Below are 60,948 nucleotides of genomic sequence, written 5' to 3'. Positions count from 1 at the left end.
TACAAAAGTTTTTATATTTTACCTCCGGATGGTACAATTTCTAAAGAGCTCCATTCAATTGACTTAAAGTAAGCACTTACAAAAAGTTTTTCTAAAAGTTCTAACCCAAATGTCTTTCAAGTTAACATGATATAGGTTGATCTTTGGTTAATGAAAGTTTAAGTTGTTGGTTTGATTGAAAAGGCATGTCCTCAAAAGTTGTTGGTATTTGAATATGATGCAGGCATGCAGCCTGGGTTTACTAGTCAAATAAGTTCATGTTATCTGTTAAATTCCTCAGCAAAATAAGAGCTTTAAATGATGACCAGTTTTGTCTAATGCCTCGTGAAGTTTTCGTAGGTAATCTGTACATAATTGTTGGAAACAAATGATTTAAATAGACAAAAGTGGGTAAAATAACTGTTTTATGGTCTGTATACTTGGGAAAAAACAGCTTCCAAATTCTTTTTGGTAACAATCTTGAGTTTTGCTAAGTTAAATTATAAAAGTCTGAATATCTGGGTCACTTTTGGATTGGATGGAACACTGAAACATTATTGCTAAATGTATCTAAGTTAATCTACTTTTGGCTTCTTATTGCAGAGAGGCTAAAAGTCTTTGAGTCTCTTACTGTAACGTGTGGCACGTTTCTAGAAATTATGAAAAGTGTTTAGAATGCTGGGATAAAAGACAATTCATAATTGCTTACCTTTTTAGTGTTTACTATGGTTTGTTAAAGGTTAAAGAGTTCTAATATATGTGATTAAAGCTGCTAGAAATTAACAAGAAAAACAGCCCTGTATTCAAGGAAAGTAAGGGGTAAGTTTTCAGTAAAGAAGGTACAAAAAGAATGGAAATTTTGTTTGGTTGGTTAAGAAAGATAAATTTGTCCTAAAGTACTAGGAGGAAAAAAAAAAAAAAAGAACATGGGACAAATTCTGAAGGCAAAAAGAAAGTCGTAGAAGGTTTGTGAAGGAGGAATTCTGAAAGGAGTTTTATGCCTGGTCAAGTTGGCTAAGATTAAAGTAAATCCAACTAAGTGAAGGAGTTTTAATGTTAAAAATAAGCTGGTGCAGAAATTAAAATTTGACTTTCTCTTTTAAGAAGATAATTTTCTTAAACTCTTAGTCTGCTCTTGATAAAGAAGTTATAAAAGGTTTTTCCTTCTGAGTAAGTTTACAGAAGATCTATGCTTTGTTAAGGTAATTTCCTAGGTGCAAAAAGACAGGGGTCTCTCTATTAAGGTTTTTTTTGCTATTGTCACTTTGATTAAATATTATGAGCCTTGTTTCATTGACCTTTGTTTTACAATAACAAGGTCAGCAACCTCTTGATCTTGTTTAAGTGTTTAAAAATCTTTTGATATTTTTGACAAGCTTCTCCCTCAAACAAATAGTCAAGTCCTGAATAAAGGCTTTCCTTTGACCTGGATAAAGGAAGAGAATTTCTCTGAGGATTTTCAGAGGGCCCCTGAAACTTCTCAAAGAAATTTGTTCTCCCTTCCTATAAAGGAGGGACACTAATTAGGCTTGTTTGGAATGCTAAATTGCATGAGAAGCATTGTCAAGTAAATGATGATAAACCTCAGCTTACATTGTGCAGGTAAATGCTATTCACTATTTTAACCTTGCTACTGATGTGGATTATTTTAGGCTGGTTACTGTTGAAAATTGCAGAGGAGGAGACTCTGAGAAGTGGAGATTGCTTGCCCTTTGATAAGAGACATTTGCATTTGTGAAGGAAGTCTCCATCTGTGGGTGTTTTCCTCTCTGCACCAGGAGGAATGGGGGAAGACCTTATCTCCAGAAACTCTTAATGGGGGTGTTTATTGTTTATTGTGCTTTTCTGGTGACCTCATGTAGCTGACTCCCCCCACCACCAACGTCCTCCTTTGTCTTTAGCTAAAGATAGTATTTAGGGTGGTGGTTTCTGGCATTTACTTAATCCGATTTGATTCTTATCTGAAAGTTATAGGACCACCCAAGAGCCAGACCCCACCTGCGCTGATACCATCTTAACTTTTTTACATATTCTTTCCTTTGTCCTGTGAAGAGATGACTCACATGCCTATGCCTTAGATTTAGCCCTACTGTCAACCCATGTTTGCAGCAGCAGCTCCTCCTGCCCATGGGTCCCGTCCCCATGCTGTTCTCTAGATGGGAGAGCACTGCTGCCAGACCTTGAGAGAGTCCAAATAAAATATTTCTTTTGACTCCTCAGCTCACTGACCCCGCATCAGCTACATTGCTTCCAACATCACAAGGGGATAAGACCACGACTGCATTCTATTGTTTAATTTGGTTTACAAATGGGTCTTACTTAAATGATAAACAAGGATGGTTAATCCAGTAAAAAGATTTCCTTCTACAGGCTTAAGAAATCACAACGGAAGAAGAAAAATAATATATGTAGGTTGCAAGAAAAGGGGAAAATAATACTTTTGGCAACTTTCTCCCAGTCGCTCATATAGCCCCTACTACTTGTGCTATATGCCCAAAGTATAATCCAGAGAAGCCACTTCATGAGTCACGAGGCCACTTTCCCTTCCTAAGGGACCCTTTGAGGTATGACAATTGGACTTTGTCCAAATGCCACCATCTCAAGGATAAATATATCTTGTAATGATCTGTATGTTCTCACATTGTTTTGAGGCCTTTCCTTGCAGAAGAGCAACGGCTTTAACAGTAGGTAAATTACTATTAGAGAGAATAATTCCTGTTTGAGGAATTCCTCCCGAGTTACGCAGTGACTGGGGAACTCAAATCTGTTTGCAATGTTTGGCCAATATTGCAGCATTTCCACTGCACTTACCATCCTCTATCCTCAGGACTGGTAAAACTAATGGCACAACTAGAACTTAATTGGCAAGCTTTCAGAGGCATTTACTCTCTCACAGCCAAAAGCTCTTGTGCTAGTGCTCCTTAATCTTAGATCTATACTTTTTGTAAACATCGGCTGTCTCATTTTGAAATAATAATAAAACAGCCTATGCAATTAGATGAAGAAATATACGAACCAGCTTTTCTTAAGGGATATATTACATTGTTGTCATGGTCTTATTGAGGTACTTAAAGTAAAATGAAAGATTGGTAGCTGATTCTTTCACAGAGCTCCAGAACTTAAGGATCATGGACTATAACCTAAAGAATTTATTTATTGAAAGAGACATCAAATAAGACTCTATACAGCCCAGTTGGAAAGGACCATACCAGGAGGAGAAGATGACGACATCTGTTGTAGACAGCTGTCCCAAGACTCCGGACCAGGCCTGTATTCCCAACTTTCTATCTCCTCATTTAAACATTTGTTATGCTTAAACTGTAAACCTTTGTTTGGAATACTATCATACTTAAAGAAAGGGATTAATTTGGAACAGACTGACCTTGAAGGCCAGGAATTTATCAAGTGACTCCTAATGGAACTCAATGGTTATGTGGAACAAATCTTTGGCCTTGGCTACTGCCTGGAGGGCTAAAACACTGCACCCTGAGTTTCCTTTAAAAGCAGGGAAGGAATCAGGCTGAGTTAAAACCTCTTGCCAATCTCCCTCTCTTTAAGGCCAGATGGGCTTGTTCAGTGTTCCACTGGTATGGCTATATTTTCAGCTATATGTGCTTCTTCTTTGGGGCTAAAAGATGTCGTTATTACATATGGAAGCTCTGACTAAATTTACTCAAGGAGCCCTTAATGATAGTCAAGCAGGAATAGCCTTATTAAATACCGAAATGTCTTTAATGCGAAAGGCTGTCCTTCAAAACAGAGTGGCTTTAGATATTCTTACTGCATCCCAAGGTGGTACATATACAATTATTCAGACTGAATGCTGTGTTTTTGTACATGATGAATCTTCCAATGTGTCATCTCTGCTAAAGCACATGAAGAAGCAAATGGATGCCTTATGTGAATCCTGCACCCACTTTGATTTATTTGGTTGGCTCCCTTTTCAGTATCGGTTCCCTTTTTCGATCTGGATTGCAATTCCTATTTCTATTATTTATTGGAATCCTTGTACTGGTCATAATATTGAAACTAATTGTTGTTTTCTTTACTCAGTATTGTAAGTGTAGCATACAAACTAGAGTAATGATTGCTCAATGGCTTGAGACGGTTGATCTATCTTATAACCCCGGACAAATTTCCTTTTCTGATAGAGACTATGATTAAGAATTCATTTCAGACTAATCCTTTCAAAAAATGCTGTTATTATCGTTACTGTACTTGTTCTATAATCATATACAGTGTAAATGCAAGGTGTCATAGAAAAGCACATATACAATGTTTGTGCAACAATCTAAATTAATTACATAACATATGAAATGCTTCCTCTGTTAATAAATATACTTCCATGCTTGTCCACTATTTCCCCCCAACGCGGATGACTAGGCAAGTAATGAGATAAAAGCCTAGCACCGAGGGACATGTTGGACCCAGGGCAGGCAGCAACCACCCTGGCGCCGAGGGACAATGTTTTGATCATCAATGCTTTCTCTCAAAAGATTAGAGATCAAAAGGGGAAAATGACAAATAAAAATGGCAAGCAATAGGATATATGGGAGAATATGAGGAAGCCATTTGGTATAAACCTAATTGGGCCTGACCTTGTCTTTCCAAAAGGGCCTGACCGAGGCCATTGATCATGCCTTGTGTATCTGCTTTAGAGATTCCCTATGGCAAGAGCAAAAGGCCCTTGAGGTAAAGGTCCAACTTCCCTCCCCTTCCCAAGGTTGGCGTCTCCTTAAGGATTAAGCATCTTTCCTTAGGCTAGAAACTGATTGCTGCGCTCACCTGTGACTGCCCAGCTCGAGACAATAGACTTGCCTCCTGCTACACCCACCGAGATAGCAGACCCACTACCTGCTGTGTCCATCAAGCACTGTGCTGACAGGGCAATCTTGTGACTATTGTGGGAGGGACATTTCAATCATATGTAAAGCACCCTCTTTGGGGGTATATAACCACTCTGTACACCTCATTTCTTTGGTGCCCTTTCTTCCTTCGGGAAGAAAGGCCCCGGGCCATGGTCCTCAGATTTCTACTCAGAATAAACTCACCCAAATTTTCATTTACAGATTGATTACGGATTATTTTCGTTGACAGGGCTATGGCAGGAAATGAGATCCATAGAATCATAGAATATTGGTTCTGCAAGAGAGAGCAGGAAGGGAGGGAATTAAAATGTATTCAATTCAATTAAAATGTATTCAATGCCTGTATGCCATGCACTGTGGTAGATGCTTCATAATTTATAAGCACCATGACAGCCTTATAAAGCATGTATTAATATCCCTAATTTGACAGATGTGAAAAAGGCTCAGAGAAGTCAAGTAATTTCTCCAGTGGCACATAGATAGTGTGGTAGCAGAAAAAGAATTCCAATTTAGGACTATCAAACTCCAATGTTGTATTCTTTTTAATTCATGAGGCTGCTCCTTAGGGAGGGAACCTGGCTTCCTCTAGTTCAGGGCTGTTCAAATTCAGATGTGCATGTGAATCAGCTGAGAATCTTGTAAAAATGCAGATTCTGGTTCAGTCAGTCTGTGTGGGGCCTGAGAGCCTGCATTTTTAGTGCTGATGATGTTGGTTTGGCGAATACACTTAGAGCAGCCAGTCTTCAGTTTACCATCTTGGGTTCTATTGTGGAAACCTAAGGTTCCGGGATTAAGACCCTAAGAACATGTTGACAAAAGTAATCCATAACCAATCTATAAATGAAAATTTGGGTGAGTTTATTCTGAGCTTAAATCTGAGGATTATAACCCGGGGCCTTTCTTCCCGAAGGAAGAAAGGGCACCAAAGAAGTGAGGTGCACAGACTGGTTATATACCCCCAGAGAGGATGTTTCACATAGGATTGAAATGTCCCTTTTACAATAGTTGCAAGACTGCTCTGTCGGCACAGCGATTGATGGAAACAGCAGGTAGGTCTTCTGTCTCAGTGAACGCAGCAGGGTGGCAGTCTGTTGTCTCCAGCTGAGTGGTCACAGGTGAGCTGGGTGGTCAAAGGTGAGTGCAGCAATCAGTTCCTAGCCTAAGGAAAATTGCTTATCCCTAAGGAAATGTTAATGTGGGGGGAAGTTGCATCTTTATCTCAAGGGCCTTTGTTCTGGCCAGAGGAAATGTCTAAGCAGATATGCAATGTGTGCTCAATAGCCACAGTCAGGCCCTTTTGGAAAAAACAAAAAGTCAGTCCTGTACAAATAAGTTTTTAGAAGTCTGGTGTCAAGGACTGAATGTTTGTATTCTGCTCACCTCCGCCAAATTCACATGTTGAACTCTAATCCCCGATTTGATGATATTAGGTGGTAGGATCTTTGGGAGGAAATTAGGTCTAAATGAGGTATGAGGGTGGAGCTCCCCTGAAAAAAATTAGTGCCATTGTAAGAGTCACTAGAGAGCTAACTTCCACTCTGTTGTCTGCCAGGTGAGGAGGCAACAAGAAGACAGCCACCTGCCAACCAGGAAGCTGGCCCTCACTGGATACCGGATATGTCAGCCCCTTCATCTTGGACTTCCAGGCTCCAGAACTGTGAGAAAGAAATGTTTATCGTTTAAGCCACCCAGTCTAGGGTTGTTTGTTATAGCAGCCTGAACTAAGACACCTAGTAACTTAGCAAGAACATGGAGTATTGGGCACAACATATTTTGTAAAAGAATGTAGACACGAGGTTATCATTTACAAATGATCTATTTTCTTTAGAATTTTATGAATATATTGGAGGTGATATGAGCATCATATCTGATCTGGAATTTGAGAACATTATAATTTACTGCTATTGCTGAAGAAGGAAAAAGATGAAACACCAGATTCTTGAAAAATAGAATTAACTGGAGTGGTTGCACTCTTGGTAGGATAAGCTCTGATGACAGGCAGATGCAAATAACATACTCTTGACACTAACTAGTTATGTGGCCTTCTCTGTAGGTTATGAGTCACCTCTCTCTTAGTCTCAGCTTACTCATCTACAAAATACAGGAGTTAGACTTGGAGATCTCAAATGCATATTTCATTTTTAAAACTCTGATCCTGTGAACCATGTTTTATATTTACAGTGAGCTTTAACAAGCTTTGATATGTTATCAAAGATAGATATAGATATAGATATAAATAATTTGTAAAAGATTATAGTAGAGGAAGTCTTATCAGGCATCAATGATCTTATCTCCCATCTCCACTCCCCATAAGAAATCGCTCTTAACTGATTTCTCCTGGTGGCGACCTCCATATCATCAAGGGGGACTGTTGCGTGTGCCTCTTCTCTGATTAATCAAGTTTAGACGATGAAGATTTTGCTTAGACCTCCCTTTGTAGTTAAATCACTATGGTGGTATCATTTCTTTCTTGGTTTCCTGTAAACATTTATGCCTTTGATTCTTGTTTCATTTCCCACTGACGGTGTCCTGATTTTCCACTTTGTGAGAAGAGAATATTCATCTCTCTATCCTTTATTTGGTCTTTCTTGCCCTTCTATCTCCTCCTTTCTATTATTTATATTTAAATTGTACTGTTATCCATGTATACGAGTGTACAGTTACAGCCTAGTCTTTAACTATATTTAGTTCTTTCTTTGATTCCAATAGTTGAAATGATGATTCCAGTTCTAACACTAGCTTCTTGAGTTCTGTCCACAAGTTCCTTCAGGAAGTGTAGTGTGTGTGTGTGTGTATTATATTGTGTTGTGGAAGAGTTAAAGCTTAAATGATGATTCTAATAGTTGAAAATAAGTCACAGTGCTTGCATTATTCTGTCTACATAATTATGTGGGGCTGCATAAGAGGTACTGTTTTAGACATCTGGGTACTGACTCTGCTTTGTACCACGTTCCAAGATGTGGCATTTCTTCCTAAATGTTAATAGAAGTCCTGACTGTAAAAGGGCTTCAGCAGAGAACAAAAGTAAGCTTCTCACATCAGACGCAGTCTTACTTTGTGTGGCGAGTGTCATTGGCAGCTGCTTGCCCCTCTTAGCGATGAGAGGAAGCTGCATCCGTCACCCTACTTTTGCCAACTTTTGATATCCTTGGCAAAATCAGTCAAGAACTTAGAGTGCATAGAAATGTATAGTCTCTTTTTTCACCTAGTCACAGCCTATCTGAAGGCCAAGAAATACTCTCTATGTACCATGATATTTTCAGGTATTTTTCCCCTGAAGTTTTTCTTTCTCTTAATTTATTTCCTTCCTTCCTTCCTTCCTCCCTCCCTCCCCCCCTCCCTCCCTCCTATCCTTCCTTCCTTCCTTCCTTCTTTTCTCCCTTCTTCTCCCTCTGCTTCTCTCTCTCTTCTTTCACTTTCTCTTCCTTCCCTCCCTTCCTCTTCTCTTACTTTTTACTTTACTTTTGCTAATCATCTTTATTTTAGCCTCAGATTCATTTTGAAATGCAGGCAGCGTTCCAGGCCTGCTACACCACTGACAGCGCGGATCTCTTGAGCTGGAAATCGTAGTTCCTTGGACCCACATTTCCTCCCTCCCGAACTTTATGCTCACTTTGCTGGAGTATGTCCTGAAGGAACTTCTTAAGCCAGGATGCATGGAAAATCAAATTTCTGGATCTTCCATGTTTGTACAGATCTTTATTTTAGCCCTTACTCATTTTTTGTTTTTGTTTTTGTTTTTTTTATTTTTTCATTTTAGTAGCTAACAAAGTAGTGTAAATAACTAATTTATTTTTGATATCATTAAGAACTTAGTTTTCAAAACATAGACGAAACTTCACAAAGGTTCATTATATACAGTTTTTTTACTTAATTTTTTTTCCAGCTTTGTTGAGGCATGGCTGACAAATAAAAAGGGTATATATTTAGGATATACAGCAGGATTTTTTTTTTAAGGTGTACAATGTGATGATTTAATATAGGTATATATTGTGAAGTGATTACACAATCGAGTTAATTAACTTACCCATCACCTCACATAGTTATTTTGTGTGTGTGAGATGGAGACTTGAGACCTAATCTTTGAAGTTGTGAGTGTTCAGTAACGTATTATTAACTATCGTCACCATGCTGTACATTAGATCCCCACAATTATTCATCTTAGAACTGAAAAATATAGCTTTTTATAATGACTTGATTATTTCTTACATGCTTTTTGTTTGTTTCGTTTTGAAAACATTTCTGTCACTGTAAACCAAACAGATTTAACAGGCTATCAGACAAGGGTTTATAATATCACACTGTTCTATGCATGCGGGTTATACCAATTATTGGAGAAACTTACATTTTTGAAAGTGGCATTATATTTCCCCTTTGTTTTAAGGTGAACACAATTAATTCTAGAAATATCTATTTTCAATTTTTAATTTTTTTTTCGGATGTACATCGTATTTCGAATTCTGTATACATTACATCATGTTCAGAACCCGAACACTAATTATAGTGCATCCCCTCACATGTGACCCTAATCACCCCTTTTGCCCTCCCCCCTCCCCGTTCCCCAATGGTAACCACCAGTCCAATCTCCAATGCTATGTGATTTTTTTTTTGTCGTTTTTATCTTCTACTTATGAGTGAGAGCCCTTACTCTTGCTTGATAATTTTTTATTTTGATCATTTTAGTTTTTCCTGAAAAAAATTGAAGGTGTTGGTGCTTCATTGTTTCCCATATCCACTGTTTAGTAGATGAAAGGTCTGACACTAGTCTGTTCTCATTCTCTATATGTAAACATATTCTTTCTATTGGGGAGCTTTTGGAAACTTTTCCAAAAGTTCTGAAATTTCACAGTGTCTGAACATGTGTCTCTTTTCTTTCTTCCTGAAGAAAACTCAGTCAACACTTTAAACTGTGGGAAATTTGTCTCTTTATTTGTTTATAATGAGAAATTCATTTACTCTCTTTTTCTCTCTTTTTCTTTTTCTTTTTTTAATTTTTTCCCTTTTCTCCCCAAAGCCCCCCGGTACATAGTTGTACATTCTTCGTTGTGGGTCCTTCTAGTTGTGGCATGTGGGACGCTGCCTCAGCGTGGTTTGATGAGCAGTGCCATGTCCGCGCCCAGGATTCGAACCAACGAAACACTGGGCCACCTGCAGCGGAGCGAGCGAACTTAACCACTCGGCCACGGGGCCAGCCCCTCTCTCTATTTTTCTTGAAGATTTTGTTTCCTCTTACCTTGTTCCTTTTTCATATTATCCTGTTCTTGCTTACTTGATGCTATATTCTGAAAAATCTCATTGAATATACTTCTTGCATTTTCTATTTTAAGTCTCTCTTAAAAGTTTAAGTTCTCTTCCCCATGTCGTTTCTCTTTCCTTCTGCTTCATACTGGGGCGTATAACCATACGCTTCTTACATTAGGAAAATGGCTTTCAATTTGTAGACTTTTCTCAAATGTCTAGTAATCCTTGAGTATTACCTTTTAACATTTAAGAATGAGGCAACTGTCAGAAGGTTCACTCTATGTTCCATGAACATGAGCAGGGCTCGGTGATCAGCCATCTTTCCTTTAGGATGAGTGGGCAAAGGGCTTACTGGTCTTCATTGCTAAGTGCAAAGTGCCTTGCTGGGAAAAGAAATGCTTCAAACTAGCTTCCCTAGCTCCTTCTCCAAGTTTATTCAAAGTGTGCAGTGTGTGTGTGTTGGGAGAGAACTAAAGGTTAAACCCCTGGTTAGTGGATTTTGTTCATGTGAGAATGGGAGATGTGTATGTGTGTGTGTGTGCAGATGGCAGAGGTGGTGGGTGGGGGGATTTCTATACTTGTTCCCTTGCTTTTAACTCTACATTTCACTACTATCCTATATTATTACTGATGTTTCTGATTTCTTAATCTTTCCAGAGTTTTATGAGCAGATCAGTCCTTTCTTTACCAGTTGTGAGTATAATCTCCTTCACTCTACTTTTTTTGACATCTCTCTTCTTCTGTCTTCCGATTTGTTTTTTGAAGCCTTCCATTGGTCCTCTCGCATTTCCTTTTATATTATGAGCCTATTTTATTTTTATTCTTTTTCATTTTTAAATCATTTTAAAGCAGTAGAGGGAGAGGAAATAAGCACGTGTGTTTAATCTATCTTCTTGACTTGTAAGCTCGGAAAAAGGTATTAAACGTTAAGAGGGTTGTAAGAAGCCATTCTTTGAATAACAGACAATGATTAAGACATAAATTAATCACCCATAAGTAAAATTTTACACCTAAGTAAGTAGGCTCAGGAACACAGTTTGATGATGCTCTTCCTGTCTTGGGTTTCTTTTCTTGCAGAGGAGATGCAGTGGGGAAAAGGAAGGAAAGTTTGTGTGTGAGGATAAATGCCTCCTTTTCTGTCCCAGGCAAAGATGGACTGGCAGAAGCAGTTGGCGGTCAGTGCATAGTTTTCTTGTAGCAGTATTGAGTAAATGCAGTGAATCCGAGGCTCAATCCATTATGAACTGTGGTTGGTAAAAGAACATGGTATATCAGATACAGTCACTCAGAGATATTATTTAAAGTCTTATTTCTTGCTCCAGTCTACATAATAACAATAATAATATTAGCTAACATTTACTGAACACATTCTGTGTGTGACACTTTTCTAAACACTTTAGACGAGTCTCCCACAATACTCCTGTAAGGTAGGTACTATTTATCATCATTTCCATTTTATAGAAGAAAAAATTCAGGCACAAAGAAGACACTTAATTGTTCAAGAGCACACAGCTAATTAGTGACAGAACCAGGGTGTGAAACCAAACAATTAAGTTCCAGAGTTCCTCTAAGAATGTGTGTGTGTGTAATATATGCTACAATATCTCAAAACACTTTAATTAAGTCAATGTGTGCTGGTAAACTGTCTCTCCAGGGGAAAAAACAGCGCTAACTAGTAATGTTTGCTGACGTGTTATAAATACTCCCACCATAGCTGATTTCAAGGTTTTAATGATCTAACAGTTGGCTCCTCTGGTAAAATTAGGCTCCAGTAAAATGCTTCTTTGGCCTCATTTGAACTAAATTGAGTGAGCTTGGATTGTTGGATATTGCTTTTATTCTGAACTCATCTTTGGTTTAATTTTCAATTGGCCTTGATTATAATGAACAGAACAAGAAAGGAAGACAAATGATATTGGTTTTATTTAGCAATGGAAAGAAGTATTTTGACATTTATGGAGCTCAAGGATTTCGCACAAGCTAGAAAGAAATAGAGATAGATTGCCAGCAATTGGAAGGGACATTGTTTTTCAACATCTACTCTACTGTTTGATTGTCTCATAAATATTATATGGCACCATCCACATTATAGGAAGCAAATTTTAATTAAAGAAAATAAATGAGTAACCACATATAATGCACAGCATAGAAAGGTCACAAGTTTAAATCAGTTGACCAATTCCTTTGTGCCCTGTCCATGCCTTAGAATTATAAACAACTTCCTGTCCCTTTAACACAGACGCAAATAGGTTGATAGAGCATCTTTAACTTCCATTATGTCCATTTTGAATGTGGCAATTATTTTAGCCTTCCAATGGGTATGCTTTCTCCAAATACTGAAATATGGCCCTTCTTTACTGGCTGACCTTGGGTTGTTTTAGAAAACACCTATCATATAGCACATATGAGCCACAAACAAACAATTCATATTTTTTGTAGACCTCATTATCTCATCTTTTTAACTTCCTCAGACAGGGGTTGAAAGTGTACTGAGTAATGCATAAACAGCATAATACTCAAGAAAACAGGAAACATTTTAAATATGCTTTTTGATAAATTCTCTTTTTATTCCTGAGGAAGATTTGCCCTGTGCTAACATCTGTTACCAGTCTTCCTCTTTTTACTGAGGAAGATTCACCCTGAGCTAACATCAGTTGCCAGTTTTCCTCTATTTCATATGCAAGTCGCTGCCACAGCGTGGCCACTGATACACAAGTGGTGTAGGTCTATGCTCAGGAACTGAACCCGAGTTGCGAAAGCCAAGTGAACTGAACTTAACAACTAGGCCACTGGGGCTGGCCCTAGAAGCTTTTTTTAAGGTCTAAGAACCTTTAAAAACATGACTAGTAAAGTGACATAAATAGATCTTAATTTAACATCATAATTATCATCAAATTAAGATATATATTTATATGTCACCAGTTTTTATTCAAATGCAGTTAACTAAACTATTAAGATACTAAATGAGTTCAATTATGTGCTTAGCTCCAAATTCAATCACCAAGCATTAGATGTAATGACACTTTGAAAATAAGTTCAACAAGTGCAAATTATGCTTTAGAAGTATATTTTAGTCAATGTATAATATCTCAATTAAAAATACATTATGCCTATTATTTTCCTTCTGAAACCAAAAGGAATCACTTAAATAAGTGCAGGTATTGGAAATAGACATTTTTTTCTTTATGTTTATACAGCATACATGTATATTTCTAACAACTTCAAGTCAGTATTCTACAAGGGTAAATCGAGATCTATTAAGGATAGTTTGAACAAGGGGAGGAAACATTAAGTATTGTTTGAGATATATATCCATTATTTGGTAGGCATTATTTAGTGGTGCAACCCATTAAAATTTGAATTATATTGGTTACTGACTGATTATTTTATTCAAAGGAATGAAGTTAATACTTGAGTGTTTTAGATGGGATTCCTGGATAGGGTAAGGGGTCTTTGGGAAATTTTATCGCAATTAATTCAATGTTCTCCATGTGAACAATCTCAGAGGGTTGTCCTTGCCTTCATTAAACCATTCTGTAGCATTTACACTGCAGTCTTTGTTCTTATTTTTTTTTTTCTTTAAAGATTAGCACCTGAGCTAACGTCTATTGCCAATCTTTTTCTTTTTCTTCTTCTTCTTTTCCCTAAAGCCCCCAGGTACATAGCTGTATATTCTAGTTGTAGGTCCTCCTGGCTCTGCTATGTGGGATGCCACCTCAGCATGGCTTGATGAGTGGTGCTAGGTCTGTGCCCAGGATCCAAACAGGTAAAACCCTGGGCTGCCAAAGTGGCGTATGAAAACTTAACCACGTGGCCATGGGGACAGCCCCTGTTCTTATCTTACCTTTAGGTCTACAATGTTTTGCCCCAAGTATGCAAGGGACAGTAAATAATAACAAGATCAGGGATTTCTTACTAATTACTGTTGACAACCTCAAGAACTGTGAAGAGTCACAGATTTTACCCTATTTGCCAGCTAACAGGTTAACCTGCCACAGTTTCGTGGAAGCTGGTAGAAGACAAGAGATACCTGGGTCAGAGACAAAGGACTTTATTGCTCACAGAACAACAAGCAACATGACCTTCATATTCAGGTCCCTGCTAAGTCCCATGGGAGTACAGAGAGGTGGGCTCAGGTGTATATTGCAAACAGTAAATTTGCAACACAGCTCAGGAACCTCAATCTTAGGAAACCCAAATCTCTTATTAAGAAGGCTGCAAGCAAACCTGCCTAAGCTTTGCCTCAAAAGGAGAGATTATCTTTATTACACTGTACAGCAAACAGATTGCCCCTTGCCTTGGAGAGAGATGCTATCTCAATCTTCAAGCCTTTTGCTATAGGAGCATTCTTGAAAAGATAGTCCATAACAAAAGCCAGCACCATGCATGCCTGACGGGATTTCAGGTACTATGTGTAAAATATCCAAATTGACTTTTGGTAGAATTAAATGAGATAATACATGTAAAAGTGCTTAATATTGTTAAATGCTCAATCAATACAGGCTATTATTATTATATAATACTCCAGCACATACTCAGATATAAGGCCTTTAATACTTGAGCTTCCCTCCCCCATTATATAAAATAATATGTTTCTTTTTTTTTTTTCCTTTTAGACTTCCTTTTTCAGAGCAGTTTTAGGTTCACAGCAAAACCAACCATAAAGTACAGAAGGTTCCCTTGCTACCCCTGTCCCCACTCATGCACAGCTTTCCCTACTATCAACATCTGCACTAGAGTGGCACATTTGTTACAGCTGATGAACCTACATTGATGCATATTTATCACCCAAAGTCCATAGCTTACATTAGAGCTCACTCTTGGTGTTGAAAATTCTATAGGTTTGGCCAAATGTATAATGCCGTGTATCCACCACTATAGCATCATACAGAGTAGTTTCACTGCCCTAAAAATCCTCTGAGCTTTATTTATCCCCTCCTCCTCCCTAACCCCTGGCAACCATTGTTCTTTTCACAGTCTCCATTGTTTTGCCTTTTCCACTGTCATAGTTAGAATCAAACAGTATATATGCTTCTTATAAAAGACAAAAAGAATTCTTAAGAAAAAGTCATCCATAACTTTCCTAGCCAGTAATACCTTTAACTTTTTGATTAGTTTCTAGTCAACATCTTTCTAGGTATCTTTGTCTGTTTTTTAGATTCCTTTCATCCTTTAAAGAGTTCATTTGTCATTAGTTTAATAATCTCCACAAAACTTTGTAACTATTCAAGCATATTTTATATATGAGTCAGGATAGGGTAGTTTATGCTGGGTCGTAATAACAAAGGCTTATTTCTTGTTCACGCTAGGTGTCCATTGTGTACTGTCATGGGAGTCCACTCATTATGGTCACTCAGAGACTCAGATTCTTGGGTGCAGCCACATCACAGTCATGCCTGAAAAAAAGAAAGCCTGGGAAGGACTCTCACTCTTCATTCTGCTTAAAACTCCTTATCAGAACCAGTCACATGGCTGCACCCAATTGTAAGGGGCCAGGAGGAGCAGTCCTGCCACGTGCAGGGCAGGCAGAGCTAGAGATGTCAGGTGACTAGGATTCAGGACTCCATGGTTTACACTGTGCCTAGTAAAAATAAGACACAACCCCTAAGAAGAGTCATTGTTGCCCCATTTAAATTAACTCAAATAAGTAATTTTTAAAAATGTGTTCCATGGATTAATCAACACAAATAAATGAAGAATATGAGATTACCAAAATCTTTATTGTGGTTAAGGTATTCATTTGTCTATTGTGCTGAAAATACCAAACACTTGAGCAAAGTTCATCTGCATCCCCCGGGGGGTAATAATCAAGAAATCTTGGGGCTGGCCCCATGGCCTAGTGGTTAAGTTTGACATGCTTCATTTCAGCGGCCTGGGTTTGGTTCCTAGGTGTGGATCTACACTACTTGGTGGTGGCCATGCTGTGGTAGCAACCCACATACAAAATAGAAAAAGACTGGCACAGATGTTAGCTCAGGGTGAATTTTCCTCCAGCAAAAAGAGGAGGATTGGCAAAAGACATTAGCTCAGGTCCAATCTTCCTCAGCAAAAAAAAAAAAAAAAAAAACCCTAAAAAACCAAAAAAAGAAATTTTGATATTGCTGATTCCAAAATCACTTCCTTTTTCTAAGTGTTGTTGTTAAACTGAGCTTAGATAATGCTCAAATCTAAGCCCGCTCAACTATGCAATGCTAGAAATGTTAAAGAAGATGAAAAATGTTAGCTGAAAAGAGGTAAGAACAGAATTAGATGGCAAGTACTGGGTATGTAACTATATATATATTTATATAGTATAGAAAACTTGATACTAAAAATCCAAGTGATGATATGAATGTTCTCAGAATCACTTAAGAAATTTGATTAATCCTTATGTATGCTAAGACAACTTCGTTTTGCCTAAGGAGCAGCCAAGTACAGGCATACCTCATTTTATTGCGCTTTCCAGATACTGCATTTTTTCCAAATTGAAGGTTTGTGGCAGATATTTAAGAAACACATTTCGTAAGTCTATGGCTGTCATAGATAGAGATTCCTCTGATGGATCTGGGCAAAGTCAATTGAAAACCTTCGGGAAAATATTCACCATTCTACATGCCACTAAGAACATTTGTGATTGATGAGAAGAGGTCAAAATATCAACATTAACGAGAGTTTGGAAGAGTTTGATTCCAACCCTCAAGGATGACTTTAAGGGGTTTGAGACTTCAGTGGAGGAAGTAACTGCAGATGGAGGCGGTGGAAATAGCAAGAGAACTAGAATTAGAAGTGGAGCCTGAAGATGTGACTGAATTGCTGCCATCTCATGATAAAACTCTAATGTGTGGGGAGTTGCTTCATATGGTTGAGCAAAGAAAGTGGTTTCTTGAATTGCAATCCACTCCTGGTGAAGACGCTGTGAAGATTGTTGAAATGACAACAGAGGACTGAAAATAGTACACAAACTTAGTTGATAAAGCAGAAGCAGAGTTTGGGAAGACTGACTCCAATTTTGAAAGAAGTTCTACTGTGGGTAAAATACTAGCAAACAACATCACATGCTACAGAGAAATTGTTCGTGAAAGGAATTGTCAATGATATGGCAAACTTCACTGTTGTCTTATATTAGGAACTTGCCACAGCCACCCCAACCTTCAGCAACCACCACCCTGATCAGTCAGAGCCATCAACATCGAGGCAAGACCCTCCACCAGCACAAAGATTACAAGTCACTGAAGGCTCAGATGATGGTGAGCATTTTTTAGCAATGAAAATGAAGTACTTTTTAATTAAGGTATATGCACGTTGTTTTTTTTTTTTAGACAAAAAGCTATCCCACTTAATAGACTACAGCATAGTGTAAACATAACTTTTACAGACACTGGGAAACCAAAAGGATTGTGTGACTCACTTTATTGCAATATTCGCTTTATTACTGTGGTCTGGAACCAAACCTGCAATCTCTCCGAGGTATGCCTGTAATAGAACATTTTTTATAGGGTCAAAGGGAAAAAACTGGCAGAATGGGAAGAAAGTGTTGCAACCATCTCTTACTTTTATCCTAAGCTATTTAACAGCCATGCAATCTAAACACCCAGGATATGTGTGAAGAAAACCACCAACTTACTGTTTTCCATAACAAGATAGATTATGATTAAATTTTCTAAGGTGCCCTTCCCAAGTAACTTTCTTGCTTTTACCAATTTTAGTGAATCATTTCTAAGTTCAGTTTATGACTGGCTCACAGTTCTGTTCCCTCATGCTGCTGTTTCACTGACCATGGGTGTCTCCCCTCCAACCCCAGGGGACCCTGAGAGCAAAACAGCAGCATCAAAGAGGTGGGCTCCTTGTGCATATCATTACCAGGCACAAAAAATGATTCTTTTCAAAAGAAAGGACAAGACATCTGCAACATTTAAGTAATATTATAATCAAACATAGAACTTTAAAAATATATTTCCAAAGCTGATTCCATTTCCATTTTTCTGTATTAGATACATAAGGAAGTTATTTCCATGGAGAAGAAGGTGAGTTAAAGAGAAAATACCTTTTAAAAACATAAGTAGGTTGTTTTTGTCTGCTCCTAATTTGCTGGGGAGTGACAGGCCATAAAGACTTTCAATTTCATTATTCTGGTGGTACATGGCTGCCTAACATATTCACAGACAGCAAACCCACAAACCAGGCATTCCGTCTTAATATAAATATACTGCAAGTTTAAATCTGGCTTTTTTTCCCCTTGTTCCAAGGCCCAGCATGAGACTGAAGCAAGTCAACACACCTCATGGGAGCCCCCCAAAGTAAGATTTTCTCTATTACTGTGTGAGGGTGAAGCTATAGGATTATTTCTTTTTGGGCGTTCAGGCCACTGATAGGAGCTGCTAATTCCAGATTTCAGGTTCTCATTTGTGAAGAATCTGATTTGGTGAGACAGAGCAGAGGGCGTTGGTGTAGAGGCTCCCCAGACAATTAGGATACACAGCAGGGTCTAAGAAGCATCCACAGAACTACAGCTTTCCAGCCCTAAATTATAAACAACATTAAATATGAAGATGAGTGTAGAAAAAACAGAGCAGAGATCCTAAAGCTTGAGGACAATATTGTACATGCAGTTTTATTAATGACTCCTCATGTAAAAGATAATGATTTTAAGGAAAAGAGGATGCTGAGAAAACACACACACAACTCTGTAGAGCTGTCAGTCAGAGAGGTGACTCAGCGCTTAGGAAACCAAGACCATGCCAGACGACAGAGTCACTGACTCGTGTCTAATTGCAATCACCAACCTCTGCTCAAGAGACCAGTAAAAGCACAGTACAGACAAGTTCCCTAAACCATTTTAAGAAGAAGTCATCAATACTAAATATTAGAAGCTAAAAGATCAGGGCTTTTTGTGGCTAAAGAACCATCACATATGCAGAGCTCTGTCAGTGGGGAAAAAAACAAAGAAAATCCACACAATTGCTCATCAGAAGATTGCCTATAGTTTCTAATATGTGCAAAACAAAGCACACCTTTGTTATTAACAACATTCTTTCCTCTTCAAGCTAGTAGGGAGCATTATGCAAAACTGATAATCAGCGATAGAAAGATCGCAGGAACGTACTGAAACTCAATCAGGTCTAATCAAGCTGTGACTCATCGTTACCTTTTTTCTTTGGGTCTAAAAGACTTGCATACTCTACTTTAAGTATCCAAATATACATTATTTCTTTTGGCTTTCATATATCACTATGGAAATAAACCCCCAAAGTAGCAATTTCTTGAAACATTGAGCAGAAATCCAAGTATCACTTAAGCTTTAAACATACACAAAACACATACGCACATACATACTCCTTTTCAGGGGATACACAAAGCTTAAATAAAAACAGATAAAAAAAATTTCAGATCCAGAAAGTGTCAATGCTACTTCAACATAAATTTATTTTTGTGCTTCTTTTACACAAAGCACTCGGAAGACACGAGGCACCCTGCAGGTGAGTTTAGCGTGTAACCTTCCCAGCCTTTGTCTCTTTCTTTAAATATAGATGCTGTCAACAAAGATGGATTAGATGCAGTCTACTTTTTCCTCAGTTGGTCGATTGGTTAAAGGATTATAAACCATGAATCTGAACTGAGTAAATGTTGGAAGTTTATTGCAGGCAGCACCTTGGCAACGAAAAGAGAAAGTTGTTTGGTTAAATACAGAATGCACATACTTAGAACCAATACAGACGTCGCTCATTCACCTGGCCATTGGCTGTTGTGTGCCTGATGTCTTTCTAAGCCACCCAGAAGTGTGCTGGTGTGTCCTCCTTAGGACTGACCACTTGACAGTCCACGAGCAGAAAGAAAGGTGGTGGGGAGGCCAGCTCTCTGAACCTCAGAACGCAGGCTGAGTTTTGTTCTATACATATGCTGTCATTGCTATTATTTTCCTCTGTTTTCAAATCTTTTTCTTAGCGAAAACACTTTTCAGGCACATGCTAAAAATTTTATTTCCCTGGCCACTAGAACATTCCTGTCATTCACCCCTAATTCTCCCCTCCCCACGCTCACAGGAAGTGAGAGGTATTTGTCAAGATGCTCTCTGTCCCTTCACCATCCTGCTGACGGGGTTTACCTTGGCCCTGCCGACCTCTGACAACAGCGGATTTCTTCCCCTGCTCAGACAGCCGGAGGGGCCCCTTCTAATGCCATTACTTTAAATATAAGGACTTGGTCAATTCTAAATTCATCTACAATTATATAATTATCCTTTTATATCTTGTTAAACCCAACTTGGAGCTTTTTAAGGTTTATTTCTTAAGAGGAAATCAACAAAAATGATTTATTCATAAAGCCTTTCCTCCTATAATTTATATTGACTTTTGTATCTTAGTATTTAACAAAAAAAAAAAAACCAAGGAATTCCTCAAACAAGTTTTTCAAACACAGAACTGTGGGAAGTAAAAGATCAAAGGACAATAATAAGCTGTCCAATCAAAAAAGTTATATTGATCAGTGAGCCGTACATCTTCCCCATCTGAAAATTCAGTAATGAGAAGCAGTAGTGGTTGAACTCGAAATGCTTTGAAACTGTGCTAGGCTCATCTAGAAAGTAAATGAAGCAGAGGACAGGCCTCGAATACAGTGCAAAAGTAATTCCACTCACTTCTTTGGTTTACTAATTAGAATACATTTTGTACCTTGGAGCCCCCCAAAAAGATCTAAATGACTGAGACATTTAAACACTGAATGAAAAGAAGTAGGGAAGATCATTTATCCCTATCGACTTCTAACCAATCAAAGCGTCTGACTAGATGAGCGCATCTCAGCACATTCTGGAGCTGACGCTAAACTTTACTTAGGACAGATGTCAAAGATAAGAACTAGTAGCAAGAGACTGGGTCATAACTACCAGCAGTCAACCAAAGCAGGTTTTAGGTATATTTTTAACACTTTTGGGTGTCCTGACAGATCATCAGTTAACATTTCTCCAGTGCCTACTCAAATGCTCCCTGTTTCTATGGTAGAGGGATAAAATACACTACAGTATTTTAAAGTATATATTCTCATCAATATTTCTAAGTTCACACAAATATGAATTCCAACTAAAGCTTACCATAACTTCCCGTCACGTTGGCACATATGACAGCCCCAAAGAAGTTTGGAAAATACTTGCGAATTCTTGAAACCACCTTCTGGCATGCTACAGCTGGATCTTCCCCTCCTCTCATATATTCTACAGCTTGGTAGCTGATGTAAACAGAGGCGAAACTTTAGTATGACAGAATAAACTAACTCCGAATTTGGTTACTTGAGGTTAGACATCTGCAACCACCAAAACTGTCATATTTGAAGACTCTGTAAATGAACAGGAGTATGTGACTCCTGTGAAAACATCAGCAGGAAAGCAGTAAACTTTGACCCAATGTCTATCTTTTTGACTAATCTGCCCATTATTTTCAGATAAGGACTATTATTTTTGGCTTTGGCTGAATAACTGTTGCTTAGGAATAACAGCCAGAAGTCATAAAGTACAGAGCTTATACGTATATAAGAAATGGGGCTACCATCAATGGAGAAAATGCCGGGCATGTGCAAAACATCTAGTTGTGATGATTATCTTTCAGTAATTAACTGTACACACAACTGCATTCCTACTTTTATCATCAATTATCACGGTTCCTTTACTCAGTGGTCTTACATAAATTATTTAAATGGACCAGAAGTATGCTCATCTGTGAAGCAGAGTGAGGCTTATTATTCTATTTCAGAGGGTTATGATTACTTAATTTGAATGACTATCATTATCAAAATTGATAGGGGTTTGTAAGCAGCGCTTCTAAAAAGCTCTTGTACACACAAATTCAGATTACGTGGCACAACCAATTATTTTCTATCCTGACAGACAATATCTCCTCTAAAGATCTCTAAAAGTCCTATAAATGTAAGATGTCACACCTTGGCAGAAAGCGCATCATTATGTCACCATTGCCCGTGGCCGCGGCTGCTCCCACTGCATCTTCAGCATAGGCCCCAGCTCCAGGGATCGGCGAATCTCCTACTCGACTTTGTGAGGACACAGGATAATAATTTAGGACAGGAAATCAAGTGGAACAACCAAATTATTTTATGAGATGTTTCAACAATAGGGCATATATCTACTTAGCCCCTGACGATTGTTTTAAGTAAATTCTTCATGAGAACACACACAAAAAAGATTTTCATTCATTTTGCAATTTACGTTTCCACAAACCTCCATTAATTATGTAAGAATTAGACCCCAGCCAGTATATCAAGATGGCATAGGTTTACAGTGACCGTCCCTGCTCGTCTGATTTCTAGATTATCTCAACAGGTTCAAATTTGTTTTCCTCACCTACAATCTAGTCCTCCTTTCTAATGCGCCAAAATTTTACCAAGGTTTTTCCTTGTAATAAAGCTTCACTGCTTTTCTACTACTTTGAAATAAAATCCAGAAATCCTTAAACCGACAGAAGAACCCCCTGAAATCTGGCTCTAAGCTTCCTCCCCCACCCAACACACACACAGTTTCTCTTTCAGCCAGTGGGCGCCCTGACCTGAGTGTGCACTGCTTTAGATGTGCTGGTACCCTGACCTGGATGCTCCCTGTCTCTTCCTTAGGCTGAGATGTAGCTCCCAGCATCTCTCTACTGGCCTCTCTCACCACCCCAGCTTAATCAGATCACCATGGCCATCCCTGAACTCAACAGCATGGGCCGGGACCCCCTCTCCTTTGGCACTTAGCAGACACTAATTTATTTTCTTTCACATTTTTCTATCTCAGCTGTCAGGGGAGGGCGTGCTTTACATTCGACGTCTCCCATAGTGCCTAGCACATATTGGTTTATGCTCAATAGATATTTGTGAGATCTGTTCTCTGAGAAACACTAACCCAGGTATTTTGAATTTTAGACCATTTGTAGATGTACCAGCAGCAGTATATCCCATCTTATGGATTACAACCATGCCTAGAAGTTAAAAAAAAAATCATTGTAGGTATCAACTCCAAAGTTTACCTCAAATATAACCAAATAATTGAGCAATTGGCAATATAAATATATAAATATCCTCTTTCATTAATTTCAAGTAGAAGAAAATAGGAAACTTAGGAATATTGAAAATTATACCAGTGGTGTAATTTGTGCTTTTTAATGACCTGGTTTCACAGCACAGTTTGGTAGACATCCCAAATCTTCACTCTTCAAATCATTCAGTTACTTTTCAAAGCTAATTCCAAAGAAAATCACTGACATAGACTAATGGAAATTTTCAACATTGTACCTTGGAAAGATCACTTGAGTGTGGCAAACAACATGAGATTATTAAAAGAACTAAATATCAAATAAATATTTAAAAATACAAAAGTAAAAAGTCATTAGATTTTAGGGGTCTTGTATAATTTACCAAAATGCATACAGATGTAAGAAAGTGTGTGTGTGTGTGTGTGTGTGTGTGTGTTATTCTTACTTGGCAGTTAAAACAATCAAAATCACCATCTGGTACATGGATAGGGGTGAAGAAGTTAAGAAACACAGGAAGGCAATTAAAAATGCCTGACCTTTGACCATAAAAACTGTATGAAAGGCAAATAATTACCAATAGTATCATGACCATAATTATTTCCTGTTTCTCTATAGGTACTACGATCTTGCTTTAAGATACTAGGTGGTTTGTAGGGTCCACAGTATTTCGAAGCATCTGGTATAACATTCTGTAAACAAGATGTAAATTTTACTGTTTAGAAAGGGTGATTTTAGAACTTAGCAAGTAGTAACGTCCAGTCACTAAACATTAGTAAGAAACCAAAAGGACATCTGGTAACTGAAAGATAAGAATAAGCAGTCAAACATTAGCTAAGTCTTATATGAACAGATGGATACAATTTTACTGAATACCTAGTCTAGTCTCAGAATTACATAATATGGAATAGACTTCCATATTGTCTGGAAAAGCTCCCCGATTTTTCATGTGCCTAAAATTCTCAACACAATGGTAGATATAAATGAAGATTTTTTTTATTAGATATTAGTCTGCAAAGGAATTAGGTACACAACCTGACCTTTAAATCTCAGAATTTGTCCCTGGCCAGGGACAAGTTCTGAGATTTAAAGGGAAATCTATTTTAAAACCATCTTTTTTCCAAAGCTAGGTTCATGTGAATACAATCTAAGTTTTTCTCTAAGATTCTCTTATGAATCTTAGAGGCTCAAGAAAATAATCCAAATTCATGAATTTAGGTTGGACATATGGATTAGTATTAAAACAAGAAACCGACTACTCAGGTCTTATTCATTTGTGCACTTGGTGCCTCCCTTGACCTGGTTTTAGACAGTAGCCTCTTTCAAGGGCTAAGCCCAGAGACTTCCTGGTTACTCAAAGGTAATTAGGATTTGGGGAAGAAACAGATAAGAGACTAAGGGAGCCCACAGAAAGCCTCTGGATGGCAAAGACAAACGGATTCATGCTAAAAGTCCCACTGATTTAAAGACAAATTATCCCACTAGTAACATACTAGACACCTACTGGTATAAATCCTCGTCAAAGAAGGGCAAGATACTGGGGACACTTCACATAGATAAAACCTACGAAATAGTTTACACTAATGGTTTCCAACTTTGATTTTTTAGACTTGGAATCTTTTGTTACAAGGAGATATAAGCAGAGCAGTTCTGACTGAGGCAGCCCCTCTTCCCACAGTAGAACCACCACAATTTGAAAACTATTGCCAGGGACCAGTAGCTCTCCATCCTGGATGTGCATTAGATGCAGCCAGGGAGCTTGCAAGAGCATCCACACCCAAGAGTTAACTTAAATCTTTGGTTCTAAAGTGCAGCCAGAGTGCTAACCAGTACCTTAGGCAATAGGTGGATAACACAGAGCAGAAGGGGATGTCACTTGATATTTTCAAGTAATTTACTTTTAAAAATTATGTATACACACCCTCCAATAATTAGGCTGGCAATTCTGAGCAAGCCAATCTGCATGAAGAGCTCGAGAAGCATTGGTAGATAAATCCTCACTGATAAACCCCATACTTTTGGCAAACTTGGTGGCTGGAGATGGAGAAGAGAAGAAAAACGTAAATTAGTTAAGTATTGTCTTCTAAACAAAAGACATGTACAGGAAGTGTTCTTGGGCAGCTGTCTCTTAAGTGAGGTAACCATCCCTGGGGGCACACGCAGACTTCCAAAGGAGTGTCAGACATGAACCGTGTTAAGGGCATCAGTGTCTAGACCTCAGCTTCCATGTGTCCTTCCTAAAACTGATGTGCTGGAGACCCTGGGGGTGTGTGTTATGACAGGTCTCCTTTCGCACCTTCCTCCACGCTCTTTCTTGTACTTTCCAAAATAAAAGGCAGGCCTCTCACCAACAAAGAATCTTACTGCTCTGACTAGGATGCAATGCCCAGCGTTGGTGTAAAAAGCTTTGAGACACCAAACAAAGGGACAGCTGGATTCCATGAATGAGCAACGGATCCTTTTGCTTGTCAGGTAGTTTTCAATTCTATATTTCAAGAAACAAGGATACCTGCAGGAGTTGTTAACTAATTCAACGTCAAAAATTAATTCTGATTATAGATCACTGTCTGATTTTCAGTATATGACTAGGAAGACGTTCAAGTAAGTGACTCCCACAGCAAAACTCCTTCTGCTCACTTCTTCTTATATTAATGATGTTCCATGGGTCTTATACATATACAGTCATGATACAAGAGGAGAAATGATGCTGAATCATGTTTCAGTCCAGCAATAACCCATCTACAGATGATGAACTAATTTTTTAAATCCTATTTGAAAGATGAAGAAAGTGAGAATTTAGAAGTTGAGGAACTTATCCAAAGTTAAATAGATAATAAGTGAAACAGCCAAGATCTGAACTTAGGTCGGCTTCTCTCCACTACTTGATACTGAGTCCTTTTGTCACAGTGAAGAGTACAGACAGAAGACTAGATAAAACTTCCGTATAGGGAAAATGTACCTGAGTCTGCTACTAAAAGCGTGTGTGCCGTATGTTCCAGCACTTTCCGTGCCACACCAATTGCGTTTTTAATTCGTCTAAGAGCTCCTACTGCTCCTACGTTCATCGTAGTGCTGCAAGAAAAAAGGCGCAATACGTATTTATTTTCAAAGGTTCATAGATTAAAAAATACTGCTCCACTCCAAGCAATAGTGTTCTGTAGGATAAACTCCAGCATCTTAACATAGAAGTAACAGCACATCCGTGAAGTTCATACAAATTCCCACAATCAGACAAATTAAGGAACAAACAGAAAATCAACTTACCCTATACTCCCACAGCACTAAAATTTCCAGTTTCTCCTGGCTCGCTTTAAATACGGCTTTTGAAAGGGGTTTTCAGGCTTCAGATCAGGGAAACCACAGCATTTGTACATGGCAGATAAACCACTGTGGACCAGGTCAGAGACATATTTTTGCAGCTTGGGGTTCTCCCTGTTCTAAGGAGAGTCCCTTCTTCCATGGGATATTTCTATGCTGCTGCTGCTGATTTTCTTTTAATTGAGAGGGAAACATCTTGTGTTTGGAATGGCCAAGTACAATAAGCTAGGGGTTTTGACCTGTGACAAAACTTAGATATTCGTCCATCGTGCTTTCCGTAGAAGATCAATCAACTATAAATGCAACTGAACATGAAGCGGAGACGCAGAGACAACTAGGTCCCGGAGAGCCTGCTTACCCATCCATGATCATGGCATCCAGTGTGGTTTCTCCAGACTCGTCAGGACTTCCACCGAAGCCCACGGTGTTGTCACACTGCTCCCGCTCACAGGCCGCACAGCCGCTCTCCACTGCGTCCAGAGCGGAGCCTCCAGCCACTAATGTCTCCCACGCTGTCAATCAAACCGCAACAGTGCCTGTTCATATCTGGGTTTTTTAATGTTAAATGCAACAAACCAGCAACGCTTTGAGAACTCCTAGTTTTAACATTTTTTTCCCATGCCCTCTAAGTTAAACTGAATTTTTAAGTTAGTTTATGGAGAGCTACAAGGAGTCAGAGTGACAGAGACAGAATTATAGGCTGCAACTATTTACTGTGAAGAATTCCAAGACTTTGGCTACGGATACCAACTGAGGGTTTTTTCACTTATTAATACCTATTTCTACCGTGTCTGCATGAGAAAAGAAAGTCTCTCCTTCAACTTTAAAAGTTACAATTGAAGCTACTAAAAGACAGTTAATTTGAAAATTCATTAAATCAGACATAAATTTCTTCTGCATCATTAGATTACTGAAAATACACAGAACTAATACTTTCATTGAGGTATCTATCACAGCGTCTCAATAACACCACAACAGCAAATAATTACAATGTGGGCTTCACGTGGATTAATTCATTTCATCTTCACAACAGCTTTTCAGGTAAGTACAGTACAACTGCCATCCTCATTTTAAATAGGAGGAAACAGATCCAGCGGTTAAGTAACTTGTTCAAGGTCACACAGTTGATGGATAGCAGAGCTAGGATTCACAAGTAGCCATTTTGGCTATAGTGGCCGGGCTTTTGGCACTAGACTATGTTCTGTGGAGTCCCATACATTGAAAAAGAAAAAAAAAAAAGGTCTTCAATGGTCAATTTCTTTACTAATAAAAACAGAATTCCTTTAAGGGCAGCTACTACTATGGGTAAATAATTTAAGTATCAGTACTGAACGGATTGGTTTGAAAGTATATTTCAAGGAGTTCCCCCTTCATTACAGGCAACATACACAGAATTTTTCCCTGCCTAGGTTGCTGTACTTTTTGTCTCATTATCGCTGGGTTTTCTTTCTCCCAGACTGTCCTCTCATTTTCTCTGAATTGTATGCACTGCCCATAACATAAACTTAGCTCCACCAAATTCTGCCCCAGAAAGTTATATTAGCAGCCTCAGATGGGGAGCCAGAGGTCGAAATTATCCTTATGTTATTACATCGTGAATGAGACACACCACAACACAATGAGAAAATGACAAGACAATGGTATGTACAGGATAATACCAAAGCACAGCGGATAGGCACCTAACTCAGACTGGGCATAACGGTAGTAAATCAGGGAAGGCTTCCTGGAAGAGGCGATACTTTAGCTGAGTGTTTCTCAATCCTGGCTGCAGATCAAAATCACTTAGGCAGCTTTTTGAAAACACAGATGCTTTAGTTCCAGCAATTAAAGCAAAATCTTAGGAGCTGGGGCTCAGGCATAGGTATTTTTCAGAAGCTCTGCAGATGTTTTTAACATGCAGCCAAGACGGGAACTCTGCATTCCAGGTGGCAAATACAGCATATCAGCATCCAGCGGGGAAAAAAAGGAAACGTAAAAAGAGTCTACTTTGGGAAATTGTCATTTGCAGAGCTGGAGTACAGAGTATTGGGGAGAACTGCAGGGTTAGAAAGGAGAGGTGAAGAGGCAGACAGGAGACACTTTGAAAAGACTGGAAGTCCAGGCGCCCCCAGCAGAGTCTAAACAGAAAGGCCCCCACTGCTCTGGGTCAGCAGCAGGGGGAAGGTATGCTGGCGCGGGGGCTGAACGCAGGGAGTGAGCCCGAATGAGGACCTGAAATGCAGCAGTGGCAGGGAGGATGGAGCAGGGATCAACCGCAAGGGACGCAGCGACGCAGGCGGTGCAGCCAGGGCTCCCAGGTGAGACGAGGAAGGCTTGGCCCGGCTGCGGCTGGCCTGCCCGCCGGGCCCGCAGAACCTTGCAGCCGGCCGCTCCTCCCCGCTGCGAGCTCCAGCAGCGCCGGCCCCGCCCCGGCCGCCGCCACGCACCTGCTTCAGTTGCATTCTGAAAAGGCCAGGTGTTGAGGACCAGGGGCAGGGGGCCGCAGCGGCGCGCGAGGCCTGGACCCAGCAGCAGCGGCCCGAGAAGCAGAAGGAAGCGCCACTTCCACGCCATTGCTGCGCGGGCCAGGCGAGCGCCACTAAGGTTCCGGCCGCCGGCCGCCGCAGGCCCCGCGCGCGCGCTCCCCGAGCTTTCGACTCCAGCGCCCCGCCCACCCGGCCGCCCCGCCCACTCGCCTGGGGCGCGGCCGCGCTGCCTCAACTCGCGCGAGATGTGGGCCTTGGGGAACCGCGGGAGGTTTCTGTCCCGCGCACCCTGTGACTGAGATGCTTCTCAGGTCTTAGCGCGTGTCTTGTTTTTTGAATCGTTGAGGGAAAATTAGTATGAAATCATGCAGCCCTGGGGGGCCGGATCCTAGGAACTTTTTGTTTGGTTTTAACGTCTTATCCTTTCGATGAAAAGTTGAGGTTGGTAAGGTTGCCAGACTCCACGTGTGCTCTCTGGAATTCCTGGCCTCGGGGATGCGGGATGGCTACAAAGTGTGGATAAAGCACGCTTGCTTACAGCTAGACTCATTTTACTGTTTTCCCACCCCAACTTTTTGGGGGAGGTCCACTTGTTATAAATCTCTGAGCTGAAAGAAGAGGAGAAACAGTTTGGGGAAACAGAAATTAACCGTCTACACCGCTCACTAACGTGCACCTTCCTGCACCTACAGGGCGAGCAATGCCACCTCCGTTCTTTTTTGAGGCATTTTACCTTGTGCCTGACACCGTTGAGTGCCATATTTTGGGGACCCCAACCTGACGGTTGCCAACCCAAGTTCTCAGGACACAAAATGAGATAAAGGAGAAGGCGATAGCTGTCCTTGGGAGAGAAAGGATCAGCGCCCAAAGGGTCTCGAAAGCTAATTCACCAGCCACACTCAAAGATCAAAATCTTGCAGATGTTTCAGCCTGCCAATCCGCATTTGGAAAGGAAGGGACAATGTGAAACTTTTCCTTCCTCTCCACCAGGCACCACAGATGGAGACTGGGGAGAGCTGACTTTGGGAACAATTCTTACCCTTTGCCAACTTCTGCCAGTTTCCCCAGGATCCCCTCTGCCGGCTCTGGAGGAGTGGGGTGTCCCAGCGGGTCTCATCCTGGTCACCAGACACCGTAGAGGAGGAAAAATGGTTTTCTCTCTGCTGTTTGTGGTGAGTACCTGGCTGAGACCCCCTTTTCTCTAGGGCACCTGCTAAATGGGTAGGCTTATCTAGGTTAACCGTTCTCCACTGCGGCCACATCTTTGGTAAGGTTAACTTGCTTGTTCAGCCGGAAAGCAAGATTTTATTTCCCCGAGGCCTCACACTGGACCCAGTCCAGCTTCAATTGGACCCAATCTGACCCTGGGTCTAATCTCGTTTCTAAGTCAGACCCAGTCTGACTCTGGCTGATTCCTGGACCCAGTCTTGAAAAAGAAATGCTCAAATGAGGTCTGAAAGCTCATAACACAAGAGCTGTGGCGTTAGGATCGAAAGCTCGAGAATGCAGCGAGCTCAAGGGCTCAACAGGGAACTATGTCTGGTTGCTTGTTGCTCATGGGAGCTGTTGGGCGTCAACTTCGGTTCTCTCTTGTGACACCAGAGCTGTTAAAAGAGAAACTGAGGCATATTAAAAATTTTAAGAGTTTGAGCGAAAATCTATTCAAATCAAATTCAAAAATCAATTCAAATTGATTCCAATGCAGCAGGTAGAAAGGAGCTCACAGAGGAGCTGTACAGAATGAAAATCTCACAGGCAGAAGGGAGTGAGGACAAGGAAGTTAGACAAAAAAGTGGGTTGGTTATAGCGAGGTCACTTTCCCTCAGGGGATGGCAGGGGGTTATCAGGATGATTCTATCACCAGGGCTGATCAGGCAATTCCTGATTGATTGGTTTAAGATTCCATTTCTGCAAGAGCTGAAACTCATTAAGGTAAGTCTCGCTTTGGTGACATGGGGCTTAGCATAAGTGACTCCATTTTGGCCCTATTGTCTTGTTTTTAACAACACGCATGGTGCAGGTTGCTCGTTTCTGTAGTTCGGTTGTCAGGGCAGATAAGTGAGCATGAACCCATAATCCCTTTGGGGTTCTGGAATACCTGCCTAGGTTGCCAAAGAAAGCCACGTAATCAAATAATTTTGAAGAGGGTCTATAAATCCATCCAGGCTTTTAAAATATTAAGTTGGTAGGAGTTGCAAAGTTTAAAAAACCTTCAAGGCTCTTATTGCTATGAAATTAAATACACAACTTAAACAGCATAAGATAGCCTAGAAGAATTATCTCAAGGCAGGGAAGTGCTATTAAAAAGTTAGGTGTGATTAAAGAGAAGTGTTATAAATTTCTGCTGTGGGATTTTGGAGGAGAAACAAATCATTTATGCTGGAGTAATTAGGATAAACTAATGCTAGGTGAAATTTTAAAAAGAGGTGAAACGGTGAGAAAACAAGGAAAATGTACATTGTTCTTTTTTTTTATTGAGTTAATGATAGGTTACAATCTTGTGAAATTTCAATTGTACATTAATGTTTGTCATTCGTGTTGTAGGTGCACCACTTCACCCTTTGTGCCCACCCCCCACCCCACCTTTCCCCTGGTATCCACTAAACTGTTCTTAGTCCATAATTTTAAATTCCTCATATGAGTGGAGTCATACACATATTATCTTTCTCTCGCTGGCTTATTTCACTTAACATAATTCTCTCAAGGTCCATCCATGTTATTGCAAATGGAATGATTTTGTTCTGTTTTGCAGCTGAGCAGTATTCCATTGTATATATGTACCACATCTTCTTTATCCATTCGTCTGTTGCTGGGCACTTAGGTTGCTTCCATGTCTTGGCTATTGTAAATAATGCTGCAATGAACATTGGGGTGCATAGGACTTTTGGAATTGCTGACTTCAAGCTCTTTGGATAAATACCCAGTAGTGGGATGGCTGGATCATACGGTAGTTCTATTTTTAATTTTTTGAGGAATCTCCATACTGTTTTCCATAGTGGCTGCACCAGTTTGCATTCCCACCAGCAGTGTATGAGGGTTCCTTTTTCTCCACAACCTCTCCAACATTTGTTGCTATTAGTTTTAGATATTTTTGTCATTCTAACGGGTGTAAGGTGATATCTTAGTGTAGTTTTGATTTGCATTTCCCTGATGATCAGCAATGATGAGCATCTTTTCATGTGCCTATTGGCCATCAGTATATCTTCTTTGGAGAAATGTCTGTTCATGTTTCCAGCCCATTTTTTGATTGGGTTGTTTGATGTTTTGTTGTTGAGTTGCGAGAGTTCTTTATATATTATGGATATTAAGCCTTTGTCAGATATATGACTTGCAAATATTTTTTCCCAGTTAGTGGGTTGTTTTTTTTGTTTCAATCCTGTTTTCATTTGCCTTGAAGAAGCTCTTTAGTCTGATGAAGTCCCATTTGTTTATTCTTTCTATTGTTTCCCTTCTCTGAGAAAGCATGGTGTCCGAAAAGATCCTTTTAATACTGATGTCAAAGAGTGTGCTGCCTACATTTTCTTCCAGAAGCCTTATGGTTTCAGGTCTCACCTTTAGGTCTTTGATCCATTTTGAGTTTATTTTGGTGAATGGTGAAAGAGAATGGTCAATTTTCATTCTTTGACATGTGGCTTTCCAGTTTTCCCAGCACCATTTGTTGAAAAGACTTTCTTTTCTCCATTGTATGCCCTCAGCTCCTTTGTCAAAGATAAGCTGTCCATAGATGTGTGGTTTTATTTCTGGGCTTTCAATTCTGTTCCGTTGATCTGTGCACCTGTTTTTGTACCAGTACCATGCTGTTTTGATTACTGTAGCTTTGTAGTATGTTTTGAAGTCAGGGATTGTGATGCCTCCCCTTTTGTTCTTTTTTCTCAGGATTGCTTTAGAAATTCGGGGTCTTTTGTTGCCCCATATGAATTTTAGGATTCTTTATTCTAATTCTGTAAAGAATGTCATTGGGATTCTGATTGGGATGGCGTTGAATCTGTAGATTGCTTTAGGTAGAATGGACATTTTAACTATGTTTATTCTTCCAATACATGTACATGGAATGTCTTTCCATCTCCTTATGTTGTCATCCAATTCTCTCAGAAAGGCCTTGTAATTTTCATTATATAGGTCCTTCACTTCCTTAGTTAAATTTACCCCAAGGTATTTTATTCTTTTTGTTGCGATTGTGAATGGTATTGTATTCTTGAGTTCTTTTTCTGTTGGTTCATTACTGGAGTATAGAAATGCTACTGATTTATGCAAATTGATTTTATACCCTGCAACTTTGCTGTAGTTGTTGATTACTTCTAACAGTTTTCCAATGGATTCTTTGGTGTTTTCTATATATAAGATCATGTCATCTGCAAACAGCGAGAGTTTCACTTCTTCCCTCCCTATTTGGATTTCTTTTATTCCTTTTTCTTGCCTGATTGCTCTGGCCAGGACCTCCAGTACTATGTTAAATAAGAGTGGTGATAGAGGGCATCCTTGTCTCGTTCCTGTTTTCAGGGGGATGGCGTTCAGTTTTTGCCCGTTGAGTATGATGTTGGCTATGGGTTTGTCATATATGGCCTTTATTATGTTGAGGTAGTTTCTTTCTATGCCCATTTTGTTCAGAGTTTTTATCATAAATGCTGTTGGATCTTCTCAAATGCCTTCTCTGCATCTATTGAGATGATCATGTGGTTTTTATTCCTCAGTTTGTTGATGTGGTGTATCACGTTGATTGATTTGCAGATGTTGAACCATCCTTGTGTCCCTGGTATGAATCCCACCTGATCATGATGTATGATTCTTCTGATGAATTGCTGAATTCTGGTTGCCAAAATTTTGTTTAGAATTTTTGCATCTATGTTCATCAGTGATATTGGCCTGTAGTTCTCTTTTTTCGTGGTGTCCTTGTCAGGTTTTGGTATCAGCGTGATGCTGGCCTCATAGGATGTGTTAGGAAGTGTTCCATCTTCCCTAATTTTTTGGAATAGCTTGAAAAGGATAGGTATTAAATTCTCTCTGAAAGTTTGGTAGAATTCCCCAGGAAAGCCATCTGGTCCTGGGGTTTTATTCTTTGGGATGTTTTTGATTGCTATTTCAATTTCTTTCCTTGTGATTGGTCTGTTCAAATTGTCTGCCTCTTCTTGAGTGAGCTTTGGGAGATTGTAGGAGTCCAAGAATTTATCCATTTCCTCTAGGTTATCCATTCTGTTGGCATATAGTTTTTTGTAGTATTCTCTTATAATCTGTTGTATTTCTGCAGAGTCTGTTGTTATTTCTCCTTGCTCATTTCTGATTTTGTTTATTTGAGCTTTCTCCCTTTTTTTCTTTGTAAGTCTGGCTAGTGATTTGTCAATTTTATTTATCTTCTCAAAAAACCAGCTCTTTGTCTCATTGATCCTTTCTACTGCCTTTTTCGTTTCAATAGTATTTATTTCTGCTCTGATTTTTATTATTTCTCTCCTTCTGCTGACTTTGGGCTTCATTTGTTCTTTTTTCTCTAGTTCAGTTAGGTGTGCTTTAAGGTTGCTTATTTGGGATTTTTCTTGTTTGTTAAGATGTGCCTGTATTGCGATGAATTTTCCTCTTAATACAGCTTTTGCTGTATCCCATATGAGTTGGTATGGCATGCTATCATTTTCATTTGTTTCCAGGTATTTTTTAATTTCTTCTTTAATTTCTTCAATGATCCATTGCTTGTTCAGTAGTGTGTTGTTTAGTTTCCACATCTTTGTGCCTTTCTCAGCTTTTTTCTTGTAATTAATTTCTACCTTATAGCACTATGATCGGAGAAGATGCTTGTTATTATTTCAATTTTTTAAAATTTGTAGAGGCTTGCCTTGTTCCCCAACATATGGTCTATCCTTGAGAATGTTCCATGTGCACTTGAGAAGAATGTGTATTCAGCTCTTTCAGGGTGAAGTGGTCTATATATGTGTATTAAGTCCAATTGTTTTAGTTTTTCATTCAGCTCCACTATTTCCTTGTTGATTTTCTGTCTGTGTGATCCGTCCATTGATGTGAGTGGGGTGTTGAGGTCCCCTACTATTATTGTGTTGTTTTTAACATCTTCCTTTAGGTCTGTTAATAGTTGCTTTATGAATCTTGGTGCTCCTGTGTTGGGTGCATAGATATTTATAAGCATTATTTCTTCTTGATGAAGTGTCCCTTTGATCATTATATATTGTCCCTCTGTGTCTCTCTTTACCTGTCTTACTTTGAAATCCACTTGGTCTGATATAAGAATTGCAACACCTGCCTTTTTTTCCTTGCTATTAGCTTGAAATATTGTCTTCCACCCCTTCACCCTGAGTCTGTGTTTGTCCTTGGGGCTGAGGTGTGTTTCCTGGAGGCAACAAATTGTTGGATTGTGTTCTTTAATCCATTTTGCCACTCTGTGTCTTTTTATTGGAGAGTTCAATCCGTTCACATTGAGAGTGATTATTGATGCATGTGGACTTAATGCTGTTAATCTGTCGCTCATTATCTTGTTTTCCTGTGTTTCTTTTCCTGTTTGCTTTAAACTACCCATTTAATACTGCAATTTCTTATGCTGGGTTTCTTAGATTTTTCCTTATTTATGATTTGTGACTCTGTTCTGTACTTTATTTTAGTGTCTACCTTGAAGTTTGTATTTAGAATCTTGTGTATAATATAGTCTGTTCTCTGGTGGTCTCTTACTTAATTGACCAATACTGATTTAGACCCTTTGCTCTTCCCCTCCTAAATAATTATTTTCATTTTTTATTCCAACTCATCTTATTAATTTGTAGTTAGAGTGCTAAGATCGTCCTTGTTTTGGTAGTTTCCTTATTTTTACCCTAATGCTATAGTTGAATATTTGCTATCCTGTTCTGGTTCTATCCATCGGTCTCCCTAGTCTGTGGATTGTGTCCCCTTTCTCCCTTTTTTCTTTTTTCAGGTATGAGAGCCTTCTTGAGGATTTCTTGTAATGGAGGGCTTTTGGTTACAAATTCCCTTAACTTTTGTTTGTCTGGAAAAGATTTAATTTCTCCCTCATATCTGAAGGAAATTCTTGCTGGATAGAGTATTCCTGGCTGAAGATTTTTATCCTTTAAAGCTTTGAATATGTCACTCCATTCTCTCCTAGCTTGTAGGGTTTCTGTAGAGAAATCCGCTGACAGTCTGATAGGGGCTCCTTTATAGGTTATTCTCTTTTTTTTTCTTACTTCCCTGAGTATTCTCTCCTTATCATTCCTATTTGCCAACTTTACTATTATGTGCCTTGCGGTGGGTCTTTTTACATTGACAAATCTAGGAGATCTAAAACCCTCCTCTACACACATTTCTCCATTGATCCCTAGATTTGGGAAGTTCTCTTCAATAATTTCGTTAAGCACACTTTCTGCTCCATTTTCCTTTTCCATATTCTCGGGAATTCCTGTGATCCTTATGTTCTTACTCCTCATTGAATTCATTATCTCTCGGAGATTTTCCTCATTTTTTTAATTCTTAGTTCTCTTTCTTCGTCTGTCTGGAGCCATTGAGCCTGTCTATCTTCAGTTATGTTAATTTGCTCTTCTATGGTGTCTACACGGGCATTCAGGGAATCCATATTCTGTTTTATCTGGTCCATTGTGTTTTTCATCTCAAATAATTCTGTTTGATTCTTCTTTATGATTTCAACCTCTTTTGTGAAGTAACTCCAGAACTCGGCTTGTTTCTCTATCTTTCTCTCTACCTCATTGAGTGTTTTGATTATAGCTGCTCTGAACTCATTATCACTTAGTTTACCTAATTCCAAGTCCTCAGGACTTAATTCTGTGTTTTTATTGTTTTCCTTCTGGTCTGGGGCTTTTATAAATTGCTGGATGGTAGAGGAGAGGTTTTTTCTCATGGTGGTAGAATTCAGTTGCAGTTACAGCCTGTCACCACTAGATGGGGGTCGAGAGCGGCGTGTTAGCTCTCCGCCTTCGGGGCAAGATGGCTGCGCCCACTGGCTTTGCTGGGGGGGAGGGGCTGTTACACGCACCGGTCTGGGTTCAGATCAGTTCTGTTCTCTGGTCTCCCAAGGCCCTTGATTTATAGGGTCCCCGTGGACGGAAGCTTTTGCCCCGTCAGCGGGTCTCCACTGAATCAGCGGCAGGAGTCCTGGATGATCCCCGGTCGCGCGGCCCCTCCCCCGCTCCTTCCCGACCCGCACCGCAGCGATCGCAGACTCTAGGGGAGGGAGTGATGTTCTCTCTACCGTTCCAGCGCCTCCGAAGGGGTAAAGCTAGGTTATGATCTCCGCCTTCTTGGTATTGTAGGTCTCTAACGAGCTGGCATTATGTTTATTCTCTGAAATTCAGTTCTTCCAATCTTTTGTTGTATTTTGGAGGGGAGAGAATCCCGGGTCAGCTCACCCTGCCATTTTGCTCTGCCCCTTGTACATTGTTCTTTGAATTAATTTTCATTAGCACCTGAACAGAGCCTGAGTATTTTTGATACAACCTCAGGAGCCAGGACATGCCTTCAGCAAAAAACTGTTTAATACAGTACTTGAAAAATTGCTCTCAGTGCCCACTGCCCTCTATAGCCTCTCCCTAGCTCTTAAGGCATTTGTGTTTCTTCTGACTAAAAGAACCTGAACTTTGTTACATCCTACTAAGTCCACTGTTTTCTCCAAAATTCCTATCAGAGAAGTTCAACTCATCTATTGGTTGGAGGAAAACAGCTAAATTGTACTATAGTGGGAAAGTCTGAGAAAAGATCTTAATATGTCAGCTTCGCCAAGTTGTATTTAAAATAATGAATAAGCCAGCTCAAAGGAATCTAATTCATTTGGTGGCTTTTTAGCATCTATTAAAATGCCCAGTGGGTCCACTATCAAGTTTGCTTAAATTTAAAGTCATCTCTGCATCTATGTCTTAAAGATATTAAATGAGGCTGGATATTTAGGTTCCTTCTGGATTAATTTTTCTTTGACTAACACTGGGAGAATAGTTTTTTTAGTCCAGGAAGTCCACTCATGTTACTTTCAGGTTTCCATTTGGGCCTACATAACTGGATCCTTGTGCTTTATTTTGAGGTCTGTCTAAATGAAGAGCGACATCTGTTAATCACTTAGGTAGGAGACATTAAAAAAATGGTTCAGAGTTTCCCCAGCATCCTCTCCAATTTCTTATTCTTTTAAATCATTAATTATACATTAGAGCAGCGAGATGTAGCATTACTGGTAAATCAAAAGAATTAGTTATAAGTTATTTTTATTTAAATTTAGAATGTGTTACCGAATTTTCTTTGGCAAAATGTTTGTGTTTCTTAATAGAACTTCCTCATAACTAGTGATACTTTAGGAGGATTCTCAGGACCTGGATTTTAAAAGGCAGGACAACAACGTATCAGCCGTGGTCAACTTGTATATCTTCGTGAGGCACACTTTCCTCATCTGTAAGATGGAGAAAATAATAGTGTTCTTCCTTACAAAGTTTTGGGAATGAGTAGGAGATGGGAGAAAATGGTAGAGTACAATGCAAATTAAATAAAGTTGTGTTGTTTAATTGGCATTTGCCAAGCGTCCATCAATCAATGTCAGGAAGGAGGTGGTCCAGAATCATACAAGGCAGCAAAAATAAATCAATTCGAGATTCAAAGATTTCCACAAGAATAATAAAGAGTTGGCCGGATACCTATAATGCATTTTATAGTTGGCACTTAGAATTTCCTTCACTGTCTTAAAAGGAATTAAAAATGATGTTTTTGGTCTACTTTGAGCTGTCAGAAATTTGGCTTAAAAGTTTATAAAGATGGTCGATGGCAGGGTTGTGAGATTTATGAATGTCTTAAAAACAGTATGCTCAAGTCTTCGCAAGGAGGCTGCCTCCAGTGGAACCTGAAATGATGTTACACATCGAGCCTCCCTGTGTGGGGTGTGGAGGGGGTGCAGGTGGCTCCGGACTCCCTTCCATTGCCTCTAAACTTCATGGCTTTTAATTTATCAGTCTCCGAAGGATGACGAGTTGAGTCTCTCCTGATAGCATTTGAAGCTGTGGTTCCACAGAGGATTTAACGCTGTACTTGCAGGGAGTCTGGGTGTTTCAAATCTGAGGCTTAAAACACTAAGCCATCCCTTCTGGCTTTTGCACTGATGCTGTGAAATCCATTTGAGAAACATGCCCATGTTCTGCTACTTGTTCAAAGCTGTAAGCGTGACTTGGCATTGAAATAATAATTTCTTTTTCAAAAACTCCCCACGGAACTACTACCTGGTTTTCTAAATACAGGTTATTCATTTGATTGGCGTTTGCTCTTCTCACTTGCACAGACTGTAAGTAGTGATTGTTGCTAATGTTAGCGGACTGTGGTCCCGTGTTTCTAATTTAAATCCACTTTTACATTAATCTGGGAACTCTTGATGTTACTACCTGATTGTACATTCTGGATGTAATTAGAGAGATTATACAGAAATAAGTGTTATTTTATTCTTCTCTAAATGAGAAAGAAAGTATTCTTCCTTTCTGAAATATTTTTTCTGTTTCATGCCCTGGAAACCATTTGGCAAATCAATAACAGATTCAAATCACATTTTTTTTGACTTTTCGACCTTTAAAAGTCATCTTGGGGACTTACAGGACCAAGATTGTATAGTGGAAGATTGTCTTATGAAGTGATTTCTTTTCAAAATAAGTTCTATAGAACATATTTTCAATTTGTAATTTTAATACCGGGCCACTGCTACGATAAAGTTGTCATAATGAAGATATAGTAGATCATTTTACATGGTGGAATCTGCTTTTTTATGAGAATTGTTTATAATGTCATGATGTCTCCATGAATGTGATCCATTACAGTAATAAAGGCATAGAGCGACAGAGCAAACTTCATGATGTCTTCCCACCGCTTTAAAAATCGCTCTCACCTTGTTGTTAACTAATGTCACTGATCATTTTAATGAAGAAATTTAACAATAAAAGCAAAATTCTAAAAACGCAATGACTTACAGCAAGTACTCTCACCATTTAAAAAAATACTCATTTGTTAATCAAATGATTTAAAAATATTCTAATAATGAATAAATGCGTCATGCGTATAACTATCCAACTAGTCTGTTATTTCCTGATGGTTCTTATAAAGATTTAAAAGGAAAGATTATTTTACATGTAACTTAGCATTCATTTTTTCACTTTTTAGAAACATGTATGTGTTCTTCAACAACCTCTTAAGTACGCTAGCCTTTTTTGAAGATCACGTACTTAACATTTTGGTAAATATCTGTTTGGTGAAAAATCTTGACGTTATATACACTGTTGTACACCCTGCTTTTTTATAAGCTATCTTTAACCTCTTTTCATGTCACTAATATTCTTCGCACTATTTTAAACTCTCTTTGTTATGAAATATATTATAAATATAGAAAAGGACATCAAACATGAATATATAGCTTAAAAGAATTTTGCGTAAAATGAACACCCATGTAATCACCACTCATATCAACAAATAGAATATTTTGAGCGCCCCAGAAAACCCCTAACTGCTCATGTAACATAATTTTTAATGGAGGTATAAAATTCATTCATGACTGAACGAAAATTTATTGTTTTCTACTGTCTTTTAAATTATGTCTTTGTATATAAATAATTTTTCAGAATTAACCTGTCAGATGTTACACTGCGTTTCTATGATAGACTGTAGCAATTAGAATAGTGTCATGCTAGACGGTGAGTGAAGGTCAATATCAGGAACTCAGGACTCCTAATGGCTCAGGTGGGTGAGCAGAGTTAGCTCAGGCTGTTACTAATGCTTGGGAGATTGACAAGAAAAGGGCAATTCTCCCTCTGGGATAAAAAAGATGGTTACTTTTGAGAATAAGAGATTAAAGGAAAAGGGAAGCCTTAATGCCTGATAATCTTGATCTTCTCTAGGTGTAGTATAAATCACCTGCCGAGATGACAGCAGGCTTGAAATGGAATTGGTGACTAGAAATTGGTGAGGGATTTTAGAAGATTCCTTCTGGGAAGTCTCATAAAGATGGGCAATAATTGAACAAAAAAATTGTGGAGCATGAATGAAGATCCATTTGAAATCAGAGAGTCTGATAGTGCCAAATCCTAATTAATCAGTCTTTTGCCTTTCTCCAGTATCATTCCAAAGCCCCCAAATTACAACATATAAAGTGGGAATTTTCTCCTCCTGGGGAAGGAGTCTACTTGGTTGATGGAGAATTTGTTGGTATTGGTGACAGTGGCTCAGTGCAGACTGAGCACTGGGGCGGGGTGGGGGAGGGCTGTGCGTGTAAACAAACTGGAGAGGAGAGTTAACACGTGGGTCAGTGGAAGGTTTTGAGCGACTGGAATTCATGTGAAGGTAGAATGCCCATTTTAGTGGATGTCGAGTGCTGGCGAGTGGGAAAATTAGGAGGTTGTAATAAACGACAACAGCCCTTTTCACATACTATTGAATATTGCATTCTAGGCTTCAAAGGCAGGTTCAGTCCTCAAATTGAGGAGGGAACTTACAATCCAGGGCGGTCTTAGCCTTCAACACCCCCGAAATTGTTGCCTTCCTTTCTCTTTCCTTCTTTCCTCACCTCTTTTTTCTTTCATCCATCCTTCCTCCCCTCTCCTCTCTTCTACTCTCCTTCCTTGCTTTCTTCTTTTCACAAGTATTTATTGATTGCTTATTATGTGTCAGGAATGTTTTTATGTGGTATAAATACAGTGGTGAACATAACAGACAAATTCCTACTCTGATGGAACTTATCTAAATCACCAAACGAATACATAGTATGTTAAAGAGTAATAGAAGCCACAGAGGAAAATAAAGCAACAAGATGGGATTGCTTGGGTGGGATGCTCATGGTGAAGGTGATGAGAAATGGTGAGATTCTAGATGAGTTTTGAAGAAGAACCTGTAGGACTTGCTAATGGTTTGGATATGTGGTGTGAAAGAAAGAAAGGAGTTAGGTTTGGTGCCAAGGTTTAGCTAGCTGTGTTGGACGGTGTGACCAGACATAACTTAAGATGAGAAATGGGATAAGGAATACATTTTGGCTTTGGGTACAGAGTGACCTTGGAGTTGACTTAATTAATGTAGTACTCTGACACATTTCTGAGTCTTATGAGGGTGAAATCTGTACTGCTCTCTGGTCTCTGGAGTGTACTCACAGGAGAGGTACCTGGGGTTGAGGGAGTAGCTTCAGGAAAGGAGAAGCAGGACTCTCCTGCTAAACTGTGGATATCTTCCTCCCAAGAGGAGTGTCACATCACTGGCTGACCAAAGTCTAATGTTTAAGTCCACTGGGGGAGAACAAAAAGCTGAGGAAAGTTAGGGAGAGTCCTTTTTCCTAACTGCTTATATTTCCTTTCATGTTGAGGGTATTCAGTGAACGCTTGGCCTCTCTACTCCTTTACTCTGAGTGACTTATTTGATGGATACATTTGGGAAGACCCAACTGGGCGGGCTCACCTTTGCCCTTTTTCCTCTGGAGTCTGAGCAGCTCACAGGGACTAGGTTCTTTGTCCTGCTTTGTCATGCCTGGCTGGGTAGTGTAGGTGAGGAAGACATTTCCTCTTTCCAAATGTGGGTTTCTCTGGCCGGAGAACGAATTAAATTCACATGAGACAGAATAGCAAGAGAAAATTAAACAAAGCTTTATGAGGAACCATGGCCCAGGGCCTTTCTTCCCGAAGGAAGAAAGGGCACTGAAGAAGTGGGCTGCACATAGTGGTTATATACCCCCAAACAGGGTGTTTCACATGTGATTGAAATGTCCCTCCCACAATAGTCACAAGATTGCCCTGTCGGCACAGTGCTTGATGGACACAGCAGGTAGTGGTCTGCTATCTCGGTGGGCGTAGGAGGAGGCAAGTCTATTGTCTGGAGCTGGGCGGTCACAGGTGAGTGCAGCAATCAGTTCCTTCCCTAAGGAAAGATGCTTAATCCTTAAAGAAATGCCAACGTTGGGAGGGGGAGGGAAGTCAGTTACAGGAGGTTACCAGAGAAGCACAATAAAATGCAGATTTTAAGTCCTTGCCTTTGGTATTGAGTGAGAGTTTTTAGAGAGAAGGTCATCTCCTTTCTTCTTCCTGGTACAGAGAGGGAGGCGCCTTTACAGATAGAGATTTACCTTACAAATGTAAATGTGTCCTAACAAAGGGCAAGTTCCATTCCTCAGAGCCTCCTTCCCTGTCCCAGTTTATCAAAAGCAATCAGCCTCAAATAATCCTGATGCCAATGAGACATATCTTGGGGTGGCCAATTCCAGGTCCATGCCTGGCTGAGTAGCTTGGGCAATTCTGGGTTGAGTGCAACAAAGCCCATTTGACTCTCACGGTAAGAGATATCCTCTGGCTTAGTCTTTATTAATTATGAAAGTGATCTTCAGGCCTCTGTCTGCCACTCCTGGATTTTATATTTCAGTATATTCAGAACCCTGGTGAGGAAGAGGAGTACTATTGATTGAGTCCCCTAGAGAACCAAGCAGCCATAATAGTCACCCCGCCGCCTTCTGTTTCGTAGCAGTTTACAGAACATATTCTCACGTGTAATCTCATCTATGGATCCCATTCTGCAGGTGAAGGAATTGAAGTTTATAGGAGTTAAATGACATGACCAGACTCATATTACCAAAAGAAGCAGTGAGCTCCTCTATCCAGGTCTCCTTACTACTAAGCATGTTTTTTTCTTATGTCCACAACTACTTCATCTATACATTAAGGATAAATTTTCTTGGGGTCTTTGGGGTAGTGCCTACATCCATCAAAGTTTGAGCAGCAGCATAGGGAACCTCTGTCAAACTGTGGAAATAGAAAACTTGCCACTAGATATTTTATTAGTTAAAACCTTGCACATTCGTTCATTCATCTCTCATTTGAAATATGTCAAATTTTTCATTTGTGTCTGAAACATATTCAGATACATTTTCCTTGTGAGTTGCCCTTCATGGAGTTTTTTTTTAAGTGCTGAATTTTGGTATTAATTTTATGATGTTTGTTATCTGGTGATATTTGTGACTCAACCAGGAAATGAATAATAACATCCCAAAATTGTTGAAGAATTTCTGTAGCAGCTGCTTTCTACCAAGTACTTTTTAATTCCTCCATCTTGGCAAAATACAGCATCTATTAATTATTGCAAAATTTTAAAAGTTTCCAGCTTCACAGTGGAAACTGTGTTGTGCTTATTTTCACGTGAAGGAAAATCTAACATGGTGAGTACCCAGGAGAGTGATTATGGACAGAGAAGAGTACAATATGAAATGGCACTGGAACGTTTCCATGTGGCAGTAAACTCTTGTCTCCAGCCAAGACCTATCAACACAGATAGAAGGATGTGAATTAGCTGTTGAGGCTGTGCATTTACTATTAAGAGCAACTGTGCAATCTAGTTTTCAAGACCTGTGCTACCCAAGCAATTTTTCTACATTACATAATGTTATCATTTAAATATTGTCATTCAAATGTGAAGACCAGCTGTGCCTATCAGGACACAGCTGTCGGGTTGAGGTGTAGATAAGCCATCTGGTGCTTGGTTCTGGGTGGTTAAATTCCAGCCGGGGATTTAACTTCATATCCAGCTGTGATAAAGTAAATTGAAGGCTGCATATTATTCCTCAGAAATCACTCCTTTGGGATATTCCTCAGAAATAAATTTTAACCAGAGGTGTCATTGATTGGTTCTCCATGTTCAATTATAGCATTTGCAGAAATAAAACCAAACCAAACAATTGTTCGGCCATTTCATTTTCTTTGTATGAAATAAAACCAAATAGTTAAAGAGAGGGAAGCTTTTCAGTCCTCTTCAAATTATTTGTGTACAGGGACAATCTGTAGTGTAACTGCCTGGCTTCACTCATCTCTCTGAACCATGAGAAGAAAAATCAGGCGATTGGTAAAGGCTGAGTAAGACAGCAGAGGTGGCAATTAGCCTGGTTGCCAGAATCATTCTGTCTGTAGGTACGTGAAAGAGGAGAAAGCAGCAGAATGGTTCACAGTAGTCGTCGCTGTGCTCAGAAACATCCCTTTCTCAATTCCAAATGTTTTCAAGGAAATGCCGCCTTGACCTTTTGTATGTGTGGTTAATTGTGGAGTGCTGAGGAGGAAAAATACCATGAAAACTGGACCACTCCGTTGTCTTCAGGCCTGTCTGTGTTTAACCATCTATATCATGGAACTAATCTCTGTCACTTTCTAACATCTTTAAAGGAGCAGACTTTTACTATAACTTCTTGCAATATTTTACTTAGTGAATGCTCTATATTAATTTTTATCTCAAGCAAATCACATTAGTATATATTAATTACTGAGTGGGATAGAGTTATGGTATATATTAATGTATGTTAGGTGTCAAATAATTTAGCTGATACAGAGGTAAAATGGTTTCCTCTTTCTTTAAAACTAATTCACTTAATTCTATCCTGTGGCTTCTGATTGGATAAAACATTTTTTATTTCTAGATGGAACTTTCTTCTAGGAGCCACAATTGCTAATTTAAACACAAAGGAAAGTAAATGTGGGTGTGTGTAGAGAAACTGTTTAGTAAAGACACTTTATTTTCTTTTCAAAGTGTTTAGAAAAAATCTTGTAGGCAGAATATGTGAGTAACCAGAACACAGAGGTAAGCATAGTGATGCAAACTTCAAATGCTTATCTATTACTCAGGGTTCTCCAGAGAAAAAGAACCAATGGGAGGGCAGTAGATGGATAGATATAAGAGAAGCTTTATTATAGGAATTGGCTCACCTGGTTGTGGAGGCCGACAATTCCCACAATCTACTGTCTGCACGCTGGAGGCCCAGGAAAGCCAGTGGAATAATTCAGTCCTCGTCTGAAGGTCTGAGAACCAGGAGCTCAGATGTCAGAGGCCGGGAGGAGGTGGACATCCTAGCTCAGGAAGAGAGAATTTGCTCTTCCTCTGCCTTTTTGTTCTATTTAGGCCCTCAGGAGATTGGATGATACTGCCCCACACAGGTGAGGGGGAGCTCTTACCCTACTGACTCAAATGCTAATCTCTTCCTGAAACACCCTCGCAGACACACCCAGAATTGCTGTTCTCCCAGGATCCGGGCCTCCCTTAGGCCAGTCAGGTTGACCACAGCATTAACTACCACAGAGGAGTTCAAGTTTGGTGGTTTATTTTCCTTTTGATTCTCAATGCAGAAGTCCTTAAGAAACACTTTTGATTTTAAGAATATGAGTTTAAGTTCACCACTTGTTTCTAAATATCTGAGAAGTCTAAGACAAACCGGTGAAAGTGTATGATTACAATTCATTTATAATCCCTTTTGTGTATGTTTGTTGGGGAAAGAGAATTTAAACAGAAAAGATTTTTAGGATTGATATCAGGATTATGTATTCCTTAGTGATTTCTCCAAAATATATGTTTAAAAACCCTACTCATCCTTTGAATACAAGATAAAGAAGTCCATCCCTTGAATTCTGCAGGTGCCCGTAATCTGTACCCCAAGCCCAGGACTGAGTGGGGCTGATGGCAGCGATTGAAGTGGCTCCATGGAGCATGCAGGGGCAGGCTTGAGGTCACAGAAATCACAGGGCAACATGAGAAACAGCAAGGAGAAAACAAAGATGTTTGCAAAGATTCTAAATTTATAAATATTCGAAACAGTACTTCACCTCTTATCAGATTTAAACTGTAGACAGTTGTTAAATTTTAAACACACTTTCTTTTCATTGTGAATACTTTAAAAAGTAATTTTATTACATGCTTTTGAAACTCAGTGCAGGCAAATGAACAACTGAAAATTACTGCTACGTGGTGCTACAAGTTTCATTATCTGACTTAGAGAAATTAATTTTGCCAAAGTCACCATGCTTCCTAAAAGACTTCCAATGATGGCAAATGTCCCTTCTTCTTTACAACAAAGAAATGATAGGCTGGTGGGAAAAGTGTAAGGAAAACTAATTTTCAGTGACTTTGGCTGTTCACTTTGTGTGAATTATTTCTCTTGAAAATGGGAGTTGAGTAAGAATCTCCTGAATTAGTGAATTTTAAAAGTACTTGAAATGATTATGGATATTTTTATAATCCCTATATTATATTGTGAAACTATCAGGGGACAAATGGGGTATGGTGGCAATTATGCAAGTAAATCTGATGTTTCTATGAAGGCACAGGTTGTGGAGTCAGACCTTCTATGATAGAGAAGAGATTTGTTGTTTTTGTTTTGGTGAGGAAGATTGGCCCTGAGCTGACATCTGTTGCCAATCTTCCTCTTTTTGCTTGAGGAAGATTGTCTCTGACCTAACATCGGTGCCAGTCTTCCTCTATTTTATATATAGGAGGCTGCCACAGCATGGCTTGATGAGTGGTGTGTAGGTCCATGCCCCAGATCTAAACCTGGGAACCCAGGCCACCAAAACGGAGCATGCAAACTTAACCACTACACTACTGGGCCAGCTCCTATTGTTGTTGTTTTGAATTTGTCCTGACTGGGACCTGAGTTTTGGTTTCCAATTTGAGAAGGTACTAGAAGCTGTGATATTGATAGTGCTTAAATATGTCAATGTTATGTACACAACAATGACCATGATAATGAACAGCTACCATTTATTGTATACTTACTGTGGGCCCAGCACTGTTTAAGTATTTCATGTGTTAATTTATTGAATCCTCTCAACACTATTATTATCCACTCTATAGAGGCAAGGAAATGAGACTCAGAGAGGTTAAGTAACTTCCCCAAATTCTCATAGCTATTAAATGGTACAGCCAGAATACAAATTCATAACATCTGATTCCAGAAACCACATCCCTTTATGGTACATTATCTTGCCTCCAAACTATTATTTTTTGTTATCTGATTGTGATCTCATAAACAACCAGGACTCACAATGCACAAACACACATAACATACACATGTGTGCATTCTTTTCCCCTTAAACAGCCAACCAAAGACATGATTATGTTTAGAATATGTTTAAAATGCTAGATTAATAGTTACCTAGTTAATTTCCTTTAAGTCAAAGCCTTCCATATTTTGCAAAGAATTTGAGGAGAGCAATTCGGAAAATGATCAATTGAAAGATGACAATCATTCAGTTAATGAAATGAGTATTGGCGTTCAGAGAACAGAAGTGCCTTTGATTTGAGGGAGATTACCTAAATTGTACTCAAATATATTTAAAACAATTCACGAAGAGTGAAGGACAAAGTTTCCACATCCTTATATACCGTGAAGACAGGGCAAGAGGAAATGAATTATGCTCACATAAAGGCAGATCTGGTTTAGACATAAACAAATCTTTCAGGATTATGTGAAATAGACCTAAGTCATAGAGACTCACTTGGTACTGCTCATCACAACTCATGCACCTATTGGGTGGTAACTGGATCGCTAAAATTCCTTCCACCTCTATGATTCTGTTGAACTTGCCAACGGCGGTGCCATGTTGCCCTACCCTGAAAACTGATACAACTAGATTATAAGGGCAGTAATACATATAAACATATATGCTAAAGGTGACTACATAATCATTGGGAAAATACAAGAAAAACAGTCTTATTACCATTCTGTAAGAGCTCAATGGCGGTTTTACAATGCATTTTGATTCCTTATATAATACCTTAGATGAACTCAATTAAATTCTAACCAAATATGGGTTGGTTAATCATGGATTAACCTATTTGTGGTTAGAAGCCTCTAGCCAAGTGCATAGTTTAGGTTAAGAAAAAACACATATTCTTCCTAGAAAGATTGTAATCACCAAAATTACAATAAAATAGAAGACATAATCTCCTCTGAAGGAAAGATTTTAAGCTAAAATTTTAACACACAAAATATATACAATCACTTCATTACTAGTTGTTTTGGAAGAGGAGCAAAAGAAAATTTTCTTTGGGGCAAAAACTTAATTATCTTAAATAGTTACTTTGCATTTATACAAATGATGAATTTTAGGAAGCATTAATCTTAGAAGTGCTGATCTATGTACTACTAACTCTCTAATCATCATATTACTATTATCTGAACTTTCCATCCTTAGGAAACCTACACCATTGGTAGAATGGGGCTCAAGGAGCATAAGGGATTACTTCTTCATCGTTTTGCTTATTTTTTAAAAATACACAACACTATGATCAACTTTTTTGAATCTGTGTTCTGTTAGGTTATAATCTCATAGGTACATAACTTGTTTGATCTTGCTAAACTTCTTTTAAAAGTTCTCATCACAGAATAAATTCAATAATTTATTCTAGGTCCCCATAAAATTTCATCCCATCTTCCAAAGTTCTTCATCCCTTTTAACAGGTTTGGTGACATTTTCAAGGTCAGTAATTATTGAGGATAAATTGGAAGAAAATCTGGTTAAGATGAAGTCTAAAGGATTAGGTTATTTAAATATGAGGCATTTCTTGACAATGGAGGTTATTAGCTATTAGAATAGAAATTACCCTTTTTGGTCTGTTGGTTATAAACATTCTCATTTATCTGACATGAAGTAAATGTAGTAATTTCAGAAGACTGGAGAATGGAATAAATGACCTTAAAAACTCATTCCAAGAATATAGTTATGAAATATATGATATGGGGCACAAAGTGATTAAATGGTAACTATCTGAGCCACTATTCCCAGAGTAGAAGAGATTGTTTAATGGTGACAAATAGGAAGCGTCATAACATACTTGAGTCTGCCCAGTGAAAGAGTTGCAGGTGACTCTTCTGATCAGAGTGACTTTAAAACCCCACGCCTCCCACCTTAATACCCAGAAAAACGCAGTCCCTTTGAGAAATTATAGACATTCAGGACTCAAGATTGGAAATACAGAGCTGAAGCACCCTACAGCCCTGCAGTCATAGCCGGAGCCTAACTAGAAGAGGAGATCTTTCCTATTTATTAGTTGATATAGATCATGCTTCAAAAATATATTGGAGCAAGTGCCAGCAAAGGCTAAGACTTATTAATAAGGGAACTTAAATACTTCTTCCTGGTGTCTTGGTGCTTAAGAAGCACAGCAGAGTGGTCAGACTACGTACCCTGGAGTCAGTCTACATGGGTTCAAACCCACTCTATAAACTTCATAGTTATGCAGAACTATGTATTGCTAATTGTAGACAGTTTTTATTTCTGAATGTGAATTCCATATTCTTCAGTGGATTCTCTTATCACTTTTATACAAGGTAGAGTAGATGTTTGGACAGGGCACACAGTTCTATCATAGTAGCTGAAGTCTCTTCTGAATAGTCCAAGTATCCATTCTGATAAACTAGTACTGATGAATCAAATTAAATAATTTGAATATCACTCCTGGGCCTAAGTATTATTGTATACATACTTGTATTTGGTTGTGCACATAGCCTGTGATGAGATATCTTCAGAAAAACCTGTATGTGGAATCAAAACTCTGTCATTTTCTTTGTAAGTAATTTTTCTTCTAATGAGAACTTGGTTACTCCTATATTATGACCATTATTATTATTTTCAATTTATTTACTTTTATTGAGGTGCATAAGTTATACTATATCTGTATCTATAGTTACCTCTCTGTTTCTATAGAAGATATTTAAGTATGTCATATATGTGTGTGTGTATCTATAAATGCACAGATATTAGGCATATAGTGATGAATTTTTACATATAAAAGTGCATCCATGTCACCACCACCTGGATCAAGGTATAGAACGTTTCCGACAGCTGTCCTCAGTCAGTTTCCACTCTCTTCCAAAAATAAGCCCTATTGTGACTTCTATCACTGTAGAATAGTTTGCCTGTTCTTGAACTTTATGTAAGCGAAGACATTCAGTTTGTATTCTTTTGTGTCTGGCTTCTTTTTTTCAACACTATGTGAGATTCATCTACGTCATTGCATGGAGCCATAGTTCTTTCTTTTTCATTGGTGTGTAACACACTGTTCTACAGTTTATTTATCCATTGTAGTGTTAATTGATGGCATTGTTTCTAGTTTGGGGCTAGCTGCAACTAACATGCCTATGTACGTTCTCTGGTAGATGTTAGCACTCGTTTCTCCAGAGTGTGTTCCCATGACTCATTGCTCTTAAGCAAGGTATGCCAAATAGGGTAGCTTGTTTTCCTCTTTGTTTTTGTTTTTGCTGAGAGCGAGTCACCCTGAGCTAACATCTGCTGCCAGTCTTCCTCTTTTTTGTTTGTGGGCTGCTGCCACAGCATGGCCACTGACAGACGAGTAGTACAGGTCCATGCCTGGGAACTGAACCCAGCTGGCCAAAGTGGAGCATGCTGAACTTAACCACTAGGCCACCAGGGCTGGCCCCAAATAAAGTAGTTTTGTCCGTTTCACAGATATCTGTATATCTGCCTGAAGGGAGATTTTTGTTAGAAAATCATCTGCTTAAAGCCTCTTTGTTTAGGAATTCTGTTTCCTTGCTCAGATGATATGTTGCTTTGGCTCCCCCAATAAAGGTCTCTGTCTTACCAAGAAAGCAAAACCAAATTGTAGAGAGATCTCGTGATAAGACTTCAATAAGATTTAAGCATCATGGTCTAACAGGATTATGCCATAGGCAGATTGTAAAAAACTAATTTTACCATAAGTCTACTCTCTCAGCCCAAATTCTCTGCCCCAGAAAAGACAAACAGTAATACAAACAGTTCAGAATATCTCTGTCATTACCTGCAGCAATTTCCAACCCTTTCCTACAAAAAGCATAAGAAGCATGTAAAACTTCTCTGTCACATGGCACCCTGATTGCTGGGAGAGCAACACCAGCTCTGCTCTGGGCCTCAGGACCCTTACTTCCTGGCAGAGGAAGCAAAAAGCAGTGTGAATTATGTCTGCATATGCTTAGGAATGGCATTTGACAAAGCATGATGAGCTGGAAGCATTTTTCTTTGGCCTCGGTCTCAAAATTGATCTAGCTCAAAGTGTAGAAGACCCCAAAACCTGACTCAGCAAGTGGCATCCTTCTTCCAATTGCTCAGACTAAAGACCTAGTATTCATCCTTGATTTTCTTTCCTCAAACCCATCTTGAATCCATTAGCAAGCCTGTTTACTCTTTTTTGTTTTGTTTTATTTTATTTATTTTTTTATTGAAGTATAATTGTCATACAACATTATATTAGTTTCATGTGTACAACATAATGATTTGATATTGATACTGAGCAAGGGCTTGATCTGCTCACTGCACGATAAAAGGCCAAGCAGGCGGTCGTAGAGAAAGAACTTTAATAAGCAATAAGCTAACATATCGGAAGATGGTGGACTATCATCCTAAAAAAACCATCTCGAAGGGAACTGATTTGGAAACGATTTACATAAGGGAAACGGGGTTGGGGAGTGGGCTCAGGAGTGTCGATGGATGAACGCAGGACATTGGGTGCCTCTCCATGATGAGGATTATTTTAGACTGGTTACTTTTAAAAACGGCAGATGGGAAGGAGGCTCTGAGGAATAGAATTTACTTACCCTTTGTTAAGAGACATTTACATTGTAAAGGAAATCTCCATCTGTAAAGGTGTCTTCCTCTGTACCAGGAAGAAGGGGGGATGACCTTATCTGTAGAAACTCTTAATCAATGCCAAAGGCAAGGACTTAAATCTGCATTTGTTTACTTTACTTGTATGGTAATCTCCCATGATCAACTCCCCCTCCACCCCCAGCATCCTCCTTTGTCTTTAGCTGAAAATAATATTTAAGATGGAGGCTTCATCCATTTACTTAATCTGGTTTGATTCTTACCTAAAAATTATAGGACCACTCAATAACCAGACCCCACCTGCACTGGTACCATTTTAACAACTTTTTTTTACATATTCTTTCCTTTGTCTTGTAAAGAGATAACTCACATACCTATGCCTTAAATTTACTCCTACCCTCAACCCATGGTTGCAGCAGCTCTTTACTGCCCATGGGTCCTGTCCCCATGCTATTCCACACTATTCTCTAAATAAAAGAGCACTACTGCCAGACCTTGAGAGTCCAAGCAATCTTTGTTTCGACTCCTCTGATCACCAACCCCACATCATCTGTCGCGGATCTGCTGAATGCAACATTCCTGAGGAATCTCAGAAAATCTCGGTTCCTTCTTTATCTGGGACAGAAGGAACAGTTTGGGCAGAGGACATAAATTTTCTGCTAACAAGTTATTCTATTTACCAATTACAGATTAGCTTGCCTACATGCAGTTCTAAGCGTTTTTCCAAAGCACATTGTGAGAAGAAGACGGCGAGGGGAGCATGTGGCCTTGGGGGCTGAAGTTCTAAGGATCCTCTGCACAGGGGTGACTGTCTTTCCTATTTCTTATGATGTGTGAAGCTCACAATCGGTCATTTTAGCTTCCAGTGTTCCTGCATGATGCTTAGTCAGGCGGAGGGCTGTCTGCAAGCTACTCTCTTCTCAGTAGTCCTCCTGCTGTTCTGCAGGGCGAGCTCAGAAACTTTGGTTACTTTGTTTCCCATGTTAACTTTGTGGGTACAGGCACAGTTTCATCCTAATCCAGGGAAACTTTAACTCCTTCTTCCTCAGTTTTAATATTTGTATGTATTGCAAAATGATCACTGCAACAAGTCTAGTTAACATCCGTCACCATACATAGTTACAGAATTTCTTTTTCCTGTGGTGAGAAATTTTAAGATCTGCTCTCTTAACAACTTTCAAATATGCAATCCAGTGTTATTAAATATAGTTAGTCACCATGCTGGACCTTACATTACCCTGACTTATTTATTTTATAACTGGAAGTTTGTGCCTTTTGATCCCCTCCACCCATTCCACCTCTGGCAACCACCAGTTTGTTTTCTGTATCTTTGAGCTTGGGTTTTGGGTTTTTTAGATTCCACATATAAGTGAGATCGTATGGTACTTGTCTGTCTTTGTTTGACTTATTTTACTTAGTATGATGCCCTCAAGGTTCATCAGTGTTGTTGTAAATGGCAAGATACAATTCTTTTATGTGAATCATATTCCATTTTGTATATATACCGCATTTTCTTTGTTAATTCATCTGTCAGCAAGTCCTACTGACTCTTAGTAAAACACTCCAAATGCAACCACTTCTACCATTTCTCTGTGTCAGTCTTGTCTATGCCATCACCATCTCTCCCCCGACTTGGACATAGCAGCCCATGAACAGGCATTTCTGCTTCCATACAGTATTGCTGACTTGTTTCTGCAGTCTACCTTCTCTACTGCAAATAGAATTATCTTTTGAAAATTTAAATTAGACAATGACACTCTGCTATTAAAAGACAGCAAAACAAGAAGCAAAACAAAACAAAACAACAAAAAAACCCAAAGCAAAAACTTCCTCTGACTTCTCCTTGCACTTAGACCAAAATCCGTTTTGGCCAAAAAGGCTCTAGATTCTCCATCTTGACTGCCCCTTGAGAATCACCTGGACAGTTTACAGATACTGGCTTGGCGGGGCACATGGCATTTCACAGCTCCCCAGCAGGTTCTGATGTTCGCTCAAGATTGAAAACCACTTCTCTAGGGTTCCTTCTACGGCTCTCTTCCTCTCTCTCTCCATTTCTACTCCAATTGCCTTCTTGCTGTTTTTTGAACATACTAAGCTCACATCTGACCCCAAACATGGATCACTCTTTCCTCAGATCTTTGGATGATCTATTCTTCCACACATTTAGATCTCTGCTCAAATATTAACTTTACAGAAACATTTTCCTTGACCAACGTAGTTAACCAACCTACACAACCACTCTCTGTAAGTAACCAATGTAATCACTGTCTATTTCTTTACTCTGTATTTTTAGCATTTATGTGAAATTATCTTACTTTTTTCTTATCCTGTTTATTGTCACTCTTCCTTACAAAAATGTAAGCTTCTTGAAGGTGAACATTTTGTCTTTCTTACTCATGAAAACATCTTCAGCCTGCCATATAGTATGCCTGACACTAATTCTCTAATTGAGTAAATAAAAGGATTAATCAAGATTCTGGGATCAAGAGTTGCTACAGCTAGCTTAAGGAATTCTTGCTTTGGAAGGCTTTTGTTGTTCTATTTGCAGCCCTAAACTTTCCTCCTGGAAATAGTCTAAAACACTTTTGCTTTTATTTGCTTAACTATGTTGCTGTGTTTTTCTGTTGCTCTTCCTTCCTGAGACACAGATCATCTGGTTGGACTCTGAGTGACCTGGCTGGCACAGGGCTAGCATGCTTTGCTCTATCCCTCTCTAGTGGAGAGGTGGAATGCACCATTTCTCCTAGGAGAATGGTACAAGAGGTAGACGCTGCCCACTATGCTGAAGGTCAATCATCTCTCTCTCTCTCTCTCTCTCTCTCTCACGTGTTGCCTTTTCACCTTTTGATATGAAAACATTGCTCTTCTCCCTTCCTGATGCAGTGGGATACATCTCCATATAGGGGACTTAAGCAATAGACATAGACCTGCCACACATCTGCATTCCCATGGCTTAGGTCTGGGGTCCTAGTTACTCACAAAAAGGTCCAAGATGGCTACATTCCAGCTCCAAGGCAGATGCTGCAAGTCTTTCTCCTGAGTTAGAACTTGAATGAGAGCCCTCTGGGGTCACATAGCTTGTGAGGAGATGAGCTAAAGTTTGAATTTGTTGTTTGACCCCAAGAACAGTGCACTCTATAGTTTACAATGCTGCTATAAAGTATACTGAGAGAGTGAGAGAGCTGAGAGAAACTTGGAGAAACTGTCAAACTAAGATGTAGAAAGAATAAAAAGCAGAGTGAGAAATTTTACTTTGGGTTGGTACACAGAAACCAGTCTGGCTATTTTAAGCAGAAAGGGATTTGCTCTAGTGAATTATGTGCTGGTAAGAACACAGATGTGATTATGATGACAAAAATAGTGGGAACAATAATTTTTTTAAAAATTGAAAGTGGTGAGGAAAATCAAAGATATCCTGAGTGTACATGGGCTAAACCCTTTTTCAGTAAGAATGATCCTGAAACACAAAATGTGAATTATGCAACAGATGAACAACAGTAACAGGAATATGATTGAGACAGAAAAAACAACAAAAGCAGCAAAAATCTTTGTACATCTTTCAAAGAAACTCAACATTAAATGAGTTCATTAATATAAAGTTCTTAGGACAGTTTCTGCATGTAGGGAGCGGTCAGTAAGTGCTAGCCAGAAGAAACCAGAGACTTTGTACGTCATGTAGAAGGAGCCAGCTAACAAAACTTATTGCAAGCTGCAGGTAGCTCACTATTTTCAAAACCCATTCTATTCTTCCTTTGTTGCAGTAAGTGGCAAGGCAGCTGGCTGTGGGGGACACCAGATTCAATATTTGCTAAGGCGATTGTAAACACATCTGAAAAGGGTTAAGGTGGGTGGTCTCTGCCTCAACAGATTCTCTCTTTGTTTTTCCTCCATCAGATGCTTTTTTTTTAATTACAAAAATAATATACACATTATGTCAAATCAAACAGAAATGTATAAATAGAAAATTGAGAAATGCACCTAACTCAATTTGCCTAATTCTTTTAACAAATGTTAATGACTTTCTGTCAATCAACACATTTTTAACTCAGATAATATTTGTTTATTTTGGGAAAAAGTTACAAAATAGAAACCAGGAGGAGAATAGCATGCTTTCAAAAGGAGGTCATTTCAGAGGATTATTGGTGGAAACACGAAGACAGTAAGCTTAAACCCTTTATGGATTTATTAACAAAAGAACTTGGAACAACGAAGTTACCTTTTTGATATTTTGTCATTTAATTCTAAAAATAAATTCTGATTGGTATTATTCTGAAAAAAAAAAGAATGCTTATTAAGCAAGACTGTGAGCTCCTCAAGGATTAGTATTATCACAAAACATAAGAAAGAACCTCACACGTGATGAGCATTTTCTAAGTGTTAAATTAAAATAGAAAAAAGGAACATCTAAACCCCTTTAAAATGCCAAGCTGCTTCTTCATAATGTCAATAGAGTTCTCATTTTATCTATAATAAATATTATTTTCCCCCACTATCATCATTAAAATAATGTATAAAATGTGTTTAATTTTTTCGTTTCATGTACTTTTATTTAATTATGACTATTGCACCATTTTGGAAAAGTCCTATGCATTTAAGAGTTTAATATGTTTTCTATTTTATTTTGTGATGATTGAGTGTTTTTTAAAATATATGTCACAAATCTTCAATATTCCATTATACAATAGTTTAAATAGACTTTTTACTAGCTTGCAGACCCTCCGCACCGCTTACATCAGTGTTCCTGAAAGAAAAGGAATTACGAAGTCCAAAGAAAACCATGTTTAGAATTCTACACCTGTTTATAACTTAGGGACTGCCTGTAATGTTTCATTTTAGGGTTTTAATTCATAGTACCAGACAAATATGAAATATACATTAATGGCACAGAAAGAAAAGGAGACATATGCTTTAGGTACCTCTGAAAAACATCTAAACAATCCTGTGCAGATGGCGACGTTTTCTTCCTGCTCCTCCCAAGGGAGAGGTCTGCCACAGTCTTTCTCAGTAACTGGCTTTGTTCCAAACTAATCTAGCTCAAGCTGTACCTAACAAATCTACATTACACCTGCGTTTCTCCTCTTGCTCTCCTCTCCTCCCTTCTAGGAGAACTCTACTCCTTGCTGTTTATCAAGAAATCAAGGCCCAGGGGCCCACCCCGTGGCCGAGTGGTCAAGTTTATGCCCGCTACTTCAGCGGCCCAGGGGTTCGCCCGTTCGTGATCCTGGGCGTGGACATGACACCGCTCATCAGGCTGTGCTGAGGTGGCATCAGCACAACCAGAAAGACCTACAACTAGAATATACAACTATGTACTGAGGGGCTTTGGGGAGAAGAAGAAGAAGAAAGAAGATTGGCAACAGATGTAGCCCAGGTGCCAATCTTTAAAAAAAAATGAACTTCACAAAAGGAGATTCTATAAAAAAAAAAGAAAGAAATCAAGGCCCCATAATAGGGGGCTGGGCTATAGTGATTGAAATGTGGTCTCTATCCTGCTCAATATGAGGCAGATGATTTAACAAATAATGACCAAATCCACAGCTCAACCAATTGGCTTTTAATGAGATTCTTGCATATTTATGTTTTAGTTTGTGTAAGGAATATGATTCTTGTGCATCATTAACTATGGAACGGTTAAGGAAGAGAAAATGGGAAGTGAGAGCTTAAAAATATATAAGGTTAACTGAAATTTCAGATTCTTCTGCAATTAAGGCAATTCTAACTCATTTTGGTGACAATAAAACATACTTTAGATTTGCATTAGTTATGGTTTAGAGGAGCAGGTTTTTAAATTCTGGTTAGTTCTGATTTTGCTAAAGATACCAATGACTCAGAAAAAATTTCATTTTCATTTGGATGTAGTTAGTTTCTTTAGTATAAATTTGAAAGAAAGTGCAGGACTCTCTAAAGCTGGATCTTTCTTCTTGCTTTCCTTTCTAAAAGAGAGATGGTCACTGACAAGAGCTAAAGCCTCGTGATCTGAAAAAGAGAGCTGTAATTAAAGAACATCGTTCTCTTGTCCTGAAAGAAAAGAAAGCCATATCTTTAAATATAATCTTATGTTGCTGGTTGAGAGGTTATAATAAAGATTGGTATGTTACTAATACTTTTTTTTTTTTTGAGAATGATTAGCCCTGAGCTAACATCTGCCGCCAATCCTCCTCTTTTTGCTGAGGAAGACTGGCCCTGAGCTAACATCCATGCCCATCTTCCTCTACTTTATACGTGGGACGCCTACCACAGCATGGCTTTTCTTCAAGCAGTGACATGTCTGCACCCGGGATCCGAACTGCCGAGAATTGGAAAGTGCGAACTTAACTGCTATGCTACTGGGCCAGCCCTGCTAATACCTTTTTTATACATTAAAAAAATAAAACTGATGGATCGTGGTTATGAAACACTACTGAATACATCAAGAATGTGTATTTTTATGGGCTGCTGAATTTTCTAGTGAATGCCACAAGACACATAAATATGCTTCTCATTAAATTAATTCATTTAGAGAGTAAAAGATCTCATCAGCCAATTGTTATTAGTTTTCCCATGACCTTATTTATTACTATAATTTTTTTTTAGCTTTATAAAGTAGGAATTTCTTCTCAGTGTTTGGCAACAGTGCTATGAGTTAATACGTACAAAAGGTGGCAATTAAGTAGTTTATAGTGATGCTAATAGTAAACAGTGATACTGCCTGAGTCAAATTCGAACTTTGCCATTTACTTGCTCTGTGCCTTTGAGCAAGTTCTTTGACTTTGTTTCCTCTTCTGTAAAATATCTCTGGTATACATGTGTAAATTGGCAATAAAAATAATAGCTTTTTCTGGGGCTGGCCCAGTGTTGTAGTGGTTAAGTTCACACACTCCACTTTGGCAGCCCGCAGTTCACCAGTTCAGATCCCAGGTGCTGTCCTATACACCACTTACCCAGCCATGCTGTGGCAGACGTCCCACATATAAAATAAAAGAAGATGGGCACGGATGTTAGCTCAGGGCCAGTCTTCCTCAGCAAAAAGAGGAGGATTGGCAGTAGTTAGCTCAGGGCTAATCTTCCTCACAAAATAAATAAATATCTGGAGAGTGTCGGGTCGGGGAATCGCTTCTGGTGGGGAAAGGAAAGAGAATGGAGGAGGAGGTATTTGATTTAGGCCTGGAAAGATAGTGGGGTTTTAAGCAAGATTTTGCAAAGAGAAACTGTTCTTGCCTTTTTAACCCAAAGTTTATCTTTTTTCATTCTCCAATTTAATAAGTAGAACAAGTTTTTTGTTGTTGTTGTTTTGGTGGAAAGCATGTAGACTTTGGGGCCATCAGATTCAACACAGTCAGGGAGTGGTTGGATGACCGTGGAAACTCAGTCTCTGGGCCTCTGTAGGTGAACGTGACATCCACTTGACTGGACTGAAGATCAAATGCATAAAACACCCAAGGTCCCGGGCCTAGCACCTTGTGACATCTCAATAAAGGCTATTCTTTTCCCCTTTGAGCCCAGTGTTTTAATGTACAGTTTATTTAGCCTGTATTGGGGAACTGGACAAAATTTCCTTGAGGCATGAGATTCTATAAATAAGCACTTTATAATTATAGTCCCCTTCCTCCTGGAAGGATCTGTAAAAGGCAGACTTTTATTGGCATTGATACATAACCCAAATTTGTATAATCATAAAATGCAACAAGATAACTGTTGATATACAGAGCCTAAAGAGGGAAACCTGTTTGATTTGCAGGGGTTTTTTTTTTTAACCACTAAATTCTACAGAGAGCTTTTTAAAAAGAACGTACTTCAGTAGAGGTAACATCTAAGATTTTGCAAGTGATTGCATTTAGAGGAAAACATAATGTTTTTCTCCCAATTGACCTATTAAGAATTAGGTCACTGGGTATACTCTGTTCCCTGTAATTAGGCTTTGATAGCGTCTAATTGGACAGTTCAGTTCTTCTGTTAGATTCTTTTGCTCTTACTGTGTAAAAGTTTACCTCCACTCAGGAGGAAGAACACGGTTCCCCCGGAGCACAGCTGGAAGGCAGTACAAGTTGGGGAAAGAGAAGGAAACCGAGAACCAGCTGTTCCCAGCTGTGTAGGCTATCCTTGAAGGTGTAGAATTCACAGATATCCGAATAAAATTTTGGCATGGACATGGAGGAGAATTTCCATCTTTGGTACTGTTGGGTCTGGGTTTGGGGAGAGAAGAATTAAAGGAAAAAATCCACTATAAATGGAGAAGTCAGAACATAGTCTGATTTTGACTTTCACTAAGGTAAAGCCCTTTATAGTTATTCTATCCAGCCATATGCCTGAAATGTTTGAAATCATAAAATGGCAAAATTTATGATAGATGGTTATCATCTTGAATTAGCCTAAATAAGGATATTGTAATAGAGCAGATAATTGTATCTGAATAAATTACTCATTAATGACGTCTGCACAGCACAGCCGAGTGTCAGCAGTAATAGGTACCTCTCAGAAAGAGAATTGTGGTTGGGCCTGACCTTTGACTTGGTTGTTATCCTAAATAATTCAAATCCATTTCTTCTCAGCATGATTTCTTTCAACGTTGTTAAGCATCTGACTCACTTGGTGGTATTTGACCTGGCTCCTCTGTGTATAACTGAACTTTTTTTTCAACCTGACATGTTTCATAGTTCAGAGGAGGGTATGGGTGCAGCATAATTGTTTTTAAGTTATCCCATTTATGAACACTATTGAAAGTAAGTTTATCTTTGTGCAAGTGTTTTTCTACTGGTTTGTATTTCATTTTGCCTGCATT

At 39.0% G+C, this 60,948-nt stretch overlaps 1 protein-coding gene and 1 long non-coding RNA gene across 2 annotated transcripts; both read right to left on the bottom strand.

Annotated features, from left to right (window-relative positions):
* Positions 1-19,470: 19,470 nt before the first annotated feature.
* Positions 19,471-29,082, bottom strand: AGA (aspartylglucosaminidase). The gene is made up of 9 exons (XM_070598350.1): positions 28,819-29,082; positions 26,751-26,904; positions 26,034-26,146; positions 24,996-25,108; positions 23,652-23,766; positions 22,948-23,023; positions 21,993-22,100; positions 21,151-21,284; positions 19,471-19,715 (listed from the first exon to the last, which is right to left on the bottom strand). Exons 1-9 carry the CDS (start codon positions 28,943-28,945, stop codon positions 19,615-19,617), a joined length of 1,041 nt encoding a protein of 346 aa, XP_070454451.1. The 5' UTR covers positions 28,946-29,082; the 3' UTR covers positions 19,471-19,614.
* Positions 29,083-42,407: 13,325 nt separating this feature from the next.
* Positions 42,408-45,735, bottom strand: LOC139080015 (uncharacterized). Its single transcript, XR_011534121.1, has 2 exons — positions 45,522-45,735; positions 42,408-44,090 (listed from the first exon to the last, which is right to left on the bottom strand). It is a non-coding gene; the product is annotated as an uncharacterized lncRNA (long non-coding RNA).
* Positions 45,736-60,948: the final 15,213 nt, after the last annotated feature.

This window comes from Equus przewalskii, chromosome 28 (genome assembly GCF_037783145.1).
Source record: "Equus przewalskii isolate Varuska chromosome 28, EquPr2, whole genome shotgun sequence".
Lineage (NCBI taxonomy): Eukaryota > Metazoa > Chordata > Mammalia > Perissodactyla > Equidae > Equus > Equus przewalskii.
This window is presented reverse-complemented; position numbering and strand designations above follow the sequence as displayed.

Bases quoted from the DNA above. Each gene is read 5' to 3' on its own strand.
- AGA (XM_070598350.1), bottom strand. From the start codon at position 28,945: ATGGCGTGGAAGTGGCGCTTCCTTCTGCTTCTCGGGCCGCTGCTGCTG. The intron at 25,109-26,033 runs GTACATTTTCCC...CTCCATCTCCAG, and splicing joins GCTTTTAGTAGCAGACTCAG to CCACCAAGTTTGCCAAAAGT. The intron at 22,101-22,947 runs GTTAGTGTTTCT...GTCCTCACAAAG, and splicing joins CTAAAATTCAAAATACCTGG to TCGAGTAGGAGATTCGCCGA.